Source organism: Malania oleifera, chromosome 10, assembly GCF_029873635.1.
Source record: "Malania oleifera isolate guangnan ecotype guangnan chromosome 10, ASM2987363v1, whole genome shotgun sequence".
Taxonomy (NCBI): Eukaryota; Viridiplantae; Streptophyta; class Magnoliopsida; order Santalales; family Ximeniaceae; genus Malania; species Malania oleifera.
Window position 1 is genome coordinate 9,344,592 of NC_080426.1, and position 72,089 is coordinate 9,416,680.

General features: G+C 35.5%; 4 protein-coding genes and 2 non-coding genes across 6 annotated transcripts; 3 read left to right on the forward strand and 3 right to left on the reverse strand.

Annotated features, from left to right (window-relative positions):
- Positions 1-14,395: 14,395 nt before the first annotated feature.
- Positions 14,396-19,058, forward strand: LOC131165744 (very-long-chain enoyl-CoA reductase). The gene is made up of 4 exons (XM_058123769.1): positions 14,396-14,669; positions 15,144-15,183; positions 17,080-17,834; positions 18,531-19,058. Exons 1-4 carry the CDS (start codon positions 14,601-14,603, stop codon positions 18,597-18,599), a joined length of 933 nt encoding a protein of 310 aa, XP_057979752.1. The 5' UTR covers positions 14,396-14,600; the 3' UTR covers positions 18,600-19,058.
- Positions 19,059-20,336: 1,278 nt separating this feature from the next.
- Positions 20,337-23,940, forward strand: LOC131165745 (actin). Its single transcript, XM_058123770.1, has 5 exons — positions 20,337-20,641; positions 22,033-22,102; positions 22,229-22,622; positions 22,982-23,595; positions 23,674-23,940. Exons 2-5 carry the CDS (start codon positions 22,043-22,045, stop codon positions 23,737-23,739), a joined length of 1,134 nt encoding a protein of 377 aa, XP_057979753.1. The 5' UTR covers positions 20,337-20,641; positions 22,033-22,042; the 3' UTR covers positions 23,740-23,940.
- A 1,783-nt stretch (positions 23,941-25,723) lies between these two features.
- LOC131165746 (uncharacterized) lies at positions 25,724-44,171 on the reverse strand. Its single transcript, XM_058123771.1, has 10 exons — positions 44,051-44,171; positions 43,915-43,963; positions 42,105-42,211; positions 40,895-40,940; positions 38,021-38,155; positions 37,804-37,893; positions 37,534-37,665; positions 37,374-37,457; positions 37,140-37,204; positions 25,724-26,140 (listed from the first exon to the last, which is right to left on the reverse strand). The coding sequence occupies exons 1-10, from the start codon at positions 44,161-44,163 to the stop codon at positions 25,954-25,956; spliced, it is 1,008 nt and encodes a 335-aa protein (XP_057979754.1). The 5' UTR covers positions 44,164-44,171; the 3' UTR covers positions 25,724-25,953.
- An 87-nt stretch (positions 44,172-44,258) lies between these two features.
- Positions 44,259-44,331, forward strand: TRNAK-CUU (transfer RNA lysine (anticodon CUU)). Its single transcript has one exon. It is a non-coding gene; the product is annotated as a tRNA-Lys (tRNA).
- A 6,709-nt stretch (positions 44,332-51,040) lies between these two features.
- On the reverse strand, positions 51,041-52,237 carry LOC131165747 (uncharacterized). The gene has a single exon (XM_058123773.1). It carries the CDS (start codon positions 52,094-52,096, stop codon positions 51,350-51,352), a length of 747 nt encoding a protein of 248 aa, XP_057979756.1. The 5' UTR covers positions 52,097-52,237; the 3' UTR covers positions 51,041-51,349.
- A 16,028-nt stretch (positions 52,238-68,265) lies between these two features.
- LOC131167185 (small nucleolar RNA snoR118) lies at positions 68,266-68,354 on the reverse strand. Its single transcript, XR_009140042.1, has one exon. It is a non-coding gene; the product is annotated as a small nucleolar RNA snoR118 (small nucleolar RNA).
- Between the last annotated feature and the right edge of the window lie 3,735 nt (positions 68,355-72,089).

The following is a 72,089-nucleotide window of genomic DNA, read 5'->3' on the forward strand; positions in this document are numbered from 1 at the left end:
GGGTGATGAGATTTGGGAGGAAGGGCAAGCTGAGCCCGAGGTATATTGGACCATTCGAGGTACTTGAGCGAGTGGGTCCGATAGCCTACAAGATTGCATTACCTCCAGCACTTTCGAGGGTCCACGATGTGTTTCACGTATCCATGTTGAGGAGGTACGTGTTGGATCCTTCACATGTTATTAGTTATGATGAGTTGGAAATTGGGGATACTTTAGCGTATAAGGAGATACCTGTTCAGGTTCGGGACCGTAAAGTTCAGAAGCTTCGTACCAAAGAGATATCGTTAGTGAAGGTATTGTGGCGAAACCACGAGGTTGAGGAAGCTTCTTGGGAACTGAAAACGAAAATATGCCGGAAGTATCCATAGTTGTTTTAAGCACTTGTACATGATCCTACTATGGGTTGGGATAGGTGGTTAGTCGTCGGGAGTGTGTGTATTGTGAAATCCTGAGACAGTTGTATATGTAACCACGGTATTCTTTCGCCATAAGTGAGGGTATATATGTGTATGTGTATGTGTATGATGGGGCTATGCTGTAGTGGTCACCAGTTCTTCTCTAAATTGGTATATATGTGTTCGATTGTAAGAATGAGTTCGTGTATGAGAGAATACAAATTTCGAGGACGAAATTTTTATAAGGAGGGGAGGTTGTAACAACCCGACTCTTGATAATGGTTTTTAAATATTTAAAGAGAGGGGCATTTTGGTAAAAGAACAGGCCTTGTTGAGAAGCCAGAATTTGTCGACGAAGTTTTAGCCCTTCTCTTCGACTAGGAAATGCCGAGGGTTCTAGAGAAATTGAAATATTAGCCTCTTCGACGAGGCCACCATCTCATCGAAAAAGCCAATGGAGGACTCGTCGACGAGGATGCTAATTCGTCGACGAATCCACCCGAGTCAAAGGCTCTTTAAAAGGATATTTTGAGTTGCTTAGTAGTGAAGTAATGGTCTCTCTCTCTCTCTCTCTCTCTCTCTCTCTCTCTCTCTCTCTCTCTCTCTCTCTCTCTCTCTCTCAAGGAACTCAGGATTCACTCTCTCTCTCTAAATTTCTTCACCAATCGTTGCTGGAATCGGGAATCTGAAGTTACCATGAGGATTGTGGAAGGATTCTCTACAAGTTCTACAGATTGAAATCCCGTTTCGGAGATTTTTTGGTTTTTGCAAAAAATCGAGGTAAGGCTTGGTTTTCAATTATGATCTAGTAGTTTTGTAGGAAACAGTCTTGTGAGTATATTCTGTATTGGGAATTATAGGTTTTGAAACTCGGTTCGCTGTTTAGGGGCCTTGGAGTTTGGGATTTTCTATTCAGGGAAAAGGTAAGGGGAACTGTGTTTATATCGGTTATTTTTGAAATTGGACTTGGTGGAACTATGGTTCACGGTCCTGTATGTGTTTTGGCTACTCATTTAGAGAGATCTAACGGGGAAAACTATGAGTTTTTCATTATTACAGTTTTGGAAAAAAGGGGGGCAACGAGTTGCATCCTTGGTTTTGTTGAAAATCGAGCGTATATGGTGATTTATACTGTGGTATTGGGATGGTTGTGCCTTGACTTGTTTAAACTGTATTTATTTGGAAAACCATGATTTAGATTACCAAATGGGTGTGGTTTGTTTAGTTATATGAGCATGCATGTGTGTGTGACTGTTGAAATGCTAGTAGGAACGAGGTTCCGAATTGTTCCAGGTACTGAGAGTGTCCGGCTCTATATCCGAGGGCATGTGTTTATCTCCTGCCACATAGGCAAGAGTGTTCGGCTCTATATTCGAGGGCATGAGCCTATATCGGCAGATCAGGCCGAAGGGTGTGGATCCACCAGTTAGCCTCGGTACAATGCCATGGGAGTCGGGGACTAGACATGTGCTGATGGCGCCGTGTTCGCGGGTTGGCTACGGGCCAACGCCATATGTCGCAGGCCGACTTTGGGTTGAAGGGTGTGACGACACCAGGATTGCTGATCATGTGTTTGTGTGCGTGTATGCACTGTGTAAACTAGTACTGGACTGCATTTAACTGCGTGTATGTTGCATCATGATAACACTCAAATGCCACACACCGATATAACTTATGTTCTTCCTTACTGAGAGGTGTCTCACCCTTGCTGTACGTACATTTTTACAGATCCTTCGAGTAACCGGAACTAGCATCCTGGTGTAGGGAGCGAAGTGGCCAGCGTACTACATTTAGCGCTTAGGTAAGTGCTAGGACTGTATTTTTAGTGGGTTGTCATTTTGAGATGTATTTGGGCACTCGTTTGTACGTTTTTTATAGAGCCGTGTTCAGCTCTTGTATAGACTCTGGTATGGTACTGTATATATATAGAATGACCTTTTCTGCTGCATATATTATGTTGTGTTGGATGTGTTTAGGGTGCTTGGAAATCCCACGGGGTCGGACCCACATCATTTGTACTTTATCTTTGGATGTTTTAACGGATACAGGGACAGGTTAGATTACATTTTCACCCCCGAGTCCCATTTCTGGGTTCAGGGCATGACATTCACATTCCCAAAAATATCGTACATACTTCGGGTGTCTACAAAACCATCACGACAACCTGGTTACAAAATCTCGTACCTAATCAGGCACTAACAGCAGCTACCAACACCCCCGCTTTCGATTGCTAGGATGCTAATTACGACTACCTAATGGACCTGAAAACATTGTACGTACATTCGGGGTGAGACACCTCTTAGTAAGGAAGAAAGCAGGTTATATCAGTGTGTGACATACCAATGTTATTTTATGCAAAACATAACATTATACAATACGATATAGTTCAAAAACATTTCCATACAATTCCATATAGTTCCATACAGTTCTAGTATTTTCACAAATGCATTCCAGTACATACGATACCCAAAACATATGGTCAGTGTCGTCACACTAATACGCAACTACGCTATGAAACCTGAAACTTCAAGCGATTACATTGCCAATACGATGTAGCTCACAATAGTATGCAACTACTCCATGAATCTAAAGTTTCATAGTGATTACATTGCCAACACGCAACTACTCGATAAAACCCAAAACTTCACAGTGATTACATTGCCATACAGTGTAGCTCACACCCCTTGGTGACCAGCCGGGATACGTAGTGATATTTCACACCCTCGAATATAGAGCTGGACACTCTCGTCCATGGTTTTCACATTGGTACATGGCGCAGCATACGGTAATTAGCCGCCACATAGCTGTTTTGGCGTACGGTAATTAGCCGCCACTAATCGATTTCACAAAACCTGGAATCATTTTGGAGTTTACACTCCTATACATTTCAGCGTACGATAATTAGTCGCCACATAGCTTGTAACGACCTGCTTAATTAACTAGGTTTTTTTTTATTATTTTTATTTATACTATGACATATAACATGTTCTGATACCATTCTGGGAGTAAACCCAATCATTAGCCTAAGCAGCGAGAAGTAGAAATCACATAGACATAACCATATGAAAATATATATATATATATATATATATATATATATAATACCAATACCAGAGTACTAACAGGTTTCCTCAAAATATACACATATATCTGTTTCTCAAAATACCCTCAACTATACTGGGATATACAAAAATCCTCCACGATACTCACTTCACTGGCAGGGCACTACTGAAACCCCTTTACCTGCGAGCATGGTCTGCTCGCCTACCTGGATCACCTGAAAAATGATTCAACACTAGGATGAGTCAACGCTCAGTAAGACGAAATATGTTATTACTAGTGTGTGGCAAATGAGTTACAGTAATAAGAAAATATGTTTTCATATAATCATGTATAACTAAATATGTAAGTACAGTACAAGTAATAAAATACACCACCCTTTCCATGTTACTTAACATAACAGTATTGTAAGTTACTATTCAAAATACTTCTAGTGTACATGATATGTTCCCTGTTCCTGTAAATCTGTACATACATAATAGTAACTGAACTTTCCCTGTGGAGATAACTGTGTGTCATGACAGGGTTGTGCGGCCAGTAGGTGGGATTTACCCTGACTAGCCAACCAGAAATAAATCACTATACTCCATCGGTCTGATCTGCCCACCTCAACCAATATCTAATGGGGAGTCTGTCCACGTCAAGGGCTTAGGTGATCGACCTACTACCACATATTATCTAAATAGGTGGCTACACTCATAACATAACATAATATCTGTAGCAACGGTACCGTACTCTGTAACTGCATAGTCTAATAGGGTCTGATACTATATAATATATTTCTATATACAGCTATCTGATTTACCATGATTTTGAAATAACCGTAATAACCATGATATTACATAAACTGTACTGTAGTTCATACGTCGAAATACTGAAAACTGTATATTCATAACACTGAGAACTGCATAATCATAATACTGAAATTTGTATAATCATGGTACTAAGAACTGTATATTCATAACACTGAGAACTGCATAATCATAATACTGAAATTTGTATAATCATGGTACTGAGATTCGTATAATCATGGTACTAGCATTCGTATAATCATGGTACTGAAATTCATAAAATCATAGGACTGAAATTCGTAAAACATATCTCCGTACTATATTCATATTCTCAAGCCACACCATACTTTAATACATAATTTTCATAATTTAATAAACTATATAATATTTTAAAATTACCTAGCATAACATATTTCCCTTACTTGACTATTAAAAAGCCCCTATGGTATACTGGCCTAACACCCGCAAGGCCTCCTACATAACACCCTGAAAACAACATTTTTCAGAACATAATATCAGTATTTCTCTACCTATATCATTTCCTATAACTGTCATAAGGCCAAAAATGGACTAAAAGGTCTTACCTTGAATTTGAGATGAAATCCTACTTCGTTTCACAAACGATCCACTCCGGCAGACTTGCAGAGAATTTCGCCAGGAGCGTCCTGGGGGTTTCAGATCGTCGATCCGGAGACTAATGGGGCCAGAATCGAAGAGAGAAAGTTCGTAGGAGAGAGAAAGTGCTGCGAAAATGTGATAAAAATCCAATTTTTCACTACTATAGGACTAGATTCGTCGACGAGACACGTCACCTCGTCGACGAGTCCTTCATTAAATTTGTCAACGAAACCCTGTATTCGTCGACGAAATTCAGAGCAGCCCATTCCTTGCTCGGTAGTTTCTCGTCAACGAAATCTTGCCTTCGTCGACAAGGTCCTGAAGACCTTCGTCCACGAAACCCTATATTCGTTGACGAATTTCCTTATGCATTCGTCGACGAACCCCTGTATTCGTCGACGAGTCCTGGAAATTCCTAGAAATTATTATTATTATTATTATCTCCAAAATGCAATGTCGTCGACGAACGCGGAAGTCTACTGCCTCCTTCTGTTCCTATTTCCATTTTCCTCCCTCTTTATTATTAAAATAATATTATTCTTCAGGTCACTACATAGTTGTTTCACAAATACCTGGAACAAATACATACAACCATACATACCACACTTATTTGGTTTACGGCAAATCATATCGTTTTCCATTTCAAGTATACAGTTTATACAAATATGGATAACAGTCATCTCAATAATACAGTTTAAACAAAACGAACGATTTTCCAAACAAAGTAGAGACGATACCCGAAATTCCCAAATTTTCCTAAAAACTGTAATCCAAAAATCTCGTATTTTACTCGATAGATTTCCCCAAATAAGTTACCAAAACATACATACGATCGTAGCCTACAAGCTTACTGATCCTGATTTCGAAAATAAACTGATATAAACTGAATCCCCTTACCTTAACCCGAATTCCAACTACGAACTCTACGGTTCCCAAAACTATGAATCGAGACTCCAAAACCTACAAACCACAGTACAATAAATGCTTATAATTTGTACTACTACACATATTCTGAATTAGAAACAAAAATCAAGTCTTACCTCGATTTTAGCTCAAAACCCGAAAACGCTCAAAACAAGATTCCAATCCGTTAGAAACGTAGAGAATCCTTCCTTGATTCTCGCAGTAACGTTGGATTTACAAATCAAGCGACGAACGACGAAGAAATCAAGAGAGAGAGAGAGTTCTTCAAGTTCTAGAGAGAAAGAGAGAGAGAGGATATTTTAAGATTACTTAGCTTAGAAGCAATGAAAACTCATATTTATATCCCTTGAATCGGGTGGATTCGTCGACAAATTGGCATCCTCGTTGACGAGTCCGCCATTACCTTCGTCAACGAGACGGTGGCCTTATCGACAAGCTGGATATTTCAAATTTTTTCGAACCTCTCGGCATTTCCTTGTCGACGAGCCTTTGAATTTCATCGATGAGGAGCCTTCAACCTTCATCGACGAATAATGGCCTTGTCGACGAAGTCTACACAATTACCTTTTTACCCTTCTTTCAAATATTAAATCCACATACTACGGTTCGGATTCTTACAAATAATCATGGCCTTGTGCTGGATAACATACATAACTGCAGCCTTACTCCGGCTATCAATCACGGCCTTGTGCCGAACATATCATAGATACTAAACTGAGCATATGTACTGTTTATCATATTTTTCTGAAATCGTAATTTCCTGTATTATCCATGTTATTCCTGAAAATAACTGTAAACATGCCTTTTCTGTAAATCTGACTTAACATAATACAAAATACGTGAAATAATAATCATGCCACACAAACTGAATAAAAACATAAAATCTGTTCTAGAATTACATTTTCTGACATTTTACACTAAAAACATATTCTTGTGTAATAGTAGTATTTTCCCAAATATATATATATATATATATATATATATATATATATATCTACCCAAATATACTCATACATGATACGTGCTTTCTGAAGATTAATCTGCTATTAATTAATAAAAATTTTCATGAAAAATTACTACTTTAGTTTACTCCTTTATCTGACTACTAAAAAGCCCCTAAAATGACTAGTCTTGCACCCGTAGGGTTCTCCTTTCAACACTCTGAAAACAACATTACCCCAAATAAAACTTCAGTATTTCTTCAAATGCTACATTTTCTACAATTGTAAGAATGTCAAATACTCAATAAAAAGCCTTACCCTGAACTTGGGATGGAGTCCAAGTTAGCCCCACCAACAATCTACTCCAGTAGACTTGAAGAGAACTTCCCTAGGAGTAGCGTGGCGGCTTCCGATCGTCAATCCAGCAAAGAACAGACCCAAAATCTTATAGAGAAGGAAGGAGAACTGAAGAGGAGAGTGAGAGAGAGAGAGAGAAAGAAGTTCTTCGTGTGAATTCTGCAGTGAAAATTTGAATTCAGGCTATTTATACTCCTGCACTCATCGATGAGACATGTCACCTCGTCGACGAGGCAACAAAGGAAGTTCGTCGACGAACGCTTAATTTTCGTCGACAAAATTCAAAACTAAAAATAATCCCTCAGTAACTTCTTGTCGACGAGACGCATGTCCACGTCGGCAATCCAAATTTACAATTTCCTTCCTTTTCCTTCTCCTTCTCCTATTATTTAATTAATATAATTCATCAAGTCTCTACATTATAACTGTGATTAATTAACAACTAATGATATTTTGTATACACTAAACTCATGATAGCCACATACCGGTATTAATCTATTCCATTTTACTGAAATGTGTCTCACCCGTTATATAATTCATCTTTTTCAGGACCTCCGCGTGATCAAGCTTAACGAGCTCGGGACTGGGTTTGTTGGCATAGCATTTTGGTGAGAGGATACAGATCTTGGATGTATTTTTGGGTTTATGTTTTTTTAGTTTTCTGAGATGTATATATGGATACTATATAAGAACCCGGAAAATAGAAAATGGATTCCTACAGATTTCGTCGACGAAGCCAGATTTCGTCGATGAAGGCAGTATACTTTTCGTTGACGAAATTCAAAGGTTCCTCGACGAAGAGAAGCCGAGAGGTCTGGAAAAGTTTAAATATCATACTTCGTCGACGAGGCTGCCGACATCCGTGACGAAATCCTTGACTTTTCGTCGACAAAGGTACTTTTCGTCGATGAAAACTGGGCGGGTCAAAGGCTTAAAAAAGGAAAAATTGTTTTCTTCTTCATTAAGTCTCTCTACTCTCTCTCTCTCTCTCTCTCTCTCTCTCTCTCTAAACTCTCTCTCTCTTCTCTCTAGATTTCCTTTCCGATCGTTGGTAGGATCGGAAATCTAGAGTTACCACGAGGATTGTGGAAGGATTCTCTACAACTTCTGCTGATCAGAATCTTGATTTGGGATTTTCGGGTTTCGGGCCAAAAATCGAGGTAAGGCTTGATTTTCATTTCTGATTCGGTATATGGATAGTAGTATGATTTATAAGCATGTTTAGTATTGTGGTTTGTAGATTTTGGAGTCTCGGTTCGTAGTTTGTAGGGCCGTAGAGTTCGTGGTTCGGTTTCGGGTTGAGGTAAGGGGATTCTGTTTATATCAGTTCATTTTCGAAATCAGGATCGGTAAGCCTGTAGGCTACAATCATATGTATGTTTTGACTACTTATTTGGGGAAATCTATTGGGTAAAAACACGGGATTTTCGAGTTATAGTTTTTGGGAAAATTGGAGATTTCGGGTATCATCTCTTATTTGATTGGAAAACAGTTTATGTTGTTTAAATTGTATTATTGAGGTGATCGTAATCCATATTTGCATAAATTGTATACTTGAAATTGTAAACGATATGATTTGCCGTAAACCAAATAAGTGTGGTACGTGTGTATGTATGTAAATGTTCCAGGTATTTGTGAAAAATAGCTATGTGGCGGCTTATTACTGTACGCTGAAATGTATAGGGACGTGAGTTCCAAAGTGATTCCAGGTTTTTTGAAACGGCTAGGGGCGGCTAACTACCGTATGCCGAAACGGCTAGGGGTGGCTAACCAGTTAGGGGCGGCTAACTATCGTACACTGTGCCCTGTAACGGCTAACTACCGTGGGCAAGAGTGGTCGGCTCTATATCCGGGGTGTGAAATATCACCAGTATGATTCGGTTGGTCACCGAATGTAGCAACGAACCACAGTGGGCCTAGGTTGACGCAATGTAGTTTGCACATGGTAACGTAATAGGGGTTAAACCAGGTGAGCTTGTGTAGTTGCATATGTAGCAATGGATTCACTATTGGGCCTGAGTCGGAAACCTTCGTAGTTTAATGTGCTGGAACGTAACCACTGTGAGACTAGGTGACTTGTGCAGTTGCGAGTAGTGTGACGACACTGACCATATGTATGTATGTATGTATTTGAGTATCATATGAACTGGAATGGATTTTGTGGAAATACTGGAACTGTATGGAATTGTATGGGAATGTATGGAACTTGTTTTGAAATTGTACGTATGTGTTTCAAACTGCATCGTATGTATGTGTTATGAAGTATGAAAATGACACTGGTATGCCACACGCTGATATAACCTGTTTTCTCCCTTACTGAGAGGTGTCTCACCCCAAATATATACAAATGTTTTTCAGGTCCTTCGGGTAGCCGAAACTAGCATCCTAGCATCCGGAAGCGGGGGGTGTGTTTAGCTACTGTTAGTACCTGATAGGTACGAATTTTGTACCGAGTTATCCTGATGGATTTTGTAGACACCCGTGATATGTATAGTATTTGTAGGTATGTTTAATGTTGTATGGTATAGACTCTGGTATGGTACAGTTTGATATAAAGAAAGGTCGTATTCCGCTGCGTATATTGATGAGTATGGACATGTTTTGTATGTATGTATATAGGGCATCCGTTACCCCACGGGGTCGGACCCTCTTGTATATGGTATCATAGATGGTTTATATTGATACAGAGACAGGTTAGGTTACTTAATTCACCCCTGGGTCCCATTTCAGGATTCAGGGCTTGACATACTAGATGTCGGGAACTTTTTGGGTTGTTTATATAGAACTTTGGAATATTATTAAGGATGTTTATTTATTTATTCGCTTCGTGATTGAGGTTACGGTATCAGACACAGGTGATTGGATCATATCACACCCGGAGCCCCACTTGGCGGGTTCGGGGTGTGACATCCAAAGTCGAAATAGGATCTTTATTTACTAGAGAGGCACGAAAAGATTCAAAGTCAAGCCTCAATTTCATTAGAAATTGGTCTTTTTGGCTGGTTTTGTGTATGTGTTGTACTGTCGCCAATCCTGCCTCTTATCCTTTTGCAAAGATCGTGACTGTAACAAGGTCGAAATAATCATTCCACAAACTCAAGCTAGAAGCGCCTAGCATTGTTGTCTTGTTTATAGACTTGCTTGAGATAATTCCACATAACCTTTGCAGACCTCTAAGGACACAAAGAAAGAATCAGATGTGGCTCCATAGAACTAAGAATACAGGACATGATTTGATTATCTTTGACATCCCAAGCTGCCTTTTCGGCCATAGACCATTTTGAAGTAGATCCCCCTTTGCTGTTTCCATCTATATGTCCCCACAGCTCTTTACCCTTGAGAGAGGTCTCCAATTGAAACTCCCAAGCAGCATAATTTGTGTCAGTGAATCTGACACAAACATTATTTGACTTCTCCATAAGTATTGAGGTTATGACTGAGAAAACTAGGACTGAGGTTTCTTAGAGAATGGCTCTAAAACCATGACAAAATGATTCGAATTGTCCTCTCTTTTGAGAAGGTCTTTCATTATATAGGCAATACTGCCAGTTATACAAGGAAACTTAAATCTGTACATATTAATTACATAGAGTGATCTTATGAAGCTATATATGGTAAGCTAGCTAATTTACATAGAGTGATTTTAGGAAGCTATACATGATAAGCTAAATCTCATCTCCTATTTATGAAAGTATATACAACCTAAATTAATAGTTATTAACAAGACATAATTTATGGCCTTCTATTGGCATTCACTTCAATGTCTTCTCACCCTTGGTTAAATGTGTTTGAAGACGAAGAAAATACTATATGGTTCATGACAATTAGGAGGTTTGTGTTGTTTGATGTGGTTAATATCTTAGAAGACACAAAAAATGATAATTTGATGACTTTAATACCTTTGAAAGAGATAAAGTTGATTACAACATGTAACATGCACAATGGGAAGAAAGATGGGCAAACATTTAATTTAATGTATAAATTACTTAAATCTAAGTAAGATTGATGATCTTGTGATCAAGGAAATAAAGATTGGATTTATTAATGAAATTTGTCTAACTATCAAGGTTTTTGTGCCTATCTAGTTATTAAGCAAATGAATTTTCCTTTTAAACAAACAAGCCAAAACTCACTTGTAGAATCTTAGAGAAGCAAAAATAAGAGTAACTAATCGATGCAAAAAAAAAAAAAACAATTAAACATTGGAAATGACTAGTTATTATTAGAACACATTATGTTAGAATTGATGTATTCCCAAGAGGGGGGCGAGTGAAGTGAAATTTTAAACTTTTCTCCTAGGTTAAATCAGAAATCAATATGATTTAACTACCTAGAGTCTTTCTATACAATCTCAAATGCGCAAGTAGATATAATTTACGGAAATTTAAATTATACGCATCATTTACATCATAACATACACATGTGGTAAATATAGAGTGCGGAAATATAAACAAACACACAATATGTTATCGGGGTTCGGCCAACTGTGTCTACACCCCCGCTTCTAGCTCGCAAGTCTGAGAATTCCACTAAAGGCTCACTTAAGGGTGGAGCGGCACCGATTACAACCAGGTCAATTAGTAGGGCTGACCTCAACCTACACCTTAATAGGATGGTGCACCTAACTTTCCTAAACGGGTTTAAGCCAATCCGAGACTATTTCAAAGGGCTATCTTCAGGCCCGTGCCTGAAAATATAACAAATTTGCAATTAAATAGAATGGTACAATGATTATGCTTTTAAGTAGAGCAAATGTGTACCCAGATACGCTCAGTCACATACACCACAATATGATTTAATATGTAAGCTCAGTGTGGTCTAATATTTCAACTCTTAAATATTTGCTATCAGTGTAATGAGTGTGTGAGAGTGTCAACAAACAATCTTTGTTTCTCAAAATATTCAATCAATCGTGGTCACACAAAGATGTCAAGCAAGCCTCAAGGATATCAATCAGCAGGATATCTCAATCACGTAAATATTAGATAATGTATATGCTTGGTTTGCAAACGATGTGTAATCTTTGTATTCAACAAATAATATGTGAGTGAATAACTATTGCACAAAGATTAATATCACAAACACAAATATCTTCTCCAAGTATATCAAACATAAAACACGCAAGATATTTGAGTAAGTTTTGAAAACGTTTTGCAACCCAAAAACCAAATACAAGCTTCCTAAGATATTGCAACACAAATGCAATACTCAGAAGCTTAGGCTAGTCTTCTTAGGATAGACTTATGAACAAAGCCCCCTAAGAGAACTTAGGTTTAGCTCTCGTTAAAATCGTTTCAATCAAACAAACAATGAGAGCAAACCTTATAGAACAACAACACTTAAATCATACTTACAGAAGATATTCGAGTGGTAAGATCTGATAAGAATAAGTGTTGGAGGCTCAAAAAGGGGGTATTATAAATTTTGGAATTTCAGAGTATTTTTCCTAATTGATATGTCTAATCCTCTACTAATTTTCCCAAATGAAGGGGTATTTATAGACACCCCAAGAATTATAACCGTTCGAGACAAGTTTGGGATTATTAGAAAAGATTAATGATGTTTTTATTATTTTAACCCTGTTTTAAAAAATTAACCACGGTAAAAAAATCAAGGCAACCCGAGAGACCCGGTCGACCAGAACACTTTCGGTCGACCGAAGTTCATATGACTCGGTCGACCAAGCCAATTTTGAACTTCAAGGTAGTTCGATCAGGAGAGGCGATTTTCCCAACTTGCGTGGTTCGGTCGACCAGGGATATTTGAACTGGGTGATTCGATCGACCAAACCATTGGGACATCTCCCGAGGACCCTCGGTCGACTAAAGCGTTAGAGTACATTTTATGCTCGGTCAACTAGGTAGTCAAAAAGTTGACTCCTAGGAGGTTCGGTCGACCGGGTGTATTTGAACTAAACTAGTTCGGTCGACCGGGGCAGAATGAATTGCATGGGCCGATCGACCGAAAGTGCACAAAGTGTGCATTTCGGTCCTGTTTTAATTCTCAATCACCCTATTTAAGTGTCTAACACATATAAGTTCAATGGTGAGTGTCCTAGGGTCACTTTCAGGTCCTTTTTTAAGACGCCGAAAAAATTCGGTGTCGATCGACCGAAGGGTAATCCCTAAGGTCTTTCTAAGGTCATTTTCATTTTGAGCTTACATATTTGACCATGCATGTGATGTGTGTGATTATTGCATACAAAAAGCTCTAATTGCTATTACAGACCCTTTACATGAATGAATTATACTATAACATAAAAATTGGGTCTTCAAAAGAAATTTGGTCTTCAAACTTTACTCTCTCCATGTGTATTATGATCTGTTAATTTAAGTTCCTGCACAAAACCTCAAGCACCCATTAGATACAATGAGTATTTGTCATTAATCAAAATCGGGTGTGACCTATGAGGTCAACACATTTTATGAACTGCATTTGTAATTTGTATGTATATACATGTGCAAGAAATAAATTATAATGTGGATAAAATGACAAATATGGAGAAATACTTACAAAAATTATTTATATACGTACGATTTGAAATTCATCAATCACAAGATGTCACATTAATATTTGGACCAATACAAGTGATGGGACTGACATAATTGGCACTCATACCTTTCACTTGTATGGGTCCAAGTAGTACTAATATGACCTCTTGTGATTAATGGGTTCCAAAACTTGCATGTAGCAATCTTCTTCTTGTGAATTAATGGATTCCAAAGCTTACATGTAGCAATCTTCCTTCTAAGTATTTCTTCCAAATATGTCAAAAATTTTAATTCTCTTTTCTTATAAGCTCTCTACACTTCTTTACTTTTTTTCTTGAGAATTTATTATTTAAAATTCATTTCAAATATTTAAAAATTAAGTTAATATTAGAAAAATTAACTCTTGTTAACAAACAAAAGACTAGAAGGGCGAGGAGGGCTCCCACAAATACCTAGATAAATAAGAACCCATCCAACCCTAATAAATTTGCCCATTAGTTGACAAATTAAAAGACAAAGACAGCGTACGCAACGTCCATTGGGTCATTACGTGCCCAACTCCCACCAAACAACCAAAAGCCTTTTATGGCCTTCACCCCTCCTCCCTCCTCCTCTTGGACTATTGGCTGTTTGGTATTTGGTAGGAGCCCACCACGCAACTATTGTAGCCCACTCCTCAGATCCCGCCACGTCAGAAGAGGCCCCTCCATCTGTCTCCGACGTGGCAATCTCTGGGCCGTAGATGAGCTCCACATGTACGGCTCCTCAGCTTGATCATTGCCTTGGTTAGCTCTCCTACCCCAACCGCACGCCATAAATAAAAACAAAACTAAGAGGGACATAAATTGAAGCTTCCTTTACCCCTTGCATTTTGTGCTTATATGCGGCCGCTCTCGTGTGGCGATTCTCAGCCTCTGCATGCGGGGATCTCGAACAAATCGCTCGAATATCAAAAAGGTTTCTTCTTCACTTCGAATCTCGAAGTGGGTCTCTCTCATTTTAAGCTCATAATCACTCTGTGAGATGAAGGTGACCGTCGTTTCACTCAGCGGTAGAGAAATCATCAAGGGTGGCCTTGAGCTTAATGACTCTGTACGTTCTTCGACTTGATTCTGTTTGTTTGTTGGTTTGTTTGTCTATATTGTTTTTTTTTTTTGAATTATTTGATTAGCAGACTTGTAGATTGTTGGCATTAAAGCATGACTAAGAAGAGCCACGAAACTAAATTGAGAATTTTAACCCTCGGAAATTCGATTAATGGTAGAGGAACTGGGCAGCAGATTTGGGGCTTGAAAAGGGTGTGAATCATAATTCTATTACAGAGATAGCGATACTTTTAGTTCTTAAATGGTGTCTCATATCCAGAGCCAGTGCTAATTCTAGCTTTGGTATTATCATTTCTTATTTCCCTTTTAGATGATTGCTCGAGTTAGATAGGGAATAGGGGTTGCTTATCTTTGCAATTGGCTCCCACCACCACCACCACCCCCCCCCCCCCCTTCCCGCAATTTAATTTCTTTCTTAGCTTCTGATTTTGATTGTACTTTTCATGGGGATCTTTTGCAGGCAACGGTGACTGATCTGCAGGAGGCAATTTATAGGCGAAGTAAGTGTTGGATTATTTTCGATTATTAGCTTCTGGGGAGTTAATATTATCATAATTTGATATTTTCAAATTATTAATCTTGTAGAGGTGGCGTCTTGTCATTATGCTTGTATTCTTGCCTGATGGTCAAAATTACAGGATCCATGGCAATTTGTGACTGAAAACCTAATTATAGAGACCAAGTGACCATCGTTTGCACTGGTATTTGGATGCCGCTTGTCTTACATGAGGACACACAAATATGACGCACTGCACATGTTGTTAACTAGTTTATAGCTTAATTGAGAATGAAACTATAGGTTCCTTTTGAACTCTGATGACTGAGTTGGTAAAGCCCAAAAATTAGTCGACCTTCTCTGTTTTAAACAAAATACACCGTGATCCTTATATCTTTTACAAGTCCATATACTAGTATGATATATTGTAAGTGAAACCTGTAATAGCATGTCCCGCAAGACCTGCCAAGGTTTATACAAGAAAGAGGAAAGGGTAAAAAAGAAAAGCCTGGCCTACTGAGTAGTTAAATTACACACATTGCTCCCTTTCTTTGTTCCCTGATCTTCCATATTTTTCTCATAGGCTACTTACTGAAGTTCGGTCAATGACTATGGTTCAGGTTTAATTAGTCAATTGAAATTGATGATCTAGATCAGAGGGTTAAGTCTAATTTGGATGTAATGTCTTTTCACCGTTTGTTGTTTGTAAATTTGCATTTGGAGACATTCATTCATTGGTCTTCATATTTGATCAAACAGACTTTGCACTGTGTTCGTGCTAGTGTGAAGGATCTATTGGACATTGCACTCTTCCAATGCACCTATTTTACATATTTATTATTTAATTTTTCATTCCACTCCAGCATATCTAACATTGGGTTAGGTTTAGTATAAGAGAATCATTTGAAAAATAATCTATTAAGGGCCTTGTATAAACTACCAAGAACTTGGGACATAAGTGTATTGCAATAATTATAAAAGATATGATTTTATGTACATTTTAATTTTTCTTTTATATGTTCTTTTTGGACACATTTGATTAAACTTAGGCTATATTTTGGGGACTTGGATTTTTAGCTTCTTGGATTTGCATTTGGAAAATTCTAATATAATATTTTTTGTTAGTTTTGGTAAAAAAAAAAACTCTAATTTCTAAATAAAAAGATTATTTGTCATAGATCCGTGATGTCTTGGGCTAAAGCGGCGAGCCGAGTAATGCTTTTCCATCACACACTCCACACTAATTACCCCGCCTGTCCTCACCACATCAACAGGCAAAGTTGCTCAATCCAAATTTTAATATCTAAAATATAAGATTAATTATTTTAATTAGCTCAACGATTTCCATTTGGGTATAAAACCAACATACTAAAAACACCTCAACAACAAAAACAACCATAATCATAATAATAATAAAGGAGGTAAAGCCAGTTCATAATGATAACTAGGAACACATAAGCTAGTAGTCAATAGAAGTACGTGTCTTAATGCTTAATTTTATCAAATGCCCCCATAGACTTCCATTGTTGGCTTCAAACTTAAACTACATTTCTAAGGGATGGGAAAAACACTTGATGGGTTGAAAGTTGAAACTGTTTATCCCTCAGATGTGTCAAATTGCTGCCGATTGTTCAGTACTGATTCTTTGCTAATGGAATGATTAGTGTCTTTAATACTTGTGCTGCATTATGTAGGTTGTGAGGCTGGAAGGAGTAGCATATGGATTTAAATGGCATTGATGATTTCTAATAACTTAATATTAGATTAATAGTCTACTTTTTGTTTTACCAAGTAAAAAGATGGAGAAATATTTGAATTTTTGAGCTTCTTTTCACATTTTTGTAGTTTTGAAAATTCATTTTATTCTTCAATAACTTGATTTACGTGTCATGCATGACAGCCAAGAAATATTATCCTTCCAGACAGCGGCTGACCCTCCCCCTACCACCGGGATCAAAGGAGAGGCCTACTGTCCTCAACTACAAGAAAAATGTCGAAGATTATTGCGATGGAAACTCAGGCAACCTAAAAGTAGTGTTCAAGGACCTGGGCCCCCAAGTTTATTATAGTACACTTTTCTTCTGGGAGTATTTGGGCCCTCTGATCATCTTTCCCATCTTCTACTATTTCCCCGTATACCAGTTCTTTGGATACAAAGGGGAGCGGGCTATCCACCCGGTTCAGACATATGCCTTGTACTATTGGTGTTTCCACTACTTCAAAAGGATTATGGAAACCTTTTTTGTTCACCGGTTTAGTCATGCAACTTCACCCCTCTCAAATGTGTTCCGGAACTGTGCATATTATTGGACCTTTGGTGCTTACATTGCTTACAATGTGAACCATCCACTCTATACCCCTGTCAGTGATCTCCAAATGAAGATTGGATTTGAGTTTGGGTTGGTTTGGCAAGTTGCAAATTTCTATTGCCATGTATTGCTGAGGAATCTTCGTAGTCCTGATGGGGGTGGAGGGTACCAAATCCCACATGGGTTTTTGTTCAATATTGTGACATGTGCGAATTACACAACAGAGATTTATCAGTGGTTGGGCTTCAACATTGCAACTCAAACAGTTGCTGGCTATGTCTTCCTTGTGGTTGCTGTTCTTATCATGACTAACTGGGCCCTTGCAAAGCACCGGCGTTTGAAGAAGGTACTTTTCTTTCTGTTTTTGATGGAGATGTAACTTCCTGGTCACTTTTTTATTGGCTAAGTAGTGAAGAAAAATCGTGAATTCTTTCTCACATACATATAAAAGTTCATGCATTTTTCACATTTACAAAGTCAGGCCTCTTCTTTATGGTGACCTCTCACCCTTCAACTACAAATAGGTCTGCCAATTGATACCGGGGGTGATCTTCAAGTGATCTGCATTGGGTACTAAAGGATCTGATTTGAACTTGCATTGGATTTCTTTGTTTTGATTGTTATGGATTATTAATAATGCTACACAACCATATCATTTGATTTTGGGTTGGATATCATTGGATTGTGCATGGGCACACTAACCAATAGGTAAACTGTTGAAGCAGAAATTGATCATGCTCGTCATATTGAATTTAAAATTGAAATTTATTTGTTAATTTTAAGACTTACAGCACATGGTATGATATGGGGAGAAACATTACAAGTCTTTGTAGCATTGATGCCTGTGCAAAATCTTTGTACGGGGTTGGCCAAGTTTTAAGCTGCGTTTGACCTGAGTAACTCGAGGCCCAGAATCATCTGATCAGATTTATCACCTATATTTGTATATTAACATGAATGTGAAGTCGATAAAATGAAAGACTTGGGTTTTTTTTTTTTTGACTTCTCCATTTCATGTGCGTATGGCCTTTGTAATTTGCAGATATTTGATGGGAAAGATGGAAGACCTAAATACCCAAGGCGATGGATCATACTGCCCCCGTTCCTGTAGAAGTCATTTCCAAGCCTTCACTGGAATCAGCCACTTGCTCTGCTGGTGGGGGATTCAACAGCATGGTTTCAAGGTGTCAAAGAGGTTAATTTCATCGGACTAGTGTTGAGAAGAGTTCTTGTAGTCTTCATTTAGACTTTGTAATCCATTTTGGGACTCCAATTGGAAAAGTTATTTACTCGTAATAGTGTTATATTGGATGCTGATACCGGGTTGCTTGAAATGAGAGCACTCTCCTTTGTCAGATGCCTTTCTGGAATGTGGTCTATCTTTAGCATGTTCAGCGTCAGATGCATTTCTGGAATTTGGTCTACCTTTAGTATGTTGAGTTGTCATGTCTTTTTCCTCCCCGAATCTGAGGCTGTGTTTGGGGACAGGGTTTTTGAGTTTTAGATTTGAGTTCATGTTGGTTTGAATGAAATTTAATAAAAATTTTATATTACTCGTTTTCTCCCCAAATCTACGAATTGAAATAGAAGGTATGAACTCTAAACTCCCAAATTGGACATATGCACCATGTATAGTTTGGTTGTTAAAATGAAAATGCTTTCTAGGCGCTCTTTATAATATCCTGCCTCCAGGGTTGCTCTGCAATAGTAGAGGGAGTTGCTTTCTCTTGATCATGGGGTAGGCACCAGCCATCCATCTATATCATGCAAGCCCTATCAGGCTGATGCTCCTGTTGGCAATAAAAATTGGCAACATAAAAGAAAGCTTGAATATTTCTACATTGAAGATAACTTTAACCTTACTGTTTTTTGGGTTAAAAAATTAAATTATGAAATTAAAAGGAATGAAAATAGATCTCCATGCCCCTCTTGACACCATGCATTTTCTCAACGTTGCTGATCTTTAGAGTCCATGTGGACTAAGGACACTACATCCCAGCTATTCAACACTTCAGTTTATTATTTTTCAGGAGAGAAAAAAAAAAAGGTGGGCGAAAGAAACTCATCTCTCTCATCTCTCTGTTTGTTAAAAAGACAAACTCGATTTGGCAAATTTGAAGGGGAGGTTTGTATTTTTGATAAAGTTCAGGAAGGTATGTGTCATTTTGGAAACTCGAAAAGGTAAAGGAGAAACGTGGGGGGAGAAATGGTTTTGCCTTCCCCTCTCTTCAAACAGGGGAGAGAAAATCTGTGGGTGCAGTGACAGGTAAACAATCAAGAAATCTGACAGATGAGATGAGGGAGCACACACAGCTTGCCTGTTTAATTAAACATAACAGAACAGAATGGGGCCAACAGTCCAACCCATTAACTCATCAGAGCAAATGATGGGCCGAAGAAAAATAATTAAAGTTATTATTGTCATTTTATTCAATTTCTATGTAATATTATTATACACAAAAAAAAAATTAAAATATCAAATCACATGACAGGCATTCTTCAATTTTATATCATGAAGGAATAAAATAAAAGCGGGCTTTTAATTTTATTTTCTGTGCAATTAAATTTTGTTGACAACTTATTACATTTACATATATTAACCGAATTTCCAAGCCACGAAGATAGTTTTCACACTCCTATTTATTTATTTTTTTCATCAGGACATTAATTAAATTTATATTTTGAAACTTTAATTATTGTCCATATGCATATATTTAACCAAAGAAGAAGAAAGATCAAGAAAAAGAAATTAAAATAATAAAAATGGTACTGAAAGGTGAGGAAAGCATGTTTAGGATTGGAAGCCAACAAACGCTGCCTTAGGATTGAGAGAGAGAGAGAGAGAGAATAAGGAAACAAATTGCATGGCTAAAAGAGTCCACACGGTGTGACTGGAAAAGCGGACCCAGTTGACAAATGATGGCCCCAGATCATACGATGAGCTGTCACTCAGTCCGCATTCCAGACTGTACAATCGGACGCTCCAGATCGCCCTCTGTACCTCATAAAATGACTCTACGCACTTCCTGTCTGCCTTCCCCTCCATCTCTGCGTGTGGCATCGCGACTCTCTCGTTTTCCTCCATTCTCTCTCTAGCGCAGCTCGGGCCATCGGAGATCGCTTCTGTCTCTCCTTCTCTAGGGTTTTTTCAAGGTAATATTTTCTCGTCTCAGTTGTTTCTTCGATCGTCGATCTGTTTGGGAGTGACGGATTGTTATTGATTTGTTGCCCGAATTTTATTTTTTCCCCTTCTTTTTGGGTTGAGACTCGGGCTGGAAATTTTCATGTTCTTGGATGTGTTTTCTAATTTATGTTGTATGATTTGAATGGATCTGATTTCGATTGTTTGATTGTGTAGCTGAGCTTTACACCAAGATGCTTCCTATTTTTGTTTGGGTTTTGACGAGAGTCGTATTAGGATTGTTGGGCTGGCGTACAATTTAACCAGAATCTGTCGTTTTCTTTCAATTCGAAGGCGATAAGAGGATCTAAATGCGCTGCCGCAGGTTCTGTTTGTTTTGGCGGAAATTATTTCTTGGGATAGTTCATTTCCGGAGACAGATTCATTTTAGGTTTCGCAGTTCTAAATGAAGAGCTGTGATGCATTTTCCCTGCTATTTACTATGGGAGACACACCCATGCAGATAATTTAGCCTTAAAAGAAAAATGGTTCTTTTTTTGCCTTAAAGTACTTTTAGGGGCGGCAATATCCCATTTAACCTGAGTCTAAGATCTCGATCTCTCTCTCTCTCTCTCTCTCTCTCTCTTTTTTCCTGCAATTTATCTTTAGATGAAATGGCAGACTGATATGTGATTTCCAAGTGAAATATGATTCATGATTCCCAATTATATATCCTTAATTTTTAATTTGTTTACTTCGACTTGTACTTGGTTGGATTTGGATGCATTTTATATGATATATGATTTTTTATCTCTTTTATTTTTAAGTTTCTTTGGTACAGATTAATCTTTATGCGGAGGCTTTTTTTATTTCAATGAGAGCCCAAGCTTAAATTGAGGATAACCTCCAGTATATGTCTAGGTTCTGTTGCAGTTTGAATACAATCAATGTAATTAGGTTTTCTAGAAGGGGTGGAGTCCTTATAAAAAAAAAAAAAGGACAGCTCGGTGCATAGCTCCCACGCATGCAGGGTCTGGGGAAGGTTGGACTATATATGCAACGTAAAGCATGATGCCTCATATTAAAGTGTTTTTGGGTGATTGATTTTTTGCTCTCTACTCTCTCGTGTTCTTAATATCTTTGCGGATTGAAAAGTTTTGGTCCTTATTTTGAGTGGAAGCCTGTCATTTTTTTACTGTAGTATGATACACTAGCTTTCATCATGTTGTATTACTGTATGAAATCAGGGAGCCCGTAGTTTTCTTTTTAATTGAATTTACCATCCTTTGAAATTAAGTGTTTTTATACTGTCAGCTAACTTTTGGAGGATTGTGATTGTCATAATGCTAGTTTGATTTTTGTTTTTAATAATAAGTATCAGCAATGTGCACATTGTTTTGACTAAAGTTTGATTTCTATACAGGCAGTAAAAGATGGCAGATGCAGAGGACATTCAGCCACTCGTTTGCGATAATGGGACAGGAATGGTTAAGGTAATAAATGAGTTTTTCTGTTGAATAATGCTGATGTTGACTGCCTCAAGTCATGCTCAGTACTAGTACCATTTCCCCTATTGTTCGGTGAGTCTGATGTAATGAATTTCACAATGTTTTCTTCAGGCTGGATTTGCTGGAGATGATGCACCACGGGCTGTTTTCCCTAGCATTGTTGGCCGCCCTCGTCACACTGGTGTGATGGTTGGCATGGGCCAGAAAGATGCATATGTTGGAGATGAGGCTCAATCAAAGCGTGGTATATTGACTCTGAAGTACCCTATCGAGCATGGTATCGTGAGCAATTGGGATGATATGGAGAAGATATGGCATCACACCTTCTACAATGAGCTTCGTGTTGCTCCGGAAGAGCATCCTGTTCTCCTAACTGAAGCACCTCTTAACCCTAAGGCTAATCGTGAGAAGATGACCCAAATCATGTTTGAGACCTTTAACACTCCTGCTATGTATGTTGCCATCCAAGCTGTTCTTTCTCTGTATGCCAGTGGTCGTACAACTGGTAAGTTGTCTAATCAATTGATCCACTTGACAAGAGTTTTTTTTTTTTTTTTAAAGTTGAGCACTAAAAGTTATTATTATAACATCAAGTAACCAGAATTTGCATCTGTGAAACCATGCTACATGTATTACTTTGTGAAATGTCCCACCTGAGTAGGAAACACACCTTATGGGATGCTTTTGTTTTAACAGTCACATATGCTTAAACCATATTTTAAACCTTACCAAATTTTCTCTTTCCATGTTTTTTTTTTTTTTTATTCCCTTTGGCGGATGGTTTTAAATGTTTCTGATTGGGGCTGGATGGATGGTTAAGGAAGACATGGAGATGATTTTATTTCTTTACATTGTGAATTGCAGGTATTGTGCTAGACTCTGGTGATGGTGTTAGTCATACAGTGCCCATATATGAGGGGTATGCTCTCCCACATGCCATCCTTCGTCTTGACCTTGCTGGCCGTGACCTCACGGATCACTTAATGAAGATCCTCACTGAGCGTGGGTACTCATTCACCACCACAGCTGAGCGTGAAATAGTAAGGGACATGAAGGAAAAGCTAGCTTACATTGCCCTAGACTATGAGCAGGAACTGGAGACCTCGAAGACTAGCTCTGCTGTTGAGAAGAGTTACGAGTTGCCTGATGGGCAGGTGATCACCATTGGAGCTGAGCGCTTCCGATGCCCAGAGGTTCTTTTCCAGCCATCAATGATTGGAATGGAGGCCTCGGGCATCCATGAGACAACGTATAACTCCATTATGAAGTGTGATGTTGATATCAGGAAAGACCTTTATGGAAACATTGTGCTCAGTGGTGGTTCAACCATGTTCCCCAGGATTGCTGACAGAATGAGCAAAGAAATCACTGCGCTGGCCCCGAGCAGCATGAAGATCAAGGTGGTGGCACCACCCGAGAGGAAGTACAGTGTTTGGATTGGAGGCTCAATCTTGGCATCCCTCAGCACCTTCCAGCAGGTTTGTTTTCTTAGCAGAAGTTTTGTTTTCAAGATGGAGATTCACGTGTTTGATATATTTTGAATTTCAATTGTGCAGATGTGGATTGCAAAGGCGGAGTACGATGAGTCTGGGCCATCTATCGTGCATAGGAAATGCTTTTAATTTTTATTTGAACGGAGGGATACTAGATGTAAGGAATGCCGTCATATTTTATTTCTGGGAGAGAATGCAGCCAGAAGCTTTGGTTACTTTTTTCTTTTTTTCCCCCACCCCCCTCCTTTGTGTTTGAATTGTTCTTCCCTGTATGCTAATCCGTATTGGAGTGTTAATCTCTAAGAAAGACGAGAGAAGTTGATTTGCCAAGATTTCCTTTTTTCGCTGTTATTTTATTTTTTTAAGTTTTGCCGCCATGCAGGACCTTGTGCAGCGTACACAGTTTGGCTACGCTCTTATGTTTGATTGTGTACGTATTAAAGGAGGTTAATTTTCGGGAGAGGGGAAATGAAATTTTTTCTTTCGAAAAAACTACCCTCAATCCATCCCCCTATCCTTAATTCCAAAATTTATAATTCATACCACCACATAATTTGATGTAATTTTTGGTTTTGAAGTTTTGCAGATCCCTTGCCTCAACAATTCTCTGATGAATGTTGACACCCGTGTGTCCACCCGTTATTTTTCACTTGAGTGCACAAAGGTTTGCCGATGGTCATTGCACACACGTTCATAATGATTTCCTCTTTTTTTACTAAAGACTGCAAAACTTACGTAATGTGCTCTTAAAATTTTTAGGAATTAAGGGAATAAATCAAAATCTTCAATAGCCAAGAATTCTTTCAATCACAATGTAAATTTTTATTTTTAGTTTTTTTCCCAGCTGTTAGGTAGGGATGTGAAGCTTGCTGTGCCAGGACACAGGTGGCATCATCAGATGAAAACTGCTTTAGGCCTTTATTTAATTAGGGGTGAGCAAAATTAGATGAAAGTTTAATTTAGCTGAAAAATATTTTGATTCGATTTTGATTTTAGGGGAAATTTAATTTTCAATTTTTAGTTTGATTTGGAGTAATTTTTATTTCGGTTAACCAAATTATATATATATATATATATATATATATATATATATATATATTAGGGTTTCAACTCCACCTCCACTCTACTCTCCAACCTCAACCTTATATCTAGACCAATTGCACCACACTCCACAGCCCACACTTGTTGAGGGTGAGCATAATTCGATTAAAACCTAATTAATCCAGTAAATTCAATCAATTCACTTCGGTTTAGTTAAAAATTTATTCGATTCAAATTCAATTTTTATTTTTGTTGAATTTTAATTTTTAGTTTAGTTTGATTGCTTCGGTTAAATAATTATATATTATGTACATTAAAATATTTTATATATTATATATATCAAAACTTTATATATTATATATTAGTTATATTTTATATACACTAAAATATTAAATCAGTTTAAACCAATTAACCAACTTAACCAAGTCGGATCAATTTCAAATTTTGTTAATATGAAATTTCAATTTAATTAATGAACTTTTTTTAACTGAAATTTTTTAATGCCCACCCCTAGCTCCAGTACTCCACTCTAGCCTCAACCTCCAGCGTAGCTAGATGCCTAGATTTGCTAATATAGACTAGTCACACCTCGCACGCTGCAGCCCACAATCGCCGCTTGACCTAAACCACTCTCACGCTGCACTCCAACAACTCCGCAGTCCGCAACCTTGCCCTTATGGTGGTCTCGCCCTCACCATGGCTTTGCCCTCCCTGTCACTGTGGCCTTCCTCTCCTCGCTATGACTTCACTCTTGCCGTGATTAACCAAATTAAACATATTTCAATGGTCCGTTAAATTCAATTAACCAAATTGATAAAGTAATGATTGGTTAACAAGACTATTTCGATCGGTTTGGTTATAAAAAATTCTTAACAAAAAATATTTAATTAATTGACCATACTCCCGAACCGACCACATGCTCACCCCTACTCCCATCTACCTCCCTAAACCGACGGCATAAACAGCACTCAAAATCCACGCTTTCTAACCAACCCCAACCCCCCCAAAAAAAAAAAATTGTCAATTTCTAAAAACAAACTCATCCAAATAAGTTTTAAGACAATATTAGGTATAGCAGTATTAATTCTACCTCTGCTTACATCAGAGGCAATGCTGATCTTCAATAAGCAAAATTTAGGAAATTTGGTAAGTTATTTTAGTTTATATAGTTTAAGACACCATCATCCATAACAAAAAAGAGTAGGGAGCCTGTAATCTTCGTTCAGTGGGATTGCGGCTGTGAAAATGCAATCTTTGACGGACGCCGTGAATGTGGTTGGATCAGCTCGACAACAAAGAGACTCAAGTACGAACTTCCCAGATACCGGTCCTGTATCCGACGGACATGAGTGCAAGCTCCCAAAGCATGTTGGGAATGCTCAATGGGTTCACCTTGGATCCAGGGATCTCTGACCAGTTCACAGATATCTCAATCATTGGGATGCCAAACCATTTGCACAAATAAACCAACTCAACGTCAAAGCACCACCTGCACAAACATGTTCAAATGTCCTTACATTCAATCCCAAAACAACAAGAGCACACAATATAGAAGGTGAATAGAGGGTTGTTGAACAGATTTCTTTCAAAAAAATAATAACAAATTATGCTAACATGGTACAAGACCTGGACTCGTGACCAACCCAATGAACGTCACGGGGTTCGCCAAAGCACACAAACATGTTACATTCAAGGCCAAAACAACAAGAGCACACAATATAGAAGGTGAATAGAGGGTTGTTGAACAGATTTCTTTCAAAAAAATAATAACAAATTATGCTAACATGGTACAAGACCTGGACTCATGACCAACCCAATGAACGTCACGGGATTCGCCAAAGCACTAGGTGAAATGGCGGTATCAGTGCATGTAGTGTGTGTGCGTGTAATGCAAAAGATTGTTGGTAATCAGCTATTAATAAATTAACTAAAAGCAATGGCTAGGATTATTTTTATGCCACTTCTCCTATTCCTTATATATTCTTGAAACTTAATATATTCTCTTCTTGGTAGCAAAACTTCTTATAATAATTATAACAAGCTGAAAGAATATTGAGTGATAGAGAGGTCTTGATTAACAGTTGAGCGTTCAGCTATACATGCATAGTGTGTTGTCTAAATATTACTTGCGATCCATATCACAAAAAAGGGATGGCAACTGATCTAGTGAGTAGGGGAGGCAAAACGAGTTCACGAGCCAGGTTCGGATGTGTCGTAAATGGGCCAGAGTTAAACGGATTCAGGTTTGAGTTGACTCGTTTATTAACGGGTCATTATTATGTAAACCCTAACCCGTCCGTTTAATAAACATGTCATAAATGAATCACCTCTTTAAAAAAATATAATTTAATTATTTTAAATTTTTTTATTATTAAAAAAAACACTCCTTTGTCCACACACCACACAGAAAGAAGAAAATGGAGGAGGCGTCGTCGTCAGTGGCAGCTGAGCAGCCGCAACGAGAGAGAGCATGCAGCGCACGTCTCCATTCTTGCGCACTCCAATTTCCACCGCCGGATTGTTCTTCCTCTTCCATCATCTTCGGATCAATTGTGCAGCTGCAACAGGAGGTCCAGGGGAAATATCACTACTGATTATCAATTTTTTGTCCCCAAGCTGTATGATTGTCGTTTTTCACCACTAAGGCAAAAGAGAGTAGATGAATAAAACACTATAAAACAGCCACCGCTGTTCGTTTTCCAAACCAATTCTCTTTATCTATTTGTTTTCATTTATTTATCCTCTCCACACTGATCACAACACTGTTCCCACCACCGCCGCCTCCTCTTCCTCCTCCTCTCTATTCTAACATCACAAGAACAATATCAGGAGGATATCAAATTTGAAGGAGAAAGGAGGCACTGATTTTGATACAATAAAAATCAGAAATGTTGCATCAGAAGCTGCTTCTTCTTCCTCTTTTTGGCTGCTGTCGGAGAGAATGAATATTAATTGAGGAAAAAGACCCCGGCGGGAGAAGGAAAGTAGTTTTGGTACATATATGTAATGGAATCTGCAGCGACAATCAAGCTTTGCGTGTTGACCCATAAATATTACGGATGAGATTGTAGAGCTGTGGCCGTGTAAGTGCGGTGTGCTGGGAGCCTAGGCAATGGGTAGAAATTAGGGTTACTTTTAGGCATCGAAGGATGACACAATACCTAATCTTGTTGATGAAGCATCAGAGGAGGACATAATGCAGAATGCTCAAGCGTACATACTACGTTTCATGTGCAGCTTGCTATTCGTGAAATACTATGCGTCATTGATGTTCCTACCTCTACTGAGTGACTTGGAGAGGACGTCGACGTATAGTTGGGGTAGTGCATGGGAGCACATGCCCTTTCTTGCTCCAATTAGAGTTAGTCTGCCACATCTTCGTGCTGATATCGGCAATGGCACGTTCCCACTTGTGGTCAGGTTAGTATATGTTCTAGTTTCAATAAATTTAAAACAGTTAAGTATAACGTTATATGAATATAAAATATTCCAGATAACGAGCTTCATTTTATATCTCGCATGTCCCTCAGCATACTCTGCGATTATATCAATATGACATTGATATGATGCGTGAGAACCAAGTAATACAATTTTATTTTTCATTGGAATCGTAAAATGTGATTATGTCATGTTTAAAATTTTTAGTATTTTTCTTACATAAACCGTTTGTTAACAGTTTATATTGATGTCGTATACAGTGGATGTGTACGCTAATCTATCCCCGACATGTCTCACTGGAGTACAAGTTTGGCTTGTTCGCATTTTCGTGATTTGTTTTCATATCATGGAGTGGCACCTGCTGGACCGTGTACTGCGGCAGTTGGGCCTAAGGCAACCGATCCCCCGTCCAGCTCAGACAGGGTACAACCTTGACAATCATTGCCAGGATCTGCACAAATGTGATCAGCGCGAGAATCATCAAACCGACTGACGCACTAAATACAGGCGTACTCTCTAGAGGTGGCAACAGCGACTAGGCCATGTCCACATATTGAGAGAGCTTTCACTCCCTAGGCGTACACCTCTACAAGCGAAAGATGGATATAATGACTGGTACCGATCCATCACTATTCGCTGCGTGAGCAGAACTAACAATATACAAATGACAATGGCGAGTGAATAAATTATTCAACGCATGTAGTGAACAAACAGAGAGATTTTCAATAACTTATTAATAGTTTCATAACATTCTGTTGTATAAGCATATGATGGGGAACATCCAATTATCTGACTACGTCTTGACATGTCCTGTTAGACCGATTGTGGAGGCCTGTATGCAGTTTGTGGTTGATGAAACTCACTAGTCAGTTCACAAGTCTCCACCTGCTGACGTGGAGGGGTCGAATCGGATGATGACGCAGCAGCTACTGAGAAGGCATCGCATAGGAGACGTCGTGTTGGACCTCACCGAAGCCCCCCCGGGGGGGGGGGTGGGGGGATGGTGCTCAAGTTGAGGTGGGAGCACTCACCTACCCATCCCAGTGGACTCAAGATGATTAGGGAGCATCAACACAACTATTCCACTGTCATGAAATATAGAAATTTGCAAGACAAGCACTAAACAATATTTGGACTGATGAAGAGGTGTATTGTTTTGTGCTTGTGTTACAAATTTTTATATTTCATGACAGTGGAAAATCCCCAGATAATAGAAGAAAATAAAGTCATGAAAAAAATTATTAGAGATTATTATTGTTTTATTCCTAATACACGTACAACGCATAAAATAAAGTCAATGCAGATCTGAGTAAGGATGGACACCGTCAGCACCGAGACGTCCCACTCACTAATACACAAAAAAAAAAAACATCTAAATCAACAATAAAGCCTTCAAAAGCTGGTCGATGATAAGTTATGTCATTCCTATAGGTTTGCATGGGTTATCCACATCACTTCCCCCGAGGGAGGGTTCCGCAGGGCACACTTTCATAAGACCTTGTCAAGTGTTTACTCTTGCAAATAAAAGTGTTGCAAGAATAAGTTGCTAAGAGTTCACGTGAAAGTCTACCCCTTGCAACCCTCCCTCAGTGAATACGTAAATAAACCATGCAAACCTATAGGTTAGGCATAACTCACCATCATCCACCAGCTTTAGCAGACTTTACTGTTGGTTTGGATGTTTTTTGCGCATGAGGTGGATGTGTCAAATCTGACGATGTCCATCCCTATTCAGATCAACATTGGCTTTATTTTGTGCGTTGTACTTGAATTACGAATGAAACAATAATAATCTATAATAATTTGATTCTACACTACTTTACACTGCCCTTTCGTATGTCCATTTCATTACGCATTGTAGAACTCTTGGGTCGTCCTTTTTTGCCTAAGCAATTGTCGATTCCCGTATAATGTTGGCGTCACTGGATTTGTCCAATATTCTTCATGGAGGATGGGGATGAAGTCCATCGCATATGTCGCATGATGCTCATGTACCGTGAAACAACGGTCAACATAGTGGCTGTACCCCAATCTCCTTAAGTCGCAGACAACTAATAGGTGTGAACAAGGATAGTGTAGATTCTGTCACTTCTCACATGTACACTGATATACCTTTATGTCAACTATTTGAATATTTCGACCCTTATTTGGCTGGCGCAGTGCAGTTTGAATACTGAACAATCCCCTTTCAATATTGAAGTTGATAACCTTATGTCCAACATACATCATTTTCCTCCTCTGCATTTGCAACAACATGTGAGGTGTAATTGTTCCCCAACTCCATTGCTTGGTAACCATCGGGCACTAAAGTACTGCACAACACGAAAAAATGTCATCTGGACAGGCTGCTATCAGTAGATTGCGAGTTTCTTTCACAATGATATTAAAACATTCAACAAGATTCGTGGTCATGTTTCCATACCTGGGACCCCCATCATTGCGTTGCGTCCACATGTAAGGAGGGATCTCTTTAAAAAAGGAGTTTGCAATTGGCCCACCTTCTGTTAGGATTCTTTCCATCATAATATTGAATTTCCTACCTTGGTTTTCCCTACCAACTATTTCAACCATCCGCTTGAGCATGGTATTGTATACCCTCTTGTTGAAGTAGCTAACAACGTGATGCAATCAAACTATGGTGTGCACGCGGCAGTTGCCAGTCAACATTCTGACGAACGACACCAATAATACCGGGATGTATATATGATATAAGACACAAATTATCGCGGTGAGACACTTCATCCCGAATGCACTAAAGTAACTAGGACCATGTTCGCCGGCTCTCTTCCTTAACGATTGCAAACGCTACAAGAAATATTTGTTCATTTGCATCCGGGGTCGTTGCAATTAAAAATTTACCTTTATATTTCCTATACGAGTACCATCCATCCACACAAAGAACTGGAGGACAATGACGAAATCCTTATATTGATGTTGTAAATTACCAAAATACACGTCAAAATAGTAGTGTTGTTAGCATTAGGGATTTTGTCCACGCCCACTTCACCTTTGTACCAGAATTTGTTTCACACATAACATGCATCCACTTTGAAAGCATTTGATACGAAAGATCTCAGTCTCCAAACACCCTTGCAACTGCCATTTGCTTCCTGAACCATACATTTCTATATGAGACATGGTATTGGTACTATGACAAGTGTGCTTGCAAAGCTGCAATGAAAGCATCAGCATCACTTTTGATAATTTCGATGATTTCATTTGCAACTAAGCTGGACTTTAGCTACAGGTGGTCTCGTGAGAGTCATTTATGCATGTATGTGGCCCTCTGTATTGTGTAATTTCAAAGAGCCCATGTTTTCTATGTTGAGTTGCACGCAACCTCCAAGCACAACTCTCGTTTGCATTGCACAGTGGTTAGGGTGGATTGCATCACCTTGAAGTGGTGTGTTTGCGCATGGTGGATGCGCACAGAGTGGACCAGATCATCCTTCATGTCGAAAATCATACCCTTCCCAAATTTCAAGACACCATCCCATCGAGTGCTCTCAAGGAAACTTTCGATTTTAGTTCTGATATTACCGGCTTCGACATCAACCATGTACGCTAATGGCAACAAGTCGCGTACCCTTCTCTGACCCATAGGTGTGTTCTAAAGAGGCATGACAAGTTTTTCATGCTGAACCCCATAATTATTCCGTCCACCGACTTCCTCTACCCCTGCATCAGCCTCTTCAAAATCCTCCTGTAAATCCTCTTCTTCCTCTAATTCATGGTCACGATCCATATTAGGTTGCATTGACTGGAACATATATGCCCCCCTCTCATTCATGACAATAGATGGAACCGTTTCGAAATTTGGTATAGACACAGCTCCAGATGAACTTTAGTCATGCCTTTACTCTGTTGATGGTTGTGGTTTGTGATAATTACTACTTCCCACATTAAATCCTTGCAAAGTAGCTTCCTCATGTCGACGCTCTGTTGACAAGAATTCCGGCTAAAATGATGTACTATGGATATCATTCAAATCTAAAGTCGTTGTCACCTGTGAAGGTGATCAAATAGTCTGCTTGTCTTAGCAGTTCCATATTCGTTATATGGTTTGAGGATGGAGAAATGTTTTCCCCTACACAATTGGAGCTACACCCATACTACTGCAACGAATGCGTTTAACAAAAATCTCAATTATATACACGTCTGGACAAGAACTCTGCAGATCCAAAACAATTAGGACATCTACATCATCTTTTATTGGGACATTGGCATACAAAAAATTTCCACCACCCCCTAGTTGCAGATATCTCGATGTCAATTCTAACATGTACTCATTTGGATCAATATCTAATCTTTCATATATTTTCTATTTAAAACTTTCTAACTTCATCCTCCTAACTCGAATGGCCTTCATTGGCCCAATGTTGTACTCAATACCGGTCGATCCATGTATAATCTCACCGTCAATGTATAATAAGACCATAACTTTGTTAGCTAATGAAAAAATTTCCACCACCCCCTCGTTGCAGATATCTCCATGTCAATTCTAACATGTACTCATTTGGATCAATATTTAATCCTTCATATATTTTTCTTTTAAAACTTTCTTACTTTATCCTCCTCCTAACTCAAATGGCCTTTGTTGGCCCTGTGTTGTACTTAATACAAGTAGATCCATGCATAATCTCACCGTCAATGTATAATAAGACCGTAACTGTGTTAGCTAACGAATTTGACGCAATTCTGATTTTACAAAAGTATAGTTTATCTGCAACATAAAGAAATTTTCATCGGAACCCCAATTTTATTGATAATCCTCACTTAAGGTGGAGGAAACTATAAAAATTATCCCAGACATCAAAACCAATAAAAAAATATCAATACAATAATCGAAATAAACCAATCTACACACGCCAATATGTAATCAAAACCAAACATCAAACACAATCACGATAATATGAAACACATATATTTTCATTCACATAAACAATTATCTTACAGAATATATTAATACCTCAATATGGAATGAAATTAATGTACAAAATAAAAGTAAAAACTGAAAATTAGTTAAATCATGAATTAGCTAACACCGTCGTTACTGACCCTCGCAAGAAAATAATTCTTTGAATAAATCTCGAACAAGTTCACGCAAAACTAAAACGTGGTGGAGGAGGTTGGAGGATAAAGGAAGAAGCATGAAATGAAAGAAGGAGAAAGGATGAGCGAAAGTGGGAGGGGGGGGAGGGGAGGAAGAAGAACGAATAAATAGGAGAGGGACACACGAGGGAGGGGGCAAGTAGTGCATAAGCTGCATAATTTGGTATGTGAATGGGTTTGGTAGGGAGTTTTTTACGAAAATAAGTAAAAACAAATAAATACAAAACACAAATATAGACGAAATGGGCAAATAATACATAATTGTACCCAACTGACTTTTCAAAAGTCAGTTTAGGATTTTAAAAAAAAAAAACTGCAGGCACGTCAGACAATGGGACAACTGACTAGCACGTTGCCAGTCAGCGCACAAATTCCAGAGCAGAAATAAACCAAAAAAAAAAAAGTGTTGCAGACAAAACCAACTTTTGGATAGTCGGTTTGTCACGTGTCAATAGGCGGACCAAGCAACTGACAATCGATGCAAAAAAAAAATTAAAAATAAAAAGTTGCAAAAGAGGTCAAACCAACTATCCAAAAGTCAATTTCCCCTGAAAAAGTTAAAAACCCTACTGACAGCACTGAAAAAATAAAAATAAAAAAAATCAAGTAAAAAATTGAAAACCGACTTTTGGAAAGTTGATTTTCAACTACGTGGAGTGCCCCCAGCCATGCATCCTTCACCTATGAACCTGGCATGCACCCTTTCCAAGCATGCTTCCCCTCCCCCGACCCCTATATATAATGCGGCCATGCATGTCAAAACCAACTTTTGAAAACTTGTAACTTTTCACGTTTATTACGCGCATGCATGCGCACAGGCGTGGATGGTCAGGACCAAACCGACTTTCCAAAAGTCGATATGGTTATTTTATGTTTCTCTTTTTTTTGCGCAACAAGGGGTGAAGAAGACTTGATTGTTAGTAGGGTTTTTAACTTTTTCAGGGAAAACCGATTTTTGGATAGTAGGTTTTACCCCTTTTGCAGTTTTTCTTTTGTTTTTTTGTGTTGGCCGTCAACTACCTAGTCCGCATGTTGACATGTGGCAAGCTGACTATACAAAAGTTAGTTTTGCCTGCAACACCTTTTTTTTTTTGTTTTCTTCAGCTCCAAAATTTGTGCGTTGACTAGCAATGCGCTAGTCAGCCGTCCCGTTGTCTAACACAACTGCAGTTTTTTATTTATTTTTTTAATCCCAAACCGACTTTTGAAAATTCGGTTGGGTACAATTGTGTATTATTTGCCCATTCCATCTATATTTGTATTTTTTCTTATTTTTTTTATCATTTCCGTAAAAAACTCTTAAGTTGCCAAGTTTGACTTTGATTTGATGCATGAACCAACGTCATTAAGTTTTTGTCCAGCCAAGACAAACTTGACTGGTCCAATCCATCTTGTCAAAGCATGATATTGATATGCTAGTCTATATCCCAATACTTGTTAAAGACCAACCCCAACCGCCCACCCACCAGATTTTTCTCTCCTTTACTCTTCCTCTCATGCATCTACTCACTCGTCAAATGGAATCCCTATAAAAAAATGTCCCAATCTCCACATCTATAGTTCATAGCAATCACCTGCATCTAAGAGAAAAAAATAGAGAGCTTGGGCAACCCCTAGTGGCCTTCTCCAATGTTAAAGTTAGCACAAAATACAGTATAGGTAATGTGATCATAGTATTTTTGATACTGTGCTAGAGGGTCTTGGAGTTCCTTCTTATGTCCCCGCCCCCAAAATGTACTTTAGCCTCTCCTTTATATAAGCAAGCTTTCCCTGGAATATAATGACATCTACATTTACGGGGTCATGCCCCTTCATTACCCCCATTAGGTTAATTCATCCACTTTAATTCAGTGTGAACTCTGAACTTCATATGAATTCGTACTTTGGCACTTGACTAGGTCATAATAGACTCACTTAAAGAAAACTCATAGAATGGCCAAGGAGAAAAGGCCAAATAAGCTCACTTGGCAAAAAGGGGGAGTATAAAAGGCCTAATAGGCCCACTTGGGAAAAATGGCTAGTACAAAAAAGACAAATAAAAGGTTGCCTACTGAGGTGGTAACCTTGAAAGAAAACGGTACAAAAGCCACCTTAGCCCAAGCATATGAGAAATAATTAATTTAAAAAAAAGGCACACACTATTTATGTCATAGTTAGACAGGGAAGGAAATTCCTTGATTTAAGCTGCAAAAAAAAAAAAAAAAATCCCAAATTTGAAAGTGCCTTCCAAGACTTGGTAGTGGGGGGTTATCTGGGGTTTAGCAACAACATTCTAACCTAGTCAAGAGCTAGACATAATTCATATGAAGATCAAAGGTCACCCTGCATTAAAGTGGATGAATAAAGCTAAATGGGGTTAATGAACAGGTCTAACCCCCTAGAATCGAAGGTAGATGTCATCTGCTCTAAAAGGAGAGGCTAAAGTGCCTTCTTTATTTTTTTTTTGGTGGGGACTCACTATAAAAAGTATTATGACTATTACGTTACCTATATTCTATCCAGTACAAACTTGAGCGTTGGGCCTCTCTTGGGTCTCCCAAGCTATCTTTTTTCCTTGGTTGCACGTGAATGCCATGATCCATGCTTGCAGAAATTGAGTTCGCATCAACAGAAACTTTCTATAAAAGGGAGAGCAACGGGCAGTAAGGAGACAATCTGCAGCTTGTTTACATTGTTATCTTAGAGCTATGTTAATTACCAGGTTACATTGCATAAAATGATATTCCATATTCTGTACCATTCCTCTAGCCAATACTAAAACTCAAAACCTTAATCCTAACCATTTGGGAATATATCCTCAATTGATGCCGCTCCCTAGAACTTTTCAACCATTTGTATCCAGTTGGTCATTTGTCTCATTCCTTTTCTTGCCACCAATTTCACCCACACAAAGCTAACATAATCTGATTGATGCTTTTCATTCACACGACTTTGCAATAAGCACTTCTCCATTTCATACACAATCCAAGCCACCATCCTCAAAAAGTTCGTAGTGTTGTCAAAGATCATTCCAGACTACCTCTTTCCACCAATCCACATGACCCAAACAATTTTCTTCCTAATTCTTTGGATATTCATGTCTCCTCAAATAACATTTGGTCTGTTAGTTCACTGTACCTTGATGCTACTTTATCCTTTCTGTTTCTCATTGATAAGTGCCCCTCCAAATTTCTAGCTTAGCATTTACTATTAGTTTCCCCAATCAAAAACTATGCAACATAAGACCTGCAAGTGATATGTGCAGTCAAGCAACTACTATGCCTGGCATCATTCACCTATGAAGACAAACGAAAAACAAGCCTGGAGCCTACATAGGCCATAATATTAAAATCTCCAAAAAACAGATACCATGTGGATGCCAAGCACCAATGAACAAATACATGCACAATGACCTAATTTGACCTATATATGCTGTTTGGTCATATCTGCTCCGATTGGAGATTTCACATTCAAACGGGTGCAGAAGCACAACAGATGTTCTAGCCTAACAAAACTTTCAAGGTCCCAAAAAAAAATTCATAAATTATAATTTTGCATTGGGGAATAAAAAGCTTTAAGCATTAATTGAAAAAATAAAACCATGATGTACTAAACTGGAACACTACCTACAAATAATCTAATTACAAGACCATAAGTCATACTTGCACAGTTCATCCAGTCCAACTTCCATAAATGATTAGGTCCCAAGAATTCCTTACTTCTTTATTTTTAATTTCGAATTTCGATATATGCTACATGCTTTTATACCAAACATGGGATTACATCCAATGTTCCTAGATTCTTAGGAGTTTCTTTGAACAGCCACTAATTTCTCGGATGACTAAGTTATGGCCAACAGACCCAGCACAGTTCAGATTTCAAATCTCTAGTTAAAAAGGCTATTTCAAGATTTAAAAACAAGAAGCAGATTAAACCAGCATGCAAAAAGTTTTAGGTACCTCTTCAACCGGATGTTTGTGAAAAGCTTCCGTGCAGCAGCCCTGGTAAACATCTTAAAACCACACTGTGACACATGCAGGAGGTGATATCACAATATAAGGCATATTTAACTCAAAGTCGGCCAACACACTTAAGACCTAAAGCAACTTGAGAGAATTGAGAGATCCAAACCAGCACCAAAGTGAAGTTTTAAAAGAAAAATAAAAAAAAAGATTGTGAATCAGAAAAATTACCTGCGTATCACGAATTCCAGGACCAGCTGCCAAGAGAACCACAACATGGAAACCTTTCATTAAAAAATTGCGGTACCACTTCCTCTGAAACATAAAAACAAGGTTAAAACAAAGAATGGTAAATATATAAATGTAGCAAAAAACATCAACATGACTAAACTGTAGCCAAAGCTTTCTCCTCAAGATGTGCACGGGATCCAAATGCAGCAACTGGAATATCAGAAATTCTTGAACTTGAATCAGGATGTGTTACAACTCCTAATTGAAGTTCCTTTCTGGCAACTGCAAGTATCTGAGATCAAGCAAATAGGTGGATATTCATATCATTGTTATTTCCACAGAACATAAATCATAATCAGTGTAGATTCACATAATTTGAAACATATTGGGGCAGCATACATGCAGCACTGATAATATAATGAACACCAACCTGATCCTCAAGTTTTTCAAGGTCATTAACCTTGGTGGCCCCATCAGCATCTAGCATTAACAGTAGTTCACCTCGCGAATGAAGAATTCCCTGTTTTACAATGCTTTCACAGTAGTAAACAGCTTCAATCAATTGTTGTCATACACACAGAATTTATAGATTCTTATATAGCATCACAAATGTAACCAAATGAATGAATAGTGTGAATAAGACTCACTTTTCTAATTGCTTCTCCCTTGCCATGATTTTTCCCAAGGAGGAGAACCCTTACATTTTCTACAGAGTACTTTTTCACAAAGTCAAAAGCAACTCTTTTTGTTCCATCAGCACTCCCATCATCAACAATCACGACCTATTCAAGGGCCCATCCATTTAACAAAACCCCATAGAAAATGGTACATGAATGTAAAGAACATTGTCACATAAATAAAGAAAAGGGGAATAAATAATTATCCCATAATATAAAATTGAAGACATGATCAATTTTTCCACCATATTTCAGCATGAAAAAACTAAAATTATTAAAATCATGACACAAAAATCTGTCTGAAATAAGTAGTTCTCAATTTATTAAAGAAGTTACATGGTCATTTGGCATCATTGTCAAAAATTCTGAAATTAAAAATCAGGAACCACAATTGAAAATTGGAAACACAAACTGAGATGTGTAAACCATAAACTTTTTTCGTTGCCAGTTTTCATTTTTCTTCTATTTTTCTTATCATACCGTCTCCTACTACTACTACTACTATTCTTATTATTTTGATCAGTGTATCATACTGTCTATTATAACTTCTACAATTTGAATTTCCAGTGATGCCATAGATCAAAATCAAGCAATGCACACAAAAATTTTTTCATCAAAAACAATAATAATATTTCTCAAGGAGGCAATAGAAATAGGAGCTTCATAATGCATAACAGAAATTTTTTATTGAAAAAAAGGAAAAGAAAAGAACTCGTGATACATTTCAGAACATTAGAATATGTTATCATAAATTCAGAGAGGAAGTGATTGGAATTCTCAATTGTTATTTTGATCTTTAATATACAACACAATATGCATGATTTAAGATGTTTTTTAATATATATAAAAATACATACATTGGGCAGACAATAGAACCATGCAGAAGAAACTTCTCCAACAAACAATACCCAACCCCAAGCCGTCCACCCCCTCCAGGCAAGGGAAAAAAAAAAAAGGCAACTCTGCGATGCAGAGCAATAAAGAGAGTTAAACACGAACCAAAAAAATTCCATCCAATCCAAGCATGAGTGCTTGACTTGTTTACTTAAAAAGCTAGTTTCCTGATGGCAAAGTACGTGTTCACCCAATCCTCCGGAGAAAAGCAAAAAAATTGACACAAGACAAAGGTAATGTCAGACAGCGGCATAAAAGATGTTGCCACCAGCTGCATGCAGAAGGGAAAAAGAAGACAGAGGGAGAATGCCCAGATTTTGAGATTTTTTCTTGCAAGTAAAGGTTCAGATCGTTGTTGTTCTCCCAGCAGGCTCAAAAGTCAAATCTACCCTGACTACCCCTATTTTATGTTTAACTTGAGGAACCTTTTTTCAAAAAAAGCAAGAGATCATTGCAAGCATGTGCAGAGGCTTGAACCATTTTTTAAAAACGAAACATGTTACATAAACAAGTCAAAACAACCTTTTATGGTTTTCAAAAGTTGCGGCAACTGTTCTCAAAATCGGAGCAGCTCACAATGGAACCAAAATATATTTGCTGCAAAGTTTTCACTGCAATGAAGAAGTGGAAATGGAAAACTGACAGCTACAACGATAACAAACACCTCTCAACCCCATTCAATACCCTGTCACTTGGAGACCAACCAATCATGAAATGGCATTTATCTAAATATATCCCACAAAGTAATTTATCTTAATCCTTTGTGATCCGAATTGTAAAATTGTATGATTCTACGATCCAGGTTGACCCACACAATCTAAGTCGCAACAAAAATCAGAGTTAAGTAGAATCATGGTAGAATTGTAAAAGAATTGGTAGAATCATAAAATTGGAATCATATAATCGTGTAGATCCTACTTTGATACCTGGATTGGGATTTTTTTTTGTACTTTTTGGACTTCAATAATATAGCCCAATACAAGTTTTTATTGGCCCAAATCCCCCCAAAAGTTTATGTTTGGTCCAGAGTCTTCAAAAACTGCGGCAAAATAGCTCCCAGCCTCCCATTGATAAACATATTCAGCAGAATCTGCACCTGACTTCCCTCGAGTTCGACACCTCAGTCTTCTACCCCTGATTGAAGTTCAGCAACCCAGCACCTGAATTTCTCTCCTGTTCGACAACCAGAGAGCCATCCATCTGGTGACTAGTGATCGATCAGCAGCAGCCAGCAGTCTTGCTGTTTGATCAGCAGTTCTTTGGTGTTCAACAACCAGAGTTCTTGGGGTTCAACAAGAACTCAACCCTCAGTCCTCTTCCTTCTTTGTGTTCTACAAGAACACCTCAGTCCTCTTCAACACAGAGTTCTTGTTTGATCAGCAGCAGCCAAGAAAAAAGCCAAGCCAGTGGGCCAAACAGAGCTGCAGAGGTATGCTTCAAAACAGATCTGCTTCTTGAAAAGACTCAACAGTCACCATTGCTTTTCTCCTTCTTTTCTTGTTCTTCTTCTTTTTCTTCTTTTTATTGTTTTTTAACTTCTTATACTTGCAAAGTTACTAACCAAGTTTTTAGTCTTAAGACTTGTCATAAAGTTCCACAAATATTATTTTTCAATATTTATTTTACATTGGAAGTAGAATATTACGATTCTCGATCCGATTCTACAATTCAAACCTGCAGATCCCTCCAACGATCCCACTTAGAATCCCAATCCCAACAACTTTACTTATTCCCCATCATCATGTTAGAGAGCTCAGTGCAACAAGAGAACCTATATTTCCTTCATTTCTAAGGTGCTCATCCTCTATATTTTAATCCAGATTATGAACTAATAACTAGTTTCTAGTCCAATTTTCATTGTAAGAACAATGATAAGAAATTCATGAGAGTTGGGGGGGGGGGGGGAAGAAAAAAGATAGTGCTAAAAGTAAAATGGAATAAAAGTCATACCTCATAAGAAAATGACTTATCCTTTGCAGCACGATTTTGAAGATAACTACAAAGTAAGATCCAAATATTATTATATTTATGGAATTGGCATCACTTCTGACAACAACCATCAATAGAATTACTATGGGCCCGCTTAGTTTTGGAAAACAGTTTCCATTTTTCATTCTAGTATTCTAAAAAAAAAAGCACAAAAGAATTAGTTAATTTTTCATTTTTACAACATTTGTGTGTAATAATTGAACAACAAAAGACAGTTTTGACATTATTTGCATGTGAATATAGTTTTTTTTTTTATTTCTAAGTTTTCAAATAATCACAAAAATGTCACCTTGTTTTCCGGTTTATCAAAATTAGATAGAAAAGTTGGAAAACATCTTTTCATTGAATCATTATTTTTCTAGATTTCTAATACTTTGCATATGGCAGCGTGGAATTTGGATATTGGACTTTAATTTGTGTGGATTATGTATAGAGTTTCTTTTAAAACAACACAAATCCAAAATCATACCCCAAAATCCATGATTCCAAATATTACCTTCTACAAAATTTGGAAAATTGGAAAACAAGTTGTCTTTTTTGTGATTATTTTAAAATCTAAAAATAAAAAATGAAAATTTATTTTGCACATTTAAACAAACTCTTTATTTTCTATCTTTCTTATACCTATCTTAAAAAATTTTTAAAAATAAACTAAAATTTTAATAAATCATTGGAAAAGGAAAATGTTTTCCACAACTAAATGGGCCCTAAATTACTTGATTAGAGCTGGCTATAATAAACTTGAGACACCACTTTGCGCTACTTCATTCAGCAAGTTGGTGGCATTGCAAGAATTATTAATTCCATAGATTGAGAACATAAATGGAAAGTCAAAAGGACCTTGTCTCAACTCCTGAAATCCCAAGTGATCTGTGCGCAAGTACAGCAACATAATGTACATATTTATATTTAACAGAAGCTTTTAAAATATTTTTATATAAAAAAGGGCATGTAAACAAAGGGTTGCAGCTGCTGCAACTAATGGGTACAGCAGCAATGTTGCAGATTGAATGCTAATAAGACAGCCTAAAGAAAAGAAAAAGATGCAATGTCAGAGAAGTGACTGATCAAAACCAAAACAGCCCATATGTAGGGATGTCGACAACATAAGTAATACAAAAAATGGAGTCAAAAGGACACAATATTGCCAAATGGTTATAATTCAACTTACTTAATTGTTTCATCAAGAGCTCCAGGAAGCCTATGCTCTTCATTGAATGCAGGAATTATCAAAGATATGTACTTCTCCGCAGGATCAAATATGTAAGGACATGGAACCTGAAACAAACATCCCAACAGAATTAATAACTCCTACAACATCCAAAGCTTGGAATTCTAGATGCTTAGAGCCAAGATAGGTTACAATTTCTTTTATTGAAAACCATAAACAGAAATATAAGCAGCCTGGCAAGATGAAGATCATATGCACTTTCTTGAGCCAAAATAGCTTAATTCCTTTCTCACCATCATTGTGCACTGCTTGGCTTAGGTATTGGAGGGTCTTCTTGAACTTGAAAGTAACTCTGGTCACCCCTTTTGCATCTCTTTCTTGTGTTTCACAAGGCTGAGCACAAGGCAACCTCTAGAATTGTAGCAGTTTCTAGTTAAAAATTTATCACCGACTCATGAAGGTTCCATTCCAGGGTAGGGCTTACCCAAACCAGCTTAACCTCTTATCCATGGCACAATCAACAAAACAGCTCTAAACCTCGCAGTTAACTCGTTAACAGCCTAGAGTTGGTTAAATTGGATTTTTGTATTTTCACTCCCAAACAACAGCCAGTGATTCCATTAACAACTTCAAAGTTCCAGACATTTTTTTCCCGACCAATAACTACAAATACCAAAGCTTACAATGTTATAGTGTGAATTAGTGTTACACTGTTACCTAGAATACGGGACATCCTGGTTCATTAAACAATATCAAGGTATGGCACATGCCATAAAATGCAGTGCATTAGGGGTATAATTTCACGGATATGTTAGCGAAGTGTGTGTGTAACAGCAGTTGTACATGTTGCAGAGGATGGTGAGTTGCTAAATCTAGACGATATTTTTTTTATTAAAAAGATCAATCAATGGAAATGGTATTATAATGCAATAACTCTCCATTTTTACTGAGAAAAAAATTATGTTGAAAATATTTGAGTAAAACATTGGAAAGCGAGATTTAGCATCCTAGAAAGAACATATGCCATGTTCTGGAACAACTGTACTAATTCATGGTTCACTACAGTATCTGGTAAGTAGCAACTATGGCTTGAAATCTGAAGTAGGCTCATCTAGAGTTGATTAAATTGGATCAGAACTTCAGTCCCAGAAGTAGCAAATGATTCCATCAAGTACAGCTAGTAAAATTTCCAAATTCTGAATAATATTATGGCTCATGACGATTAAAGTAGCTGTGTAATTACAGTGGTTCATGGCTAGGCGCCCCATGTAATTTTCTTCAGAAGCCCAGAGCAATGGACAGCTGTGATTGCACAATTGCTAAGCTGCAACCGAGTATAGTGACTCCCAAGTTTTCATTTTTTTTCAATCAGCAACTACAACTATTGGAACTTATATAATATAGTTTGAATTCTTCAGCATACTCAAAGGATAATTGATAATATGTGTAATGATCAAAAGCGAAAAATACAAAGATCAAAACATGTGACCCCATAACTGTCAACTGTTTAGGATCTCAGAAACAAAAACCTGAACCAACCCTAATGCAAATGATTACATTCATTAGTTAATGTGTTGGTCATTAGAGATCAAAAAGAAGCAAATTAATTCAAAATTTCCCCCGTTCTCCAACATTTTCTCTGCGACTATGATACAGAGCCTAACAACGTTTTGCGGCAGCCGAATCCATTCTTCTCAAGAAAATTTGAGAATCCAACACGAATAAAAGACAAATTAAAGGTCAACGAGTTGGACCAACCGAAAAATCAACAACAAAAATTGCGAAAGAAAAAATCCACCAATAAATTTACCTGTTTCAACGAAGATGGATCCTCGAAGATCGCAGGAGCTTCAAGATGGCTGCCAAATTATCAGAATAAACAGTTTCGGAAATTAACCGAAAATTGTAAGAGAAGAAACAAAAACGGAAAAGCGCTGCGAACGTACGCATGGTTGTGTCTTCTTCGGAATGATTCGAAGACAATAGCAAACCCTAACAGCGAAAACAGAATCAGAAGTGCAGCGAACAAGAGTACCACTATCGTCCATAGGCACAACATCCTCTCGTCTGTCTACTACAACGCCTAAAGCTGTATTAGTAGCTAAATGCCTAGTAAACTAAGTATTACCCAAAGGAGAACTGGAAAGACAACAAGCCCGTCTAGCTCAGTTGGTAGAGCGCAAGGCTCTTAACCTTGTGGTCGTGGGTTCGAGCCCCACGGTGGGCGACTTTGCATTGCATTTCATTTTATTATTTTATTACAACTGTGCCCAAGTATATTAACTTTCTGGGTGTGGAAGGGGGCATTAAAGTTGAACTGTTATGTCGACTAAAATTTGACAAAAAAGAAAATAGGAATTGAGGTTTCTAATTTCTTAGACCCCTCCAAGTCTCAAGAATTCAAATAATCTCTCTCAAAATTTATCAAAAGGATATAAACTTTTATTATATTTTATAGAAAAATAAATCTTTTGAGAGAATGTTTTGTATCTTTTTAATAAATTTTATAAAAAGTCCATAATATTTTTAAAATTTTAGAAAAGGATAATGAAAATTTTAAAATGTAGAGGAAGTTCTCTACCTTTTTGTTGCCATTGTCCCTAAAATTTATTTTAAGACATGAATTTTCCAAAGCAATTGAAGTTTCTTTGATTGCATGGAAAAAAATTCAAAGTTAAACTTGCAAATTAAAAGAGTCGGGTCTGGAAAGAAAAGACCACTCACTAAAGGAGCACCTATTTTTTCAGTCAAGGTCCGATTAACCTTCCTTCCACTTCTTTCTTCCTCTCTGGTCAAAAAGAAGAATACAGATAATGAAAAGGAGAGGGGAAATTGGGTTGTCTTTGTCTAGTTCCTCTGTGGTGGGAATGTCTTTCTTTTGGTGCATTTCCAAATCCAATTCATCAACTTAGATGGAAAATCCATAATATTCTAGCACTCACACATAATCATAAGCTTTCCTAATGTCAAGTTTAATGGTCACTCACGCATCCTTATCTCTTTTCTTATTTTTTCAAAAAAATGAGTTATCTCTTGGGCTAAAAGAATATTGTAAAATATAAGTCATCATTGTCTAAAAGCACCCAATTTACACAGATCGATAGGTCTGCCTCCATTCGTTAACATCATTCGGATGGTTTGTATTTAGGATTACTAAGTGTTGTAATTAATTAAGAGGGACATTAAAGTGTTTTCAACACATTTGTCGTTATTCCTTAAAATTAATTAAAAAAGGGCATTCTAATTAATTAAATTTGACAATAACCTAAAATCCCCATATTTTCCTAATTTTATTCTCTCAATAAAGTAAGACAAAATCCGAATCTCTTCTCTCATATATTTGCATAGGGAGCTACTGACCTCTAAAGGACACAGTTGCATACACACACACATAAATATATATGGGACAAAGAATAGTAATTCACCGTTACAATTGAAATTGGAAACAAAATCTCAAATTTCTCCTCATTGGTATATATAGATGTAGAAATTGAAAATGAGTTTAATTTATCAGTTATAACAATATAGTATGACAATTAGTTATGACAATATAGTATAAAATATAGGTAAATAAAATTATCGTATATTATAATATTATTATATATTTTATTATTTAATATAAAATAATAATATAATATAAAATTACCATAGCATTATATTTTATTACATAGTAGTATATTCTTTTGATTGTTATTAAAATTTAATATTATATATATTTGTATTAATAATATTAATAATTAATATTTTATCTTATTTTAATATTCTGTATAATAATATAATAAATAATCATAGCACAACTATATCATAGTATTTTATTATTTAATATTATTCTATTATTTTTTATAAAATGTTAATAATAATAGTTATGATATTATATATTAAAGTATTAATACATATTTATAATATTGATATTATATTATTGATTTATGTAATATATATATATATTGTATTAATATTACTTTTAAAAGTTATGTAATATACACTATATTATGTTATATTATTATATATGCACATCCGTGTACATATTTATTACACAACATTAAATTTTTTTTACACTATATCATTATTAAATTTGATTATTACATATTTATAATTGATGATAACGATTAATATTTTATTTTTAAGATTATAAATAATAATATAATCAATCAATAATCATCCCATAATTATATCAATACCATTCTATTAATTTTTATATGTTATAATATTATTAGATTAATTTCGATTATTAGAATTGAATATCAATTATAAACACCGGCCAGTATCATTCATTGAAGTTGGAGATGGAAACAGATACGGAGTACTAAGGTAAAGAGTAATTAGTATGTATGTCCCGGTATGTATTCATGTGAACTGTACATTAGGGAAAAAACTGGTTCGCACTTGTGGGCATACACATGCCTGCATTCCCCCATGATTAAAGCAAAAGCGTCCTCTCTCTCTCTCTCTGTCTCTCTCTCTCACTCTCTCATACACACACATTACTTGCCTTTCTGGATATGCATGTATGAATCATCCATCACGTTTTACTGTTTTCTTGGTGGAAGATTTTTTTCCTTTCCCAAAACATTTCGGGAAAATAACTTTAGAGGCCACGCTATCGCATTTGAAAATAGGAAATTGAGTAAAGCAGGGAGGGAGGAGAGGGGACACGCGTTTAAAGAGCATTGGATTTGGGGGTGAGGGGGGCTGTCTGTAATTGTTAGGGTTCACCGTCTATCAGCCCAATTTACGATACGTAACAATGCTTCATGCTGGACTCACTGGATGAGGATCCTTAAATTTCTATCCTTCTAAAAAAAATATTTTTTTCTAGTTTAATGGACGCATATTCCATTTTCTATTCTTTCTTACTCTTCTTAAAATTTGAATTCAAAATATATAATAATAATATCTCATATTTTATGTTAGGAAATTGAATGAGTAGGAGCACTATCACACAATTAAAATAAAAAATGAAACCAAAAATTTACGTGGAAAACCCCCAAACAAATCGAGGGAAAAATCACAGGTAAGAGTAGAAGGAATCCAACTTGAAAAATAATGATACAATTTCTCTCTAATTAGAAGAAAAGAACAATGATACTTCTCTTTTGAATTAGGAGTATACAAATCTTTTTAAAATTAAAAAAAACTAGAAACACATGCTACAACAGGAACATTTTATAGGAGAGTACTTGATTTCTCTCTCTAAAGGTGAAGTCGAAGATGCTCGGGGATGATTTCTTCCTTCACCACCAATTCCCTATTTATAAGGGTTTGGTAAGCCTCATTTTCAAAGTCGTCAAATGAATAGTACAGTCACCAAATGAATAGTACAGTCAGCATATAAATAGTTAGCTACCATATGAATAATACAACCCTTATGTTGGACTTTAAATGTTAGAAATGACTTTACAATTCAACATTTTAATCACTGAATATTTCTCGATAATTTTTTTATAAAAAATAAATAAATGTATGATTATTAATACTTAAAAATTGTCAACCAATTTCACCCATTTGTTCTCATGTAATAGAATTTGAGATTTAAACACCTCTTTGTCTTCTTATAATTACTTGCAAGGAGAAAATAAAAAAGTATATTTTTAAATATAATTAATTTTATAATGCCAACATTTTAATTAATTTCATAATAACAACATTCATATATATATAAAAGACCTAATGTTTTATTTACATGCATTTCTAAAATATATAAAGGAAATTTTAATATGGTACATAACTTAATTATCCACCAATATGTATATGTTTGTAATATGCTAAGTTGATTACGGCATCAATATTTTTATTATTTAAAAATTTATGAATGCTTTAACTATTTGCTATAAAATGGAGTGAGACATTAGAAAATATTGATGGTACATAATTTGATTATTCGCTTTTTTTTTATTACATAGGAACTCCAGCCATCAACGAGTCCTTTGGACCCTCTGGTAAGGCACCAAACCTACGGATCAACGTCCTCCGCTCTTCAGGTATCGCTGATCAGGATAAAGTTCGAAATGCTGACACAACTTCTGTGCATCAATTGGACATTCAGTCAACCCGACTTCCGGAACACATCTCCATTACCATTCACGGTCCCCGCTGGCTCACAAAGAACTCTCACTATCCACGGTTCCCGCTGGCTCACAGAACGAACTCTCACCATCAATGGTTCCCGCTAGCTCATAGAGTAAACTCTCGTCATCCACAGGTACCGCTGGCTCTGTGAATGTATTTACCTGGAATTGAACTCCCGATACTTCTTCTTACTTGCTGATGTCTTTCCACCGCACCATGCCCGTGTAATACGCTAAGTAGATTGTTTGTCAATATATTTTTTTTTTTATAAGGTACTAATGTTTTAACTATTAACTACCGAGTTGAGTGGTATGGAATTATTGATGGTTAACAAGTTAACTTATAAATGATTGCTATATTTTAGATTATATTTTTCTACTCAAAAGTTTGACAAAAAATAATTAAATAGATGTATGAGGAGGGATCTCTTTTAGCTTATTATAAAAAATGAAGAAAAAATATTGTATTGCCTCCATTGAAGAGACACGAAAGTGATGAATGTGAGAGATAAAAATTTTTGTTTTGTAACTTAAACTAGATAGAAAAAATTTTAATGAGCAAAAACATTAAAAGATTTGTATACAAAGAGGTAAAGGAGGGAAGGTGCAAAAGACTTTTATATACAGAACACATAGAACTAACATGTGGAAAAAGAATAATTAAAATTATCAATTAACCAAATTTGTGTGAACAATTATTTATTTATTTATTAAACAATAAGAAAATAACTTCATATTTCGCTCAAATAAATAATACTATCACGCAACAAGTATATGTAAAATGAATAATTTTCTTCAATTTTCTCTTTATCATATATATTTTCACTTGTAAAGTGAAAACAATGAATATGTTGGAATTTTTCATTTAATACATTGACTATTAAGTGAACTCAATTAGTAATGTCATTTTTAATAGTTTATATTTATCATTTTTTTTTTTATTACATAGGAACTTCAACCACCAATGAGCTCTTCGGATCCCTTGGTACGGCACCAAACCTACGGATCAGCGTCCTCCGCCCCCAAATCTCACTGATCAGGGTAAAGTTCAGAATGCAAACACGACTTCCGTGCATCAGTTGAACGTTCGGTCAACCCGATTCTCGGGACACATCTCCATTACCATCCACGATCCCCGTTGCTCACAGAGAACTCCCACCATTCACAGTCCCTGCTGGCTCACAAAGCGAACTCTCACCATCCACGGTCTCCGCTGGTTTACAAACCGAACTCTTACCATCCACAGGTACCGCTAGTTTCCTGAGTGTATCTACTTGGAACAATTTTCTCTTTATCAATATATATTTTCACTTGTAAAGTGAAAACAATGAGTATGTTGGAATTTTTCATTTAATACATTGACTATTAAGTGAACTCAATTAGTAATGTCATTTTTAATAGTTTATATTTATCATTTTTTTTTATTACATAGGAACTCCAACCACCAATGAGCTCTTCGGATCCCTTGGTACAGCACCAAACCTACGGATCAGCGTCCTCCGCCCCCAAATCTCACTGATCAGGGTAAAGTTCAAAATGCAAATACGGCTTCCGCGCATCAGTTGAACGTTCGATCAACCCAATTCTCGGGACACATCTCCATTACCATCTACGATCTCCGTTGCTCACAGAGAACTCCCAACATTCACGGTCCCTGCTGGCTCACAAAGCGAACTCTCACCATCTACGGTCTCCGCTGGCTTACAAAGCGAACTCTTATCATCCACAGGTACCGCTAGTTTCCTGAGTGTATCTACCTGGAATTGAACCCCTGATGCTCCTTCTTACGTGCTGATGTCTTTCCACCGCGTCATACCCGTGTGGACTGTTTATATTTATCATTTGATTCATATAAGAGCTAATATGTACAATCTAAAATTTAAGTCAAATTCAATATGACACATGATTTGATTATCTACTTAATTTAAGGTCCTTTTTGTGTTCAAATTTTAGATATTTATTTGTAGAAAGAACAGTGGAGAAATAATTATGGATGAAAAGTGATAACCTCTGTTGTTAAACTAAAACTATATATGTTTTTTTTTTATAAAATAAAAATAAAAAAGATTTGTACAGAGGGCTTAAAGGAAAGAAGGTGAAAGGATCCCAAATTTATAAACTTAGATAATAAATCAAAACAAATTCGCATCGAGCTCAAATAATTAGGATTGCTAATCAAATAATACGCAAACAGAATTTTTTATGAAAATATAAAAATAAAGACTTGATACATGCAATGCATGAGCAATATATACTTTTATTTATTTTTTATATAATTAATTAATTACTTAATTTTAATAATTAACTTGAGTGAATATATTGTTTATCTTCTATGTCTCTACTAATATTAGTCAACTTACTATAACAATATGAATTAGGAATATTCATTGCAAAGATATGGTAAGTTATGATTTGGCAAATACTGAAATTGGATCTCTTATTAGTTATTTATATATATTTATATTTTAATTTTAAGATTTATGGCTGAACTACTTAATTAATATTATTATATTACATTATATATTCCATATTCAATCATTATTTAAATAAAAATATTTTAAAAATTAAAAACATGGGAAAAAATTTGCTTTATATATACATGCATATAGAATAGAGATCAATAATTGAATCATCGGCATAAGTTCAGGCGATAAGGACGGGCAATAATCGACCATGGATAAAGGTGAAGTCTGAAATTCTAATCCTCACGCTGCGCACATCTGCTATTTACCTTTGGCTCAGGACACCAAGCAATATTCAAAAAAAAATAATAATAATTGAATGATCGACTACGGATCTTTATTATGCTGCGAAAAAAATGGCAGCACCATGAGTTTGTAATGACGATATCAGTTCATCAACTAAATCACCTTGAAAAGTGAAAACCTCCAATTTATTCACACTAAATTACATGATGAGGAAAAAAACAAAGAACAAAGAACAAAAGCAAGATCTGCCAAAAATAGTAATATAGTAATAACAAGAAGAAAGCAATCCCCCCATATATCAAAAGAAAAATGCTCTTAAAAAAGGTCAAGAAAGAGCAAAAATTTAAAAAGAAACCGAAGTTTTTAATTAATTAGAAGAAGTATGCCGTGATGGATATGTATGTGACGACACCATATATCGTTGTTGATGATGATGAAGACAATGGAAGAGGCCGGCGATGGCGCTGCCTAGCTAGTGGGCCATTGCGACGGGCTGCGGAGGCGACGAATAATTGATGGTTCTCTGGTGGGGCATAGCCAGCATTGCAGTGTGGTCCAAGAAATCCTTCAGCGCAACCACCGACTGGAGAATGGTCCGGAGGTCGTCGGCGCAGGCGAATCCGGCGCTCCCCACCCGGCGAACCGCGTACACGTAGAAGGTGACGCACCCTTTCCTGAACTTGAACCGGGCCATCTCGGACCCGGTCTGAGCCCGTATGAGCTTCCGATTCACCTCCCCCAGCGGAATCTCTGCCGGCCAGAGCCGGTCGACCGCCGCCCTCATCCCCTCCGACTCGAAAACGAACAGGAGCACCTTCGATTTCTTGGTCCCTAGCCCCAGCGTGAGGGTGTGCCACGCGTGGTGCGCTAAGATGGTGAAGTTCGTCGGCAGAAACGCCGCCGTCGACGGAAAAACCAAATGGGGTTTTGACGTTGTAATAGGATTATTGGGTTTACCGCTGCTGTTGTTACGATCTTGGTGGTGGTTGGGCGGTGGCGGAGTCGGCGGCGGGAGAGAGAGGAGGCGTAAGAGCTCAAGCGGCCGGGCGCGGCGGATCGTGAAGGATTTAACGACGAACTGGCCGCCGAAGCGGAGGCCCTTGACCTCGGAACAGAGTTTGAATGAAAAATCTGCAGTGGGTTTGGGAGATTGGTGATTTGGATGTTGGTGTTTTTGCTTCTTGTTCTTGTTCTTGTTCTTCTCTTTCTCTCCTCCCATGGTTGTGGTAGCCGCAGTACTGTAGGACTGCAACTGGGGTTTGGCTTCAGCTTTGCTTTTGCTTAGCTTTGTTACTTTGCTTTCTTTTGCTTTGTAGGGTAAGAAACCAATATTTAATTAAGATCCGTTGGCTATATTATTATTTGATTCTTTATTTTGCAAAGATATTTACGAGAAAAAGAACATTATGTATGTAAATCTCATATTTAATATAATTTTATATTAAATCGATCCAAATTCAATATAAACTCAAATTTCTTTGCATTTGGAAACACAAATTTTAAACTTAGATTTGAATTAAATAAATTTAAATAAAATTTAATATAATTTAATAGTATATTATATTTTATCTAAATTCAATATAAACCTAAATGCAAGACCTCTAAATATAGGAATATAAAGTTAGTATACCTTACTTTTAATTAATGATATTTTTAATTTATTTTATCATTTTTAGTAGAGGCCACTTACCATATACTCACTGTGATCCTTCCCTTTTTTTTTTTTTAAATACCCACATATGTCACTGTATACGTAGGAACAGACTACCTATATTTTAAAATTTTTAGTAGTTAATATTAATAAAAGTGGGGGGATGTTGAGATGATGATGATGAATTAGTAGGTTGGGGTTGATGAGTGCCCCCACATACTTTGATGAGATATCTAATGATGATGCCGCTTCTTCTTTTTCCTTCATTTCTTCCCGCACTCTCTGGATTCCGGCCATCCTCTCTTTTTATGACGCCTAATTGCCTGCATTTTCAGTTTGCCACCTTCCATATTAATATATATTATAGTATGCATGTGCTTGTGCCCCATATATATACATATATATATATATATATATATATATATATGATATGATCACAATATCTAATTATACATGCCATAACTCAGGTGTTGCAGATATTGTGGCATATGCATATTATGCAGCGTCTGAGATGGCATGTATGTATGATTACATCATATCATATTATATATATATATATATATATGTGTGTGTGTGTGTGTGTGGGGCACAAGCACATGCATACTATGTTAATTTATATATATAAATATTTGAAGTGGGTATTTGAGTCAAATACTTCATCATCTCACCTTTCAAATGGGAGGTCCTACCCTCACCATGAACTTTGATGGCAGCCTACTTCCAAAGAAGAAAAAACATTAGAGTTTTTTGACTTGGGTTTTTCCTTTCATATTGATTGAGATACATTATATTTTATTTTATTTTTAAAAAAATTATATATACTTTAATATTATAATATAAATAAATATTTTATTAAAAGATAGTGATCCTTCACATTGAGCAAATCAATGCACAAATCTATTTTTAGATTCTAAAAAGTCATATATTTTTGATTAATGGGTAATGATGTATTTGTAAATATTTTTTATGAAAACAAAATTTATATATTAAGAGTTCGTTTTATCTATACACCAAATGCTTTTTAATCATTTTGTAAGAGATTAGTTTTCTTTTTTAATTTTAAAAAAAAACTTTTGGCAAGTGTAAGAGAAGGATTTTCTTTTTAACTTTTTAAAATTTTTTGGCAAGGCATTTGACTCAATATTAAATGTACACCAAGATCCATTTAAAAAGCCATGGGCAAAAATATGCAACTGAGTGATTTACAATTATAAAGGCATGACATGTGCAGCTACAGGATCTAAGGCTCGCAAATTATTATTACTCTCTAAATATGGTATATATGTGCACACTCACAAAAGTTATGGACCACAAAATGACAGCCCAATTAGTAGAATTTTACTACCAAAGGTCAATCCAATACCCCATAATTATAGCCGCACCAATTTTTGTTTCATTGCATCCAAGTTTTAATATTATTTAATCTTATCATAAATTAATATAAATGTTTCAATCAAATGCCTCTGAGATTGAGATAATGTATTAAAATATATATATATATATATATATATATATATATATATATATATATATAATGGTTAGTGTTTGATCATGTGCATTGCTACTCTCTAACTTAGAACTAAGCACCAGGTAATACATAGTACAATACTCTTGGCAATTCAAATACAAAACCGCTTGTAATCACTAATTTGGTATTGTACTTCTAACGAGAAATTTTTATTTCCTATTCCTTATTTTAAAATTACAAACATATATATTTTTTATTTTTAAATGTTTATATATAGAAAAATAAAATAAAAAAATATTTTCACAACTAAACAAATTCGAATCTTAAAAGACTTGAAATTTGCAGTTCACATTTACATTTTTACAAATTGAAATAAATTTCATTCCTCTTCAAATAAAAAATTTGAATCATATCGCTGCATACATAAAATGAAAAATTTTAGTCGCTCTACTTTAGCAATTTTTCGTGAACATGTCATCTATCTATAGTTTCATATCCGACTTTTAACATAGAAATTTTGAATTTTAACAAATAAATTTCTCTTCTCACAATTAGAGTTGTTGAACATGTATTTATACAAAGGGGTAATATGGTTGGACCGCTGTGATTGGTTTGGCAAGAGAGGAAAAATCAAAAAAGAGATGGAAGTGGTTGAACTTTGAAAGTGTGTGAGAAAGGGAGAGATGAGGGTTGGGTTGCCTCATGGGGACAGTCATTGGAAGGCACTGTCTTCTCATTAAAGCTGGTTCCTTCCAAAGCCAAAGGCACCACATGTTGCCTTTAATCAAAATTCATGCCAAAAGAAATTCCACAACTACACTCCACACACCTTATAGAAGACCCACTAACAATAAAAACAATGACCCTTGTGAATATGGACCCCTCATGGGCTTATATTTACAAATATTTGAAAATCAATCCAACCATGTTCAAATCGAAATTTCCATCGATTTTTCCAATCTAATTTTGATTAATTTTTCTTACTATCTTTGACTGTCAATTCAATTTTGATTTTTATGTTCATGAACCAATGGTTACTTGAATCGAATCGGTATGTATATTTATTTACAACATGTGTCATTTATATTCTATATTTTTATTATTATTATTATTATTATTATTATTATTATTATTATTATATCTTAGAGTTACAAAATAGTATGCACAAATGTTTTTTAAATGACTAATTTATATGAACAAACTGTAAATGCACACACTACATCAAAACTCAAGTATCTCATTTTTCTTCAAAAATTACAACAGTTTGAAAATCGATTTGAATCAAATAAACAATTTGAACGGTCCATTAACTAGACCAATGGTTAATTGAAAGGTTTAGATCAATTTCGATTCACAAAAACACTGAATCGAAACCTTGGGTTTAGGTAGCTGAATCATGAACACTCCTAACAAATTAGAATTTGGTGAGTAGTGTACTAATTTTCCGTATTTTAATTAGATCCATATTCTTAATCAATAAATTAATTATATATAAATTACTTAAACAACAAATAAATCTCAACCACATCCAGAGAATGAAAGGTAATTGATGGAGTAGGTAAAAATGGTTCATAGAGAAATTGAGAACGCAGAGAGAGAGAGAGAGAGAGAGAGAGAGAGAGAGAGTTGTTAAGATGCATGGATTCATGATGACAGTAAACCTAAAAGGCAAAATCAACAAAATCATCATCAACAAACTCTCACCATTAATGCAAAAAAAGGGAATCAGTGGGGGCCAAATGTTGGAGTTAAATAGGACAGGTATCTTCCTCATCAATTTTCATTTAATTGAATAGCTTACTTCATTTTTGGTTGAACCATATAACGTGCCATCAATTTCGGTGTACACAATTAGAAAAAATCATCCAGTATGTTTTGTGGATTTTATTTAATTATATGTAGAGTTTATATGAATATTTGACAAAGATTTATAGTAATCTGTCTATTTTCAAAACCCCACGCACGGGAGCTTTGTGGACTGAGCTATCTTATATATATACACACATCAGAGGTGACATGTAAATGACACACTTTAATAAAAAATTAAAAAAATTAATAATAAAATTTGGCATTATTCGTTTGTTAAAAATAATTAATTAATTTTATTCTAAAGAACTATAAAAAATTTTACATTATTTTAATTTTTTAAATTTGTGCAAAAAAGTTTTAAAAATACACTTCTATTCTTCCTAAATTTTTAATTTTTTTTATATAATCTTAGAATATTTTAAAATAAGGTGTTATTTTGAAATAACATATGCTCTACTTTTGCAAGGTCTTGGGTTATATTTACGATATCTTCCATTTTTATCTAAAAAAAAGAAATTATTGACTATCCAAAGTAAAACAACCTATCCTTTTCAAATATCACAATTTAATGTCAAATAATTTCATCTCTATTTGGTAATAGATAAAGCACTTGTATTTACTTTATTTTTTTCTCATAAATTTCATATACATCATAAAATGAAAATAAAGTTCTTTGATATAGATATATATCAATTCTTACTATCCTTACTGTGTAGACTATTTCAATTTCAATCAAATAATTACATCAAATTGAAATATAACGATCTAAAATGCATAGCGATCATTATTTGTTTATATGTGTGGGTGGTAGATTATAATGACCAAAATTCTTAAAAAATGTATAGTGCAAAGAAATGTATTAAACTATAGATCCCCTTCACGAGAGTCTTTTTTTAAAAAAATTATGTTCATCACAGGCAAGATTGCCCATTTGTCCTACTTTGGTGAATCTTAAAAATATATATATATATTAAATAGGATAATGCACCAAGTGCATTGCATTACATGGGCATTTTAAGATAAATATTTTAAAATTTAGCTAGTACTATAAGCCCCAAATCTCAAAATCTAAACTTCATATGCAACCAAACCTTGAAACTTGAAAAGGATTGAAGTCTTCAAAAAATAAGTTTAAAAATAGAAATTTTTAAACTTTCCATTTTTCAACTTCTACAAAGTTAACCTTTTTTGGTCACTTGATGGGCTAAGGGCACCCTCTCATTAAGACATTCATAAAAATTGCTAATACTATAATCCCCAAATCTCGAAATCTAAACTTCATATGCAACAAAACCTTGAAACTTGAAAAGGATTGAAGTCTTCAAGAAATAAGGTTAAAAATGAAAAATTCAAAATTTCAACCAAGTTATCCTTTTTTGGTCACTTGATGGATTAACTTCACTAATTAAAAATATGTTAAGACATTGAACTTGATGGCAAGCTATAATTAGTTAAGGCAAGCTGCAGCTAGTCTGTTTACTAGTTAAGAATTTCTTCAATTAGTTCTTAATGTTAATTATTATCCTACCATATGCACTCAATTTGTTTTAAATGTCAAGCAATTATATTACTATTCGTACTTATTAACCTTCATTTCTAATCTTTATACTGCCAATTAAATTTGCTGTACAAAATTGTATGTTTTAAGAATAATGATACTATCTCTTAAAAGACATCATAATAATTGAAGTTTAAAAGTGTCTGTTCCTATACAAAACCATTGCCCTACCCTACAAACACATTTCTCAACATCCTCTGATTAAATATATACTAGAGCATAAGTGAAATTCTCAGTGTTGCAGGGGCCTATACATTCCTTCAATTAATGACATAAAGCTTAGAAATGGAGGAAAATAAGCACAAATAATAATGTTATTTGGCTAGATGAGTTTTGCAACCAATACAACCTAATTAAGTTTTGGTGAAGTTACTTTGAGAAAATTTTCTGCGTCTACCATTGGTAGGATATATCAATTCTAAACATATAAAAAAGAAATATTGTTTGGAAGCATAGATTTCAATTCTTAATTTTAGAGTTACAAATTTCAATACAATTTTATAGTACATTTTATTCAAATTCAATACAAACTCAAATCCAAATCATCACCGGCAACAAGATTCCTGATTTTGAATCTTTGCATTAGGTTTTTTCATTTTTTTTTTTAAATTTCCAAATACCTATAATTCCTGCGCAGATTTTGAATCTTATGCATCAGATTTTTATTTTTTTAAATTTTTGAATACCTACAATTCCTGCGAGATCACCACAAATAGTCGTTGCACTCCGACGATTCCTTCGACTTCTTCTTCTTCCTTGTGCCCTGACAGCCCTTCTCTGCTTGGGTTGTCAAAACTTTTTCCGATTGAGCAATCCCTGAATTCCGCTTTCAGTCCTTACGACGAGATTATCAAATCGAAGGTCTGTTTTGGCCCGTGACAAAGATCGGATCTAACCCGATTCAGTGACTTGGTTCATCTCAATTGAACTAATCTGTTTACTGTTAATCTGATTACGTGACTTTCTCTTGATTCCATGAAAAATATCCACACTTCTCTACTTGAAGCAAGAACTCAATCCACACCCTTGGAGGTTTCGAAACCTATTCCCGTGAATTATTGAAGGTTGTCTGTGCTTTATTGATAGAAGCTCAGATGTCATTATCTTATTGGGGCGAAACACTTACTTCTGCAACATATTTAATCAAATGAGTACCCTCGAGCACCATTGATTTCCAGACACCATCCCAAGTTCTTTCCAAAACAATTATTGCTCCAATTGTTCCAAACTTATATCCTCTGTCTTTGGTTGTGTAGCATTTGTACATCTTCATGCGCATTAGCGCACCAAGTTGACACCTCGACCATTGAAATGTGTCTTTCTTGGGTACGCTACTCATCAAAAGGGGTACCGATGCTATCATCTTCCAACTCAAAAAATGTTTATTACTTTGGATGATGTTTTTCATTAAGACTCCACGTATTTTTCCTCCACCAAAAGTTCAAACTCTAGACTATGATGTTCACATTTCTAAAGACGAAAACTCCCTAAACATGACAACCATGATGTGGGTAACTTAGATACAAGTGGTATAAATTTAGATGCTAATGGTCCAATCAAGAAGTGGGTGAATTGGATTTCAATGGTATAACTTTGGACCAAAGTGGTGATGCACACCCAAAAACTGAAGTTGTGGCTCCACTCTCTTTTGAGTCCCTCGCACCATAGGCAATATATATACCAAACCAATCGCTAGATGAAGATGTTCCTAAACTTGTTAGAAAACAGCTGCCACAGCGTCACACCAGAGGTATAACTAAACCCACATATGAAACCGATCCTTCTAGTAAAGTTAACTACCCTATTAAGTCACTATGCGTCTAACCATCGTTTGTTAGAATCAAATCAGTCATTTGTGAATCAATTATTTATTATATCTATTCCTAACAGTGTGCAAGAAGCCCTAGCAGACCCAAAGTGAAAAGTTGTTGAATGAAGAAATGAGATCCTTACATAAGAATAAAACGTGAGAACTTGTTGATTGTCCACCAAGAAAGAAACCAATTTAATGCCGATGAATTTTTAATGTGAAATACAAAGCAGATACTTTAACACAAGATTGGTTGCAAAGAAATACACCCAAACCTATAGAATCGATTATACACATACTTTTGCACCTATAGCTAAAAACAACACAGTTCAAGTGTTGTTGCCTCCAGTTGCGAACTTCGATTACAACAATTTGATGCAAAGAATGTCTTTCTACATGGCGAGTTGTCCAAAGAAGTCTACATGGATCTCCCACTAGGAAGCATGATACCAAAAATACATAGTCCGTAGTTTGAAGGTGTGCATGATAAAGAAATCATTGTATGGGCTAAAACAATCTTCAAGATGGTTTGGAAGGTTCACAAAGGTTATAATAACCTTTGGATATTATTAGAGAAATTTAGACCATTCCTAAAGAAACGACAAGATGAAATCATTACACTTATTGCATATATAGATGACATGTTAGTCACAGAAAATGATCCTAAAGAAAGGAAAACACTACAAAGGTACTTGTCAAAAGAATTCGAAATAAAAGATCTCGATCCTTTGAAAATTTTCCTTGGAATTGAAGTGTCCTAGTCTGATAAAGGAATCTTTCTCTCTAAAGGAAATATACCTTACATTTGTTACAAGAAAGAAATTGGTATGTCAACATGTCAACCAATTGATACACAAGTGAAAAAAGATTTGAAATTATGTGTTGTCTAATCAGGTACCAATTGATAAAGAGAGATGCCAGAGGCTTGTAGGAAGATTCATGTACTTAACATACACAAGGCTTGACCTTGCCTATGCATTGAGTGTTGTTAGCCAATTTATGCATGATGATGGAGAAGAACATATGAATGCTGTTATGCACATTATGAGATGCCTAAAGTCAGTTCTTAGAAAGGGAATTTTGATCACTAAAAATAGAAATTGTCAGACCATAGAAGCATATAATGATGCTAACTAGGCCGGGTGGTAAATGACAAGAGATCTACTTCAAGATATTTCACCATTATAGGTGGTAATCAAGATACATTAAGAAGCAAAAAGCAAAATGTCATTGCATGATCAAGTGTAGAAGCTGAATTTAGAGGCATGGCACTTAAAATTTGTGATGCATTATGGCTAAAGGTTCTCTTGAGAGTTCTGGACTATCTGTCTCGACAACCAATTCGACTATATTGTGACAATAAAGCAGTGCGTGATATTGCTCTTAATCCAATTCAACATTATCATCCAAAGCATGCAAAGGTAGACAGATTTTTCATTGAAGAAAAATTGGTTGAGCAAATTGTGAAGTTGCCTAACATTGGATTACTTAGTTGACATCCTCACCAAAACAGTTTCAAATCAAGTGTTGTTAAAATTTTTGAGTAAGTTGAGCTTGCATAACATCCATGCACCAACTTGAAAGGGAATGTTGAAATATCAAGTTGATCTCATAATTAATTGTAATTAACATAATTTGGGATTCTTTCGTATTCTTAATAAATGATAGCTATTTAGTATTATATCCCATCTATATATATATATATATACATATGAATACATTAAAAAATATACCGAGTAAAAAAATATTATTTACACCTTGTTTTTCAACTCAAACCTCTTTTGCTTGCTTTTGTAGTGATGATATCCAGAAATTACATCGCCGTTTTATAGCAAGTCGCTGCCAAGTCCTTGTTAAAGTAAAACCGAAACGATAACATTACTACTGTGCTCAGAGTACTGCAGTGCGCATACAAAGTCAGACAAGACTCTTCTACAGTACTACTGGACATTACATGTAAGTCAGGTTTAATTCACGGAATAGAATAAAAAGTTACGATTCACAAGAATGTAACTCATGCAAAACAAGACAGCAGAACCTTCTTCTATCTCCCATGTCCCATCTCGATGAAGCACTTAAAAATGGCATCACGCTTGGAATATAAATACAACCGACATCTTACCAAACCTGCAACAAAACCAACTCATGCCCTCCTCTTTCCAAAACCCTCTTTACTTCTACGACCATTATCCATAGGACAAACTAAAGTTTAATAATTAGAAAATAAACTGAAAGCACACTTCGCTCATAATTCATAACAGAACACAATTTACAAATAGCCTACAGTTTTCAAAATCAAAGCCATTAAAATCAGCAAATAAGAAACAAAATGCCAGAAAAAGCAAACCACACCAAAATAACTTTGCAATTTAATCAAAAATCATTTTCTTGTATATTTTATAAATTTCAAAAAATTATTGAACAAAGAGGCATTTTTATAATTCTCAAAAAAAGCCCCAACGCACAACTAGAAAACAATTTTCAATTCCCGCCCGAGTCTCCAACACATGAAAGTGGAGAATTGTACCAAACATACCTATACACTCCAAATGGTTAAAACATTTGTAGTAACAGGTGACTCTTGCTAGTCCAAGACATCCCCTAGTCACTCACTCAGCGCAATGCAAGACAATCAGCACACTTCATTAAGGCAAAAAGACTAAAGAAGCCCTCAGATCCCATTAGTATACCACTTCATTGACGGTCGGGTTTCAATAAAAGCCATTCCACCCCCATAATAATAATAATAATAATAATAACAATAAGAGGAAGAAGAAGAAGAAGAAGAAGAAGAAGAAGCGGCGGCGGCAGCAGCAGCAGCAGCAGCAATGGTGGGTTGGAGGCTTAAAATAAAAACCAAATCAACCGTCTCCATGGTATATACAGCTTTCCATCATTGGGCCATATTTTAGGAAAATAGAATAATAATAATAATAATAATCTAACAAAAATAGATATAACTAAAGTTAATAAACTGAACAAGGACCACCACAAAAAACAACATCATATACACCAAAACAAATTCAGACTAAAACAAACATGTAAATGTAAACTTGCTATGAAAAATGTCAAACAAAAGTTTTACATGTGAACATGAGATATAATGAAGCTAAACAGAGAGTGAGCAACTCATCCAGAAGAAGAGTACCTACGAAACTTGACAGCGTAAATATAACAAGGCAGTACCAATTTCAAACCTCTGATTAAGCATCCAATTCAATGAATGGAAACAGCGATGGTGGAATTTGCATGATTCTTTCAAAACATTGCTCCATAACTTAACTATTATCCATACTTCAACACAGATAAGGTACAGTACCACATATAGGAAAGAAAATAAGAAAAGCACCGCAAAAATAGTAAATACTGTACTGACTATTCTGGTTAAAATATTCTTGCGGGTTGAAGTAATACATACTACATAGGACACCATCTAAATCATTGAGTCAGCAACAGACAAAATTTAAACAGATATAAGAGGATTTTTGCAAAGATACGTCATCTAAGCCACTCAAAATCTACAAAAGATTAGAGGGTCATTGAAAAAATCTACAAAATTTAAGACTTTGGAAGGCATTTCAATAGAAAAAATTATCTACAGTAAAACTGTTAGTAAATAACTACCAATACTAAAAGAAAAACCAAGAATTGCCTCAACCCATCATTGAGGTATCAAGTCTAATTATAAACTCCAGTGTTCAAGTTGTGAGTTAATGATCTTTCATTTATAGTGACATTGAAAACATATGCAAGTCTAGTTATAGGTTTCATAACTAATTATTGGGCCACAAACATGGACCAAATAACCCCTCAAAACAGTGAAAATTACAAAGAGAGAAAAAAATAAAAAAAGTTTAACCTGCAAAGTCACGCTCAAATGTCAATTGTTACCTGCCAAGTATCATGCAAATATGGAACAGCAGGCAAACAATCTGGCACCAGGTGGAGGCCACGTATGCAATGTTTGTCATTGGAAAAAGATAAGCAGGCAAACTATAAGACACATTCTAGGCATCACTTGATGCAGATTATTCTATAGTTATTCAAAGTCTCCCACACACAAAGATCATGGTGAGGAAAAGAGACTAATAGTACCAAGCATAACTATCAACTACAAAAGGGCCTTACTTTTCGAGAAATGGACTGACACTTGCAAATCCAATACAAATCTCTCATTCAGAGATTGAAAACACTAAAGATGCCCTCAGATCTCATAGCTATCATAATTCACTGTCGGTTATGTAAATGGCTTTCAATAAAAGCCTCTCTACACCACCATAATAATGATATCAATAACAATAATAATAATAATAATAATAATGAGGATGAGGAAGAGAAGAATGATGGTGGTGGTGGTGATAGAGGCTAATAATGAAAACCAAAGCAACCGCTCCATAGTATTAAGCTTTCCATCATTGGGAAATTTTTAGAATATATAAAACACAAATAATAATAATAATAAAATCAAAAAGTGAGCAAACAAAACAGCAAGATGTACAAAGATATCAACAACATTATTCAACAAAATTAATGTTAAAAATGAACATGGCAGGTGTGCTCAGTGCCGAGTTCATGCAAAAGGGCCTCACTTTTGAACAATCAACACACTTCATGAAGATAAAAAAATAGCATTAAATATGCCCTCAGATCTCATAGCTATCATAGTTCATCGACGATAATGTGAATGGTTTTCAATAAAAGCCTCACCATACCATAATAATAATAATAATAATGAAGAAGAAGAAGAAGAAGAAGAAGAAGATGATGATGATGATGATGATGAGGATGGTGGTATAGAAAGAGGCTTATATTGAAAACCAAAGCAACCGCTCCACAGGATCAAGCTTTCCATCATTGGGCAATCATTTAGAATATATTAGTCACTAATAAAGTACCGAGAGAGAGAGAGAGAGAGAGAGAGAGAACAAAACTGAACAAAAACTACAAAGACTAACATTGACAACATAAATCAACAAGTGGCATTGTCTAAAAAAAATAATGATGGTCTATTAACTTTCAAACAATGGGTAATCTTCGCATAATTTATATAAATTCACTTGAATAAAACATAGGATGGCAAATCGTACAAATGCAGGTTCAGCATCACACAAGAATATATGTTACAGAGGTGTCAATGTGAAGAAAAGGCAATGCTAATTCCTTATTCAATGGGGTAAGCAACTTATCGGGGCAAAGTGCACATGGAACTTGACACTAGACAGCACAAAGATAAAAATGCAATTATTTTATAGGTAAAGAAGCAATAGTAATTCAACTGAAGGATGAATCTAAGCCTTCAACACTTGCATTTATTCTATGAGCATTAAAAATTCAAAACGGAATCTAAGTGTTGACAACCCAACCAAAACCAAACTCAATTCCTAGGATATGAATAAGATTAAATTTTGTTAATCAGTTTCATAATTATAACCCAAAAGAGAAAGTGGCACAAAACTTAATAAACACTTAGGCCAGCAAAGCATTGATGTGCACACGTTGGTGTATGCACACATTGAACTTTTTGTGTTTTACACATACACAATGTGCCATACAAATAAGAAATTAACTTTTTAGATTTTATATCTAAAGAACACCTGTCAAGTTACTTGTGGAAAATATGATTTGGTTTGCCTTTTTGGAACTGAAATTGTCAATGCACAATCATGTGCAGCTGTAATTATAAGTTTCGAAATTAATTATTCAGCACAAACATGGATCAAAGAAACCCTCAAAACTGTGAGAATTAGAAATACGAAATGTGCATATTTTTGGTAAAAAACTGCAAATAGAGAAACATTTCTCTTTCCTTCAATTTGTTTCTTTCTGAAGGATTGTGTAGTTGGTGAAAGTGAGAAAACCATTTAAACTCAATAAGCAGGTGCAGCTTTAATTGTAAGTTATATGGTTTCCTCGGCACACATGGATCAAACAAACCCTCAAATCTGTGAAGATTAGAAATGCAAAATGTGTGAATCTTTGGACTTTGGTATAAGAGTGCAAAATAGAGATGCTCTCTTGGTTACTTCGACTTGTTCCCATTTGAAGGATTCTGCAGTTAGTGAAGGTGCAAATGGCTCATTTAAATCATCGATGTGGCTTGACTTCACACACATACGCTCAGCATCTTAGCAAGCAACAAAATCCTCCTCTTTGAATTTACCACCAAGTAATTGAAAACATAATTATTATTCAAAACAAAGTACAAAATTTACAAATTGCCAACAAATCTTCAAAACTATTGTACCCATCAAAAACCAATAAAATAGGAAATGTACTGGAAGAAAAGAAAAACCATGCCCAGGAATCCAAAGGGATCAGCTACTAAATAGAAAACCCAAGGACTTATTTTACTGAGGAAAACAGTTCTATTAAATTTTTCAAAAAACTTACTGTGTTTAAGAAGCTTTCAAAGAACCTTATTTTAAAATTCTCAAAGTACCTTATTACTCCTCACAAGCTTTCGTCTAAAATACATTTGCATCGCTTTTCAATTTCTTCCACATTTACATGAGAAACTTGGAAAACAATAACATGCATGGAATTGAAGGAAGGAAGCTAGGTACCAAACATACCAGTCCCTGAAAATATAGGCAACTCTTGTAAGTCCAATGCATATAGCTCACTCAAAGAGATACGGGGACTTCCAACACACCACTTGTACATAAAACACACCGAATAAGCCCTCAGATCTCATAGCTATCAATATTCATCGACGGTAAGGCAACTGGTTTTCAAGAAAAGCCTCTCTACACCATAATAATAATAATAATAATAAAGAAGAAGAAGAAGAAGAAGAAGAAGATGGAGGTAGTGGTGGGGAGGCTTATTATGAAAACCAGAGCAACCGCTCCACAGTATTCAGCTTTACATCATTGGGCCGTTGTATATGACATACAAGATAGAAAAACTCAGTACTAATAATTATAATCTTATTAACAGAATAATAAACCTACCAAATCCAAAAACATATTAAAATGAACGGAATGAGGATTGTAATAAATTACAAAACAAAAATCAGCAAAACTGAAAAACATTCATTGTCTAAAACAAAAATGCACATCGAACTTACCACGAAGAAAAACAAAAGTTAAAAATGAGCAAAATATAAGGCTAATTCCACAAGGTAAACAACTTACCAGGGCAGACTATGAAGTGCACGAGGAACTTGACTGGATAAAAATAAAGATGCAGTAGTGCAGCTGATGACTAACTGCAAACTTTAAACCCAGCAAAGTTAAATGGATTAACCATTCAAACCCTGAATTACGCCAGCAACTAAATGTGGAAAAGTGGAGGGGATAGTATCTAAGGGGTAGTTTAGTTATTACTGTCAAAACTACAAAAACAAAAACCAAAATAAGAACCAAAAACCTAAAACAAAAATTGAAAACCAAAAACCAGCAATCTATTTGGTTAATATTTCTAGAACTTAAACAAATTAAAAAATTTTGATTAAAGCACCTATTTTTGCCCTTGAATCAAATAACAATTACAAAAAAAAATGATTAAAATAATAAAAGTAAAACGCAATATAAATAAAAAACAATCATAAAAATAAAAATTATTTTAATTATTTTAAAATTCACTTTACAAGAACAATGTGTTGAATATGACAATTGAAATATGAAAAATGCCTTGTAAATGGGTTTTATAATTTTTTTAACTTTTTAGAAATTTTATGAGCATTTTAATTTTAATTTTACAAGGATAAAGTGTACACATTACCAGGTTAACAACTCAAATGAAAAATAACCAACAAAACAAGATTGGGATAAAGTTTGAGGAATTGAGGTTTAAATATCAAAACTTAAGGCCAGAAAATGAAATTCAGATTAAAACAAAAGTGGAAATTAAGGAATTTACAGTGAAACTATGATATGTTATTTTTTTTATTTTTTTTAAATGATGAAGAGTCAAAGCAATCTTTACTCACTGTAATAACAATAAAGAAGGAAAAAGCCTTTCTATGCATTCATCTGTAATATTATAATATAAAAAAGAAGGAAGAAATGAGATTACTAGTTCCGCCTAAGATTTTGTCACGTCCCGAGATTAGGAGAACAGTTAAGTAGATGCAACAACATCATTTCCAATCATGACTGTAGATAATGCCACCAACAATATAACAACAAAGACGATGAGATGAGAGAGTAAAGCTTCAAAATCAGCTTGAACACCTATACAACTGAACTGCCTAACAAATAAAATTTCCACCACCAGGCAATTTGCAGTTTTAATAGAATTTTAAGCTAGAGAGGAGACAGATACTGAAGGGTATATCGCTAAAAAAATTAAAAAAAAATTCATAACTAGAAGCAAAGGCACAAAATGATGTGAAAAGAAATACCCCATGTTTGGGAACTTGGAGTTCAAGGCCTGAACCTTAGGATTTGGATTTGTGAGGACTTGGACAAAATTCAATACAAAGTTATTTTGAGCTTCAACCAACCATAGAATTAAATCAAAGACCTGAAATCCATGCTACCAAACACAACCTTAGCACTTAAGAGAACAAAATAAATAGTTGCACAAAATCAGTATCAATGAGAGTGAGACTTGACCCAATGATAAGGGGTTACTCCAAAACCTAAAAGATCATAGGTTCAAATCGCCAAACAGGCTCTCCAAATGTTGACCGAGTATACCATACCCTCTTCAGGGTTCAGCTCCAGATATGGCGTGGGAGCCTTGCACACTAGCAGTTGCATAGAATTTTTTAAGAACACTGAAACTTAAGAACAATCATTAGTTAGTGATGTGTAAAATTTTAATTTTGTTCACTGACTTGCAGTTTATTTTAATTTCTCACCTTTTTACTCATAACCAAACAAGAAACTCCTTTTCTTCATGTTTTCCATATTCCAAACATAGCCTAAAAGAAATAATGAAAACCCAAACTGCACTCATCTTATGTAGAGTAACTTTTTTATCCAACAAATTCGCCTAGAGCATCTCAGATTCAAGGCAAGGTACCAAACCAAATGGAAAATTTTCACGGCCCCTAATTGACTAATTTGAAAAGGGTAAGTTAAATTAGGTAACTCTTCCAATTTCCGAAACCTACATACGAGCCAATGTGCCCGTATTTTTTCAAATGGGATACAGCTTTCAAGGCTGGGATTTCCATCAATGAAGCGCGATAATAAACTGCTCAGAGCCCAGTGCGTCAATCATCGTTCACTATAAATCCACGCCTCTGGAGGTAAAATCATTGCAAACAAATACAAGGAACAAACAATCCACAGATCAAAAGCTTAAATGTATCACAAGCATGTAAATCAAACACTAAAATAGACAAAGCTGTATTTTAAAGCTAACAGCGTTGCACTCAAATTCAACTTTTCTTTTTGGAAAAATAAAATGCACACTGATCGAATGATCTAAAGGAAGAAGAAGAAGAAAGTGCAAACCCCACACGAGAACGAGAACGAGAACACGAACGAGAGCGAGAACGGGGCCGTCTCCGTGGCAAGGGCGCCGCCGTCAGATGGAAACAGAGAGAGGAGGTGAAGTGAGACGAAAGAGGCATTAGGGCTGCAAACAGGAATATTTGGAACAATAACGTCCCGTGGTTCCATTTATAGTGTATTGAAAATACTCAAAACAGCCTTGTGTTTGTTGGCGAGGGCAAGTTCATTCCTATCCTGAAGATGGAAACTGTAAATCCTATTTTTTTAAAAATAATTAAATACCTTCTTATTTTATTAACTTAATGATAAAATCTTTTGTGAGGTTATTTACCAGATGAATTTATAAATTTGTTTTGGTTGAAATTAATTGCTCACAAAATTTCAAATTTATTCTAATAAAATTTCTAATTTACTTTTAATCTTCATATTTAATAATGCACTTGAATTTTTTTCACCTAAAATATTTTTTTCCTAAATTTATGCAAATTCAAATTTGTTAATAGTGAGACTTGAGCTTATCATTGTTTAAGTTACACTACAACATATATAATCATTCATTATATTTTTTATTTTTTAAAAAATTAGTCAATACTATTTAAAATATTTTATATATATATATATATATATACACACATTAATCTGCATACATATATGCATGTAGTGATCCCAAAAAAAAAAATAATAATAATAATAATAACAATTAAAATAAATAAATAATTAAGTTAAATTAAAATTAAAATTTAAAAATTTATTTAAAAATAATTAATTAATTAATTTTTTATTTAATATTATTAATTAAATAATATAATATAAACCTCCTGAAAGATAAGCTTTGAGGAGATATTCATCTAGAGGCTGCCATCCCCCTTAAAAATTTTCTATGCCCCCAGCTTCTCTGTCTCTCTGTCTCCGTCTCTTTCTCTCCTTAATTTCTCTACGGATATTCAGCTGATCGGAAAACGGAAGGTGTCGTTGGATTCCTAATTCCGCCGCCGACATTTCTACTGGAACAGATTTGTCGTGGGAGCGGCTTTGACACTACTCATAGGGAAATATAATTTTTTCCTATTTTCTCAATTTCTCCTTAAATATGCCGTTAAATCGATGATCAGACACCACCACGGGGTCCAAGTCACAATTGTCATCAATTATGTCGGAATAAATTTTCAATTTGGGTTTTCTATGCCCTATTCCAAAACGAAAGTGAAATTTGGAAAAATAAGTAAATTAGTTATATTTGAGGGTATAATTATTGATTTGAAATTCATGGGTCTAATAAATATTAAAATAGTATTTTATTTAGAGTTAATTTAATGGAACTAAAATTTTTAATTTCAGGATCCGGGTGAACATCGCAGACATCTTTTCGGGATCCCTATTGACGTAGTTCAAAAAATCAGGTAAAGGGAAAAATATATATTAAACAATAATTTTTATGAATTTAATGGAAAATGAATTGTGTTATACATACGTGTATATGTTTCGGTTTGAGTTTAAAATGTCAACCCTTTAAATTATGTTTTATGAGCCTAAAACTGTTTTATTAGATACTTATATATGAAATTTAACTGATGAAAGTGAAATATTTTTTTGAATAATTATGTAGGAAATTAAAAGTATTTTTCTAGTATGTAAATGTTAAATGTGGGTTGACTTATTTTATAGGAAATATATATGAATTTTACTGTTAAATAGTGTGACATAAGTTAATAGGAATGTTGTGTGAAAATATGTTATATGTATGAGATGTAGGATATACAGAAAATGAACTGAGTATGAAAATGTTAAATTAAATATACTGAATGTGAGTGGTGATGCAACTATGTAAAACAGCTGAAAAATGTTGAGTAAAACAGCTGAAAGATGGTGGGTAAAACAGTTGAAAAATGCTGGATAAAACAGTTGAAAAATATTGGGTAAAATAGTTGAAAGATGCTGGGTATGAAATGAAATGAAATGAAATGAATGAAACGGAAATGAAATGTGAAATGTAAAAAATGTAAAATGGGAAAGAGTCACGTAAAGTGAAATAAAATGAAAAGTAAAAAAAGAAAACATTAACAGTTGAGAGATGCAAAATAATGATAAACAAAATAATATATTATGGTATTAATAGAATTTATGTTAGTAGAACATGTTACGTTTGAGCAAGAAAACTCTTCGTCAGAGGACTTGCTGAGAAAGGTGAGTGCTATAAAGACCCGAAAATTTAAAAGGATTAAAATAATTTAGAAAAAAAAATAAATAAAATAACAGATAAATAAATAAAAGGAATGGCGTGGGAAAAGAAAAAAAATTAAAATTAAAGAAATTAAATTAAACTAAGATTAATTAAATAATTAAATAACTAGTTGTTAAATTAAATATTATTGTATTGGATTTAAAAAAATAATAATTATTAAAATAAGATATATATATATATATATATATATATATATATATATATATGTAAAGTTAAGTTACTGGAAGAGATAAGAAGGAAGAAAGAAGAAGAAGAAAGAAGAAGGAGAAGAAGTTGAGGCGCAGATGCCCCCCCTGAAAATATTTCCAGCCACTCCGTCTCCATCTCTCTCCTTCTCTCAATTACTTGGCGAGTTTGCGACGGATCGGGAAATGGAAGGTGCCGTTGGAATCCTGGTTCCGCTGCCAACATTTCTACTGGAGCAGATTTTTCATGGGAACGGCTTAGGCACTACTCTTGGGAAAAGGTAATTTTTTCTCTATTTTCTCAATTTTGCCGTTAATATGTGGTTAAATCGACGAACGGACACCACCACGGGGTCCTAGTCGTCGTCGTCGTCATTTTGACGTAGGTAATTTTTCAATTGGGATTTTCTAAGTCCTACTCCTAAACGAGAGTGGGATTTGAGAATTTGGCTAAATTTAAGGATATTGTTATTTATTTAGGAATTATGACCCTAAGAAATATTTAAATAATATTTTATTCAAGAATAATTTATTGGAACTAAGAATCTAATTTCAGGGTTCGGGTTCAAGAATAATTTATTGGAACTAAGAATCTAATTTCAGGGTCCGGGTGAGCGCCGCAGGTATTTTTTAGAGTCCCTGTTGGCGTAGTTCAAAAAACCAGGTAAGGGGAAAATATATATTAAATCAGAATTTTTATGAATTTAATAAAAAAATAAATTGTGTTAAATGTACGTGTATATGTTTCAGTATGGGTAAAATGCCAACTGTTTAAATTATATTTTTTTCGAGTTTATGACTGTTTATTAGATATGTATATGCGAAAATAAACTAATGAAAGTGAGAAATATTTTCAGGATAATTAAGTAAGGAATGAAATGTATTTTCAGTATATAAACATTAAATGTTGGTTGGCTTATTTTACAGGCATTGTATAAATTTTATTATTAAATTGTGTGGCATGAGTAAATGTAAATTTTGTGTAAATTAATGTTAAATGTATGAGATGCAGGCTAAGTAAGTAAAGCAATAAGAATAAAATATGATATGGACAATGTTACTTGTGTATGTTAAATGCA

What these genes read in the sequence shown, in the direction of transcription:
- LOC131165746 (XM_058123771.1), bottom strand. Translation starts at nt 44,163, where the DNA reads ATGTTGTGCCTATGGACGATAGTGGTACTCTTGTTCGCTGCACTTCTG. An exon ending in AGGAGAAAGCTTTGGCTACA is followed by an intron (nt 37,458 to 37,533) that starts GTTTAGTCATGT and finishes TTTATGTTTCAG; the next exon opens with AGGAAGTGGTACCGCAATTT. An exon ending in ACAAACATCCGGTTGAAGAG is followed by an intron (nt 26,141 to 37,139) that starts GTACCTAAAACT and finishes ATGTTTGTGCAG; the next exon opens with GTGGTGCTTTGACGTTGAGT.
- LOC131165745 (XM_058123770.1), top strand. Translation starts at nt 22,043, where the DNA reads ATGGCAGATGCAGAGGACATTCAGCCACTCGTTTGCGATAATGGGACA. An exon ending in TGCCAGTGGTCGTACAACTG is followed by an intron (nt 22,623 to 22,981) that starts GTAAGTTGTCTA and finishes TGTGAATTGCAG; the next exon opens with GTATTGTGCTAGACTCTGGT. An exon ending in CCCTCAGCACCTTCCAGCAG is followed by an intron (nt 23,596 to 23,673) that starts GTTTGTTTTCTT and finishes TCAATTGTGCAG; the next exon opens with ATGTGGATTGCAAAGGCGGA.
- LOC131165744 (XM_058123769.1), top strand. Translation starts at nt 14,601, where the DNA reads ATGAAGGTGACCGTCGTTTCACTCAGCGGTAGAGAAATCATCAAGGGT. An exon ending in GCCTTGAGCTTAATGACTCT is followed by an intron (nt 14,670 to 15,143) that starts GTACGTTCTTCG and finishes GATCTTTTGCAG; the next exon opens with GCAACGGTGACTGATCTGCA. An exon ending in AGCACCGGCGTTTGAAGAAG is followed by an intron (nt 17,835 to 18,530) that starts GTACTTTTCTTT and finishes TGTAATTTGCAG; the next exon opens with ATATTTGATGGGAAAGATGG.
- LOC131165747 (XM_058123773.1), bottom strand. Translation starts at nt 52,096, where the DNA reads ATGGGAGGAGAGAAAGAGAAGAACAAGAACAAGAACAAGAAGCAAAAA.